This window comes from Podarcis muralis, chromosome 9 (genome assembly GCF_964188315.1).
Source record: "Podarcis muralis chromosome 9, rPodMur119.hap1.1, whole genome shotgun sequence".
Classification (NCBI taxonomy): Eukaryota; Metazoa; Chordata; class Lepidosauria; order Squamata; family Lacertidae; genus Podarcis; species Podarcis muralis.
Window position 1 is genome coordinate 63,204,921 of NC_135663.1, and position 72,089 is coordinate 63,277,009.

Here is a 72,089-nt window from a genome sequence, read left to right on the forward strand (position 1 = left end):
CTAAAATGGCAATTGCCACTATCAGGGAAAAACAAACTTGAAGAAAATAAACTTGTTCTGAAACAGCATAGTTAAAGAGCATACACAGAGTGCTCATTGGAGGCACAGAGAGCCTCTGGCTCCACTCTGTCTGCCTAAGATATACATTAGCAACAAGCGAGCCTGCAAACAAGCAGATAAATTCTTATAGAGAGACTGTCACATGTCACAGTGACTTAACAATTACTGTACTGCTAACTGTAGCAGGCTAAGGCTTGAAATATATGTGCAGGCCGAGCAGGCCGTGAAGGCCTTCCTGTTTCTGCTTTCTGCCTTTTTTGTCTCATTGCAATATTAAAGGAACTCAATATAGTGCTCCCGCCCAAGGCTAAATTAAAATTCAGCCAACAGCACTGCATGTACCCAAAATAAAGCCAACCTATGAGGATACTATAAACGAAAGTGATTACAGGTAAGCTGGGAATTTACTGTACTGCTAACTGTAGCAGGCTTAGGCTTGAATGATATGTGCAGGCCGAGCAGGCCGTGAAGGCCTCCCTGCTCTGCTCTCTGCCTTTTATAGTCTCATTGCAATATTAAAGGAACTCAATATAGTGGCACTGCATGGACGAAAATGGGGAAAACCTTTTTGCAAAAGAAAGCCCCTAATGGGGGCTCTCTCCCTATTGGGAAAGGCAAGCCCAGGAGGATTATGCACAGGCAGCACTCACAGGTACAGGGAGCATCTTCCCAAAGGGCAGGGTAAGGAGTGGGGTGGGAAATCAAACAGAAAAAAGGGGGGGAATTAAATTAATTAAGGGACTAGAGAAGACTGAAAAGAAGGGGAAAATAAAGAACTGTAACCAGACAATGAGAAGATCGCTCCACTGTCCTCCAGACAGTCCAAGTGCTCCAGGTGATCCGATGCCCACAGCAAAAGAGAAAGCAACTTTCTGTGGGCCTTGCTTAAATATCCTCTGATCTCCACCCCCAAATTGGCAACATATAATTTTGCCCCACCAACACCAACACCAATCCTGGCCAGTTCCTTTCCCATGATTCTGCCTGGCAACTAAAGGGTGCTTTGCCTGGCCCCAGCCGCAACACGTGCTCTCCCTTAGTGAGAACACGCTATGTCCAAGCAGCCACCACTTTCCCTAGGAAATCCTGAGCTTCCGTGCTCAACTGGGGCAAATGACAATTTGGGTTTCCACTGAGTTGTTTTCAACTGTAAAGAGCAGGATTTCACGGGGAAAGTGCTGGAGGAAGAAAAAAAAGAAAATGATAAAAATCTTGAAAGCTCTGACCTGGGCCTAGAAATGTTTGAGCAAAGGTAAGTGTGGACGAACCCTTATTCAGAGTTGGAATTAATCTGCTTCCTAAAATCTCTTCAGAACTTTTGTTTTGTAAACGTTAATGTTCAATATTTTTCAGGTGGCTATTCTGTCCTTGATTATTGTCCGAATATCATCCATATACATTTTGCAGGTTCTACGTATCTATGTGTCTATACATAAAAACACAGGTATTGAGGCCAAATGATATTACATTTCAAGCATGGTATCACCAGCGGTACCTCCACCTTCCAACAAACACATGTTGAGAATGATTGTCTGCACGGGAACTTCCTTGTGTGATTGGCTGCTTGTGTTACACAGCGTTCCTGATTGTGTGGCGCTCCCTTATGTGAAGAGCTGCCATGCAGAGGGGTAATTCTGCAGATAACCCAGGGGATGGGCACTTGCCAGCTTGCCTCACATTGCTGACCAGCCTGAAGGTTGGGTGTGTCGGGATCTCCGCTCGGCCAAGCTGATGAAGCTCATTTTCTTCCCCCGAGTCTTCAGAATCGCCTCCCGACGTATAACGACCTGAGCCTTTGATAAGGCTCCAAGGCACGTTCCATCCATCAGAGTTTCCAGCACAGGAAAGAGACAAGAGGTTTGGGCTACATTGTAAAGTTTTATTTCTAAGGTACGCAGTCAGAAAATACATCCTCTCTCTATGAAAGCAGAGAAAAACCGAACAAAGGAACAAAGGAAACAGGAAACCACTAACGTCACATCCCGTCTCCCCTCCTGTGAGGCTTCCAACAGCCTGGAAGGTCTCTGGAATGTAAACAGAGTCCTGTGACTCCAAGCAGCTGCACAGTGATAAGTACAGAAACTGACAGGGTGGTGGTGAGGTGCCATCCAGAAGTCATAAGGTGTTCTTGGTTGGGTCACCCCTCAACTCACCTTTATGGTGAGTTGGCAAGGTTAGGCTCACTCCTGTCATTCTGAGGTACTAGGCCTCTAGCTGGGGTGGTGGCACCCATATAAGAGTCAGAGGCAACTTCCGTCATACCTAGTTCTTAGCATTTAGTCTGAACAGACATTTGGCTTGTTGTGTTCTTTATTGCTGCAGCTCTCTGAGAGATGGCCTTCATAACCTTTGTCTCTCAACTTCATTTTGACTCTGGGGGCAAACCACAGCAGCAGTGACAAACGTCCCAATGTCTACTACACTCCTACCCACCCCTCCAAAACCCTAGACTTCATTTTTAGGGCTTTATTAACGTCAAATACAGCTTTGGAATATTGGGTAGCAGTAAATGTGTAATTGAGTAAATTGCTTGAGAAAGGAATATTCTGGCTTTCATATAAAGTGAAACAAAAACTCTTCACATTGACTGCTTAGCAAATCCCAAGGCTCATTCAAGAGCTGTGAATAAATATCTCCCATATTCGGAGAGTGGGGATTTTACAACAATGGAGCTGCTAATGGCTACATTTCCCAAACATAACAGAGTTCATGTAAGAATAATTAAACACTAGCTAGCTTCCAATAGGGTTAAAGTATAAAATAACATGCTGAAATGAAATGACGCCAGAAGAAATAACATTCTCAGTGGGCTATAATGAGCTTCCCCAGCATCTTTAGTATGATTTAATTCTGAAGTGCTCCTTCTACACATTACTTAAGCGCCAACAGCATTAAAATGCTTTACAATAGTAGATGTGCAGGCTAAACTAAGGACACATGACTGACCACTGAGAAATTCTACTAGTGTTATCAGAATTCCTATTACATCCCTCAGAGGTTGCCGCCTGAGTGGGACCTCCATGTTTTGCGACCGGTGAAATTCAATGGCCAATTTAATCAGCTTTCCCTGAACAAGAACCCAGTTTGGGACCTGCTAATCCGCATGCAGGTCGCTAGCCGTGTGTTCTGTAAACTGACTTGTTTCCTTAGCAGTAGTGAAAGGCCCGACTTTCCTCAGCAGAATTTGAAGTTGAATCTGCAATTATGAGCACAATTTAGGGCAAAGGGAGGGGAATGCTGATTTTCAAGGGCTCTTGAATTTTTTGTGCATGCATTCCTTGCCAGGAGGATGCATATTTTGTGAGAATTTGGCAAACGCAGGGGAGGAACAGAGGATGGCACCACGTTGCCTAGGTTATTCATTCACTTCCCACCCTACTGCCTACCCTGTGCTCAGGAAAAGAAGCAAGCAAGCATGAAACCAAATCTTGAGAGCCTTTCTCCTAGCAAAGGAAGCCTGGCCTTCAAATCTCCCTCCCACCGAAAAATTAAAACCACTAACATAAACTGGACCCTGAACTGCACTGGCAACCAGAGGAGCTGGTACAGTAATGGCTTGTTTCATAATCCAAGCATTTCAGGGCCACATTTTGCATCGGCCGAAGCTGAAGGCAGTCTGATATAGAGAACCCCTAAGATGAAGACTGACTAGCTGTAAGTCACCTTCTGGAGTAAGTGATCTCCTGACCCCAAACATCTCCTTCTTAAATAATAATGATAATGGTAATGATGATGATGATGATGATGACGACAACAACAACAATTTATTATTTATACCCCACCCATCTGGCTGGGTTTCCCCAGCCACTCTGGGTGGTTCCAACAGAATATTAAAATACAGTAATCTATTAAACATTAAAAGCTTCCCTAAAAAGGGCTGTCTTCAGATGTCTTCTAAAAGTCTGGTGGTTGTTTTCCTCTTTGACATCTGGTGGGAGGGCGTTCCAGAGGGCAGGTGCCACTACCGAGAAGGCCCTCTGCCTGGTTCCCTGTAACCTCACTTCTCGCAGTGAGGGAACCGCCAGAAGGACCTCGGCGCTGGATCTTAGTGTCCGGGCAGAATGATGGGGGTGGAGACGCTCCTTCAGGTATACTGGACCGAGGCAATTTAGGGCTAGTTTAGGGCCATTTCTTACAAAAGTTTAGGGTCGTTTCTTACAAAATTTCAGTTTGTCTGCCCTTATTCACCCAAGATAATATCCAGTAACTTCTACAAGCTGCCTAGGATCTGAAGATAGAAATGAAAGGTATAGCTGTGTGTCATCAACATACTGATGACAGTACACCCCCAACCTCAGGATGACTTCCCCAGAAATTTCTTGTAGTTGAACAACAGTTCCTAGAGGACCAATCACCTCTGAGCTTTTGTATATCTCATTATTCTATTATTGAAGTCATTTAGTAATCAGTTGTTATATATTACATGCATTCCCTGAATATTATCCCCAAAGCATTGACTGCTCATTAAGCATTAGGTCATTGAATAAGAGTATGTACATCATTTTAGAATGCCTTATTTTTGCTACATAATGATCTTGACCTTTTATATAATGATGCCGCCATTCTCTGCATAGCATCGCCCCATACCCTTTATTCTGTTTGCCCAACGATCAGCAGTGGCCTGGAGATCAAATTAAGCCATTGTATCAGGAAGATTATGCCTTTAGTGAGGTTAATATACACAGAACGACTTTGAATAACTAGTACTTATAGCAGGCTGCTTATGCCTCAAAAAGTAGACATATACAGTGGTACCTTGGTTCTCGAATGGCTTGGATCCCGAACAAATTGACTCCCGAACTGAGTGTTCTGGTTTGTGAACGTTTTTTTGAAACCAAACTTCTGACGTGGCTTCCATGGCTTCCAATTGAGTGCAGGAAGCTCCTGCAGCCAATCGGAAGCTGAGCCTTGGTTTTTGAACGGTTCCAGGAGTTGAACAGACTCCCAGAACAGATTAGGTTCAACAACCAAGATACCGCTGTGTTTTAAATTTACTCTTTCACTAAAGAGCTACTCCGGACCATGCCAGCATCCCTCTACATCACAAGGTTACAACAGTTCTTACTATTTCGTGAGAGTAAATTACCAAACAACTTTTGACCAATGAAACAGGTACCCATGATTTTATATGCCCTGTTTAAATGCCTAAAAAATGTATCTATAAAATTCACTTTCATAAAATAATGTAACAAGGCTGTGTACAACTTGAAAACATAATAGTACATATAATAACATCCGTAAAAAAAACCAATGACATCATAAAATTATTCCTTCCAGTAGGAGTACATGCACACGAAAGCTCATACCAATAACAAACTTAGCTGGTCTCTAAGGTGCTACTGGAAGGATTTTTTTTTTATTTTGTTTCGACTACGGCAGACCAACACGGCTACCTACCTGTAACTAGATGAATGACATCAGTTACAAAACATAAATAGTGTATCAGTAAAACAGCTTGAAAGGGACGCAGGTAGCGCTGTGGGTTAAACCACAGAGCCTAGGACTTGCCGATCAGAAGGTTGGCAGTTTGAATCCCCACGACGGGGTGAGCTTCCGTTGCTCAGTCTCTGCTCCTGCCAACCTAGCAGGTTGAAAGTACGTCAAAAGTGCAAGTAGATAAATAGGTACCGCTCTGGTGGAAAGGTAAATGGCATTTTCGTGCGCTGCTCTGGTTCGCCAGAAACGGCTTAGTCATGCTGGCCACATGACCCGGAAGCTGTACGCCACCTTCCTCGGCCAATAAAGCGAGATGAACACCGGAACCCCAGAGTCGGTCACAACTGGACCTAATGGTCAGGGGTCCCTTTACCTTTACCTTTAAAACAGGTTGAAACTCATGATTTTATAAGCAGGAGTCAGCCTAAATAATTTTCTGCAGGAGTGGATGAAATTTATATAGCTCTGGGAAAAAGAAGGACAAAACTGAGAATAAAGCAGTGGCAGATACAGTGGCCTATACAGATAGGACCTTCAACAACAACAAAAGTTGCAGTGGCAGTTCTCCCATTCAGGGTTTCAGCCAGCCAGCCAGCCATGCCCTGCACCAAAATACTCAATTCCTTTTCTTCCCGGCTTCATTTTCTGGTTTTCTATTGCTGCCTACCCCCCCCCCCCTTTTCCTCAGTTCTCATTGTGCTGTGGGGGTGCGGGGGTGCCTATTTACATTCCCCCTTTTTCTGTACTTCTGTAAACCTTGGGAGCTTCCCAAGCATACCGATATATCCCTTTTGTTTCTCAGTGGCTCCATTTTTGTTACAATCCTATCGGAACTCACCAGCTGTTAGCTATTAGGAGTGATATTAAAGGCATGGCTGTCATCCAATTTTAGAAAAATCTTAATTGATGAATTGTTTGAGCTTCAGTCAACCCATCAATTATTTGATTAAAACTATATAAATTTGCATATAACACAAAAGTTTTAAGTGGGGGAAACCTAGAGGATACAGTACATGTATATGGAACAGTAGGCAAAATCATAGTGACATTCCGCTTTGAGGATAGTGCTTGCCAGCTACAGATTTTAGAAGTATGTGTATTAAGACTAATTTTAAACCATTTAAAACGGCTGATGAATTAAGGGGAACACACATACACACGTTTTTGGCCAATCTTATTGTTTAAACATTCTGTTTCTAAACCACCCCTCAACAGAGAGGGCAATTTATACATCTATATTGTTAAAATATGAAATACAGATTAAACTAATTGTGATTTTGATCAATTACAAATTAATTCACTAAATTCCATGCCTTTAAGCAAAACAAAGCTCTAGTAAAAGAGAAAAGCGTGTAGATATTACAGGTAATGGAGGAAGGATATTTCATACATAAGCAGAGCAAGAAGAAATTGATTCTAACAACAGCAAGATTAAAAGTATTTTCTAGGTCTGATAATATACCTCGTACAGTAGTACCTCGGGTTAAGTACTTAATTCGTTCCGGAGGTCCGTTCTTAACCTGAAACTGTTCTTAACCTGAAGCACCACTTTAGCTAATGGGGCCTCCTGTTGCTGCCGCGCCGCTAGAGCACGATTTCTGTTCTCATCCTGAAGCAAAGTTCTTAACCTGGAGCACTATTTCTGGGTTAGCGGAGTGTGTAACCTGAAGCGTATGTAACCTGAAGTGTATGTAACCTGAGGTACCACTGTATATGTTTCAGTGGATGGGGGAAAAAATTGAATCAACACTGAAGATCTTTAGAAGGCCCTCCTTATAACCAGATGTGGAGAAAATTTAGCAGTCCAGATGCTGCACAACTACAGCTGCCATTATCCCTGACCATTGGCCATGCTTGTCTGGGCTGATGGAAGTTGCAGTATTGCCAAAGGTTTCCCATCCCTACCTTATGCAATATCACTAGTACCTTGAGCTGCAATGTCCAGTCACATAGTATCCTATATGCTTGTGAACTAGTTATATCAATAATAATAATAATAATAATAATAATAATAATAATAATAATATTGCCCCAAACTCTATTCCCCCCCCCAAAAAAATTTATTAGATTTTCCAAATTTATAACAAACATATCCACAGATATAGACAAAAAACATCAGAAAAGCAAGCAAGCAAACAAACATATATCCTAGCTGTAAAAATTCCACTTTTATTATCATTATTGGGTGACTTCCTCAAATCCCCCTAACTGAGTTTCCATATAAATCATTGTAGCAGTTTTCCAAAACTAGTTTCACATAAAATTTACTTGATCCATTAACCTCTTTCTTTCTTTTCATTTTAACTTTTATCCATAGTATTCTACAACATCACACATTGAAATCCTACGCCAATCTGATACTCGTAAGTAATTCTATTTAATTTATCTTAACATATTTAACTAAATATCCTTTAAACTTTTTCCATTCCTCATGGTGCTCCTCCTCTTTCTGGTCACGGACTCTTCCGGTCAGGTTGGCTAGCTCCGAAAAATCCATCATCTTCATCTGCCATTCCTCCACTGTTGGTACTTCTTGTGATTTCCAATTTTTGGCCAGCAAAATTATGGCTGCAGTTGTGGCATACAAAAACAATCTGACATCTTGCTTGGGCAATTCCAAACCTATTATTCCAAGTAGAAAGGCCTCTGAATATTGCCCAAAACTCTATGAACTGAAAGAAAAACCCCTTACATCTACATTTCTCCTTACAGTGAATATAATGTCTTTGATATTGGTGCAGATAATAAGCAAACTACTTAGCAATCTAAATATCGGTGCTCTGTTATCAGTACATGTGGTTTTCGAGAGTAAGGACTAACAAGCCAATATTCTGAATACCATCACCTGCAAAAGCACCCCATCTGTAGGACTTTGCTCACCTAGATTTCCATGTCCTGAGAGGGAAATTCCTCCCAGAATGATAAAAATCAGCCAAATCTCTATACATTCTCTTAGGACTGCATTGAAGTAATGTATGAATTTTCACCAGTCTCTCCTTAAATTGCCTAACATCTGCTTTGAGCATTTGGTGAGCTTTTATTCATGGGAATACCTCTTATAATACTAAATTAGTTTGGTTTCATATTTGAGACAGACTGTATTGCATTACATGTGATTCATCAAATCAGTCCTGCCAACAAAGAGGAACCTCATTCTCGGAAGTAACCATACCTATATTTCAATCAATAGAGTTGGGTTCAGTTTTAATAGCTTGCTAGATGGCTCATTGTCACTTATTTAATTAAGATTAAGTGGTAGACTACAATGACATTTTAGTGACAAAAAATTCCCTTACACTCATGTGAACTCTGGCAATTCATTTGATCTTTCATTAGGAGCGTGTCACTGCTAATCTTCATTCAACATGCATTAGTACAAAGCAAACCTCTAGAATCAATGAGCATCAGTTCATATAGAAGAAGCCTTTAAAGGCTGTGCAGCTTATAAGACAGAACACACTTGTGCTTCAATTAAAGAAGGCAGTCCCGAGTGCCTCATTATGAAACATCATTAGGTTTTTTGCAAAGCGTTGGGCAACAATATCAATGGTGCGGTTGCAATTTCAAAAGGAAACAATTTGCAACCGTAAAGTTCACACCAACCATCCTTTAGCTTAACGACAGTAGAAGGAGGGAGGATGATGCTACTTCATACAGATAAGCCTGCAACTGGAGATTTTTTGCAATCCCTATTAATGTCTTTAAATAAATAGAAAAATAAATTAGCTATCCCTTTATGGCAAGGATAGACAACATGGTATCCCCTACCTGTTGGCCTCCATCAGACCCAGGCAGCATATCCAATGGTCAGGGATAAAGAGACTTGTAATCCAACTTCTGAAGGATATCAGATTGGATACTGCTGTTTTCCGGGTTTATACTTAAAGGTAAAGGGACCCTGACCATTTGGCCCAGTCGTGGCCGACTCTAGGGTTGCGGTGCTCATCTCACTTTATTGGCCGAGGGAGCCGGCGTACAGCCAGCATGACTAAGCCGCTTCTGGAGAACCAGAGCAGCACACGGAAACACCATTGACCTTCCCGATGGAGCAGTACCTATTTATCTACTTGCACTTTGATGTGCTTTCTAACTGCTAGGTTGGCAGAAGCAGGGACTGAGCAACGGGAACTCACCCCGTTGTGGGGATTCGAACTGCCGACCTTCTGATTGACAAGTCCTAGGCTCTGTGGTTTAACCTACAGTGCCACCCGTGTCCCGTTTATACTTAGGCTATGTGAAATTCGATGGAAATAGCAGATTACAGTTCTAGCTGGATCTGCATTGATTTGGGGTATTAACTTTTTAATTTATTTCTCCCAAGGGGAAAATATGGCTTTCCTAAGATGAAACAGAGTTTGGTCAACCACTCATGAACTTTTGAAGCTCTGATACATATTTTCCTTTTAAACAAAATAGAGGTGCGTGTGCATCTTCGCCTCCCTCGATCAATTTTGTGTCTTAAGGCAAAACTAGATGAGATGACTGAGATCCATTACTATATCACAGGTCTCTTTAAATTTTGGCAAATAGCAGATGTTGCCCTTAGATGATTGTTGTTGTTCGTCCTGTACCCCTTTGTGGGAGGAAGGGTGGATTATTGATTTGAAAAAAAATGAATAAATAAGTCGATAAAGGTATATGGGGAAGTAAATATCTCTATTGTAGGATTTGTCCCTAGAAAAGAAAAATACAGTCTTGAATAACTGGGTTTGGAGAACCCAGGCAAATGCTACAGCAGTTAAAACATTAAGTGTCTGTCTCTGGTCACCTCACCTCAAAAAGGACACTGTAGAGCTAGAAAAGGTTTAGAAAAGGTCAGCCAAAATGATAAAGGAGATGGAGAAACTCCCATATGAGGAAAGGTTACAGCATTTGATGGATTTATTTATTTTTAGTTTAGAGTAAATGTGCTTAAGAGGAAACATGATTGTTGTTGTTTAGTCATTTAGTCATGTCCGACTCTTCGTGACCCCATGGACCAGAGCACGCCAGGCACTTGGGTCTTCCACTGCCTCCCGCAGTTTGGTCAAACTCATGCTGGTAGCTTCGAGAACACTGTCCAACCATCTCATCCTCTGTCATCCCCTTCTCCTTGTGCCCTCCATCTTTCCCAACATCAGGGTATTTTCCAGGGAGTCTTCTCTTCTCATGAGGTGGCCAAAGTATTGGAGCCTCAGCTTCACGATCTGTCCTTCCAGTGAGCACTCAGGGCTAATTTCCTTCAGAATGGATCGGTTTCATCTTCTTGCAGTCCATGGGATTCTCAAGAGTCTCCTCCAGCACCATAATTCAAAAGCATCAATTCTTTGGTGATCAGCCTTCCTTATGGTCCAGCTCTCACTTCCATACATCACTACTGGGAAAACCATAGCTTTAACTATACGGACCTTTTTTGGCAAGGTGATGTCTCTGCTTTTTAAGATGCTAGGAAACATGATAGAAGTTTATAAAGTTATGCAAAGCAAAGACAAAGTAGTTAGAGAAAAATTTTTCTCCCTGTCTCATAACACTAGAACTCATGGATAACCAAGGAAGCTGAATGATGGAAGATTCAGGACAAATGAATGAAAGGACTTTTCTAAACTATGGATTTTGTTCCCCTAAGAGGCAATGATGGACACCAACCTGGATGTCTTTAGAAGAGGACAGGACAAATTCATGGAGAATAATGCTATCAATGGCTACTAACCCTATGTTCTTCCTACACCATTGAAGGCAATATTCTTCTGAATACCAGTTTCTGGAAACCTCGGAAGGAGAGACTGCTGTTGCATTCCAGGCTTGCTTGAGGGTTCTCCATAGACATCTGGTTCACCACTGTAAGAACGGCATGCTGAATTAGATGTTTTTGAGTTTTTAACTTGCATTTTTATGTTGTATACCACCCTGAGATCTATGGATGAGGGTGGTATTATTACTATTATTAGTATCATTAACAACAACAACAACAACATACTGGCCTGATCCAGGAAGACTCTTCCTATGTTCTTAAGAGTATAGACGCGGGTGATGCTGTGGTCTAAACCACTGAGCTTCTTGGGCTTGCCGATCAGAAGGTCAAAATGCTTCCGAACTGCTAGGTCAACACCTGCCAATCTAGCAGTTTGAAAGCACACCAGTGCAAGTAGATAAGTAGGTACCGCAGTGGCAGGAAGGTAAATGGGGTTTCTGTATGCTCTGGTTTCCATCAAGGTGTCCCGTTGTGCCAGAAGTGGTTTAGTCATGCTGCCCACATGACCTGGAAAGCTGTCTCTGGACAAAAACTGTCTCCCTCAGCCTGAAAGTGAGATGAGCACCGCACCCCATAGTCACCTTTGACTGGCCTTAACCATCGAGGGGTTCTTTAAAAACATTTTTTTAAAAAACCTTTCTTAGGAGCAAGAGAACATTTCCTTCTCCATCACAATTGATCCCTAATTGGCTGCAATCTTTTCATGAAGAAAATATAACCTGTGCCCCACAAGCAGCAGCAGATATGGGAAACGGATGAAAAATCTTGCAAGATGGAATTGGAGTGGAGTTTTCCGCGTCCTCTGAAAACACACTTTTGCAGGCAAAAATTCAGTGCAGCCCTAGTTCTTCTCACTAAATAAAACACATGATAAAATACATTGTAGATTTCTGCTTGGGTATCGTATGACCTGCTAATTTTATGTAGTATCGTTTAGTTCTTTCTCATATATTTCCACTGTCTCTTTATCCTCCATCCTTTCATATATTATATGTGCCCTATTTCTTTACTGCTGGGTTTTTGTTTTGTTATTTGTGACTCTATTTGCATCTATCTATATTCGAGGGCTTCTTTGCATCAGTGGAATGGAAGATGCCCAAGGTTTCACTGTTCAAGTCAGGCTGGATTGATGCATAACCAAAGGCAATAAAGTGTATTTGGAATTCTCTTAGAAAGTTGAGGTGTTCCATCCCATATATGTATTGGAATAATTTATCATGAGCAGATAGCAGTTGACATCTCTAATTCTTGTGCCATCTTAAATCTCACCGTACATGTGCTGCAGGTTATCACCATATGCCACACATCATCTTTTTGCTTTTCAAAGATACCTTTTTGGAACATTTAGGATGAGCTCCGATGTAGCCAGCAAAATAAAAAAAAACAAGGACCATAGATGATGTATTCACTCAGAGTTTCCCACTTGATTTTTGCACAATTAGTCATCTTGTCTTTTGTAGTACTGCCAACAGGATTCCACTGAAAGTGAAATTAGAAAAAAGTTTCAGTGTTACTCCTCAGTTGAGCTATCTGAGGAATTTCAAACAAAGTCCAAAGAGATACCAAATAACTAGCAAACTTTGTGGAGGGGGAAGGGGGAATTTATCACATCCTTGGGTTTCCACTGAAATTTGAAAGAAATGTGGATGTCCTGCTATAGCTGAAAACTGTGAGGAGTTTAAGGAAAGCCAAACTAATTTTGAAAGGACTAATAAAACTATTCCACACTTCCCAACCTTTTAATGTTTCTGTCCCCACAAGCTTTATAAACAGTAGGATTCTTGGTTCGCTCATCTTGGAAACTTAAGTTGCTCCATAGAAGATAGTCATCTAGTGATGCTCCAAAGAGAGCGAGGCAACAGTTTGGTGCTAAGTAAAACCCACAGCAATCCTTGTTCTAAGTCACTTTTGCATGTTTTAAACCCTAATTGCATTCCATTTCCACATTAGTTTTTCTAAAACAGTTTATCTGATAACATGTATTTGAATTGCCTTTTGATACATTTAAATTGCATCATAACCTATGGAGAAATGCAAAATACAATGGATAGTTATCAAAGTCTATATAGTCCTATATAATTTCATATAGGAATATATGGGGATCGAACTTACATCCTTGGCATTATCAGTGCCATGCTGTAACCAACTGAGCTATCCAGTGCAGAATGCTGGTGTACAAAGTTCTGCGCACAGCCATGTCCTCGTGGATCATACTCTTCCATTATACTTCCTGCCTGGTGCTGTTTCTTCCCGCATCTTACGGCCATTGAACATCACAGCTTCCTGGGCTGCTTGAGTGGCATGTCTCCTCCTTTAGAGCATTTGTTATCTAAAGGCTTGCTTTCTCAAAGCCAACTATCTAGACCCATTTCAACCTGGCATCAAGCCTGGTTTGAGGACCTAAACAGCCTTGCTCACCCTGTTTGATGATATTTGTTGGGAAAAGGCGCAGGGGGAGCAAGTGTAACCTTTCAGCAAATTTTGATAATATTGATTTGAGAAAGTTGGGGGGGGGGTGCTCCTTTGCTGTAGCTCTGCTCCCACATACAAGAGCAGTTCCAGAGAATATGACCGGGTGACTTTTGCTTGGCTGTGTCAGAATTTTCTTGTGAAATCCTTCAGGGTTCAATGTCATTGCTCCTGTAATTTAACATCTACATTGGGAACAGTCATTGGGGGATGTGGAGCAAAGTATCATCATCAATCAGTGTCTGGAAGTGGTAATGAGTGGCAATGGGTTGGAAGTGGTCCAGCACATTGATACTGAATCCACAAAAGATGCAGTCCGTTGCAGAGTCTTTCATTTGAGAGTTGGGCAGCAGATTGCAGCAGTTAGTTTCCTTCAGAGCTCCAAGTCTGTCTCAGTGTTTTAGAAGAGACCTGGTGAGTTTTTGTTCCCTTCCTTCAGGAATCCCAAAACCTTCCGGTGATGACCAGAGATCCTAGTTTCAAACAGTACAGTGGTACCTCGGGTTAAGAACTTAATTCGTTCTGGAGGTCTCTTCTTAACCTGAAGTACCACTTTAGCTAATGACGCCTCCCGATGTGCTGCCAGAGCACGATTTCTGTTCTCATCCTGAAGCAAAGTTCTTAACCCAAGGTACTATTTCTGGGTTAGCGGAGTCTGTAACCTGAAGTGTCTGTAACCCGAGGTACCACTGTATTGTCCCCCCACCCAATCCAGTCTAATCACATCTTAAATGTTCCTTATCTTTGTCCTTCCTGCTCCCCAGAGCTGTAGAATTGTGTCACTCACAGTTCTTGTGTTGCTTCTCTCACTGCATGCTGAGTCCCTATCAGCTAGATGCTTTGTTTTCTTCCCATGCTGTGGTATAAGTTCCCAAGTGTGTGCTTCAGGTTTCTTCTGAGAACCCTAGGCTACTGCTGCTTCTGCTGTTGATTTGTATGTACAAGGGTGCAGCGGATGATCATAGCACAGTCTCATCACCATGACAGGCAATTTCCAGCCTGGTTGTGTTCACAATCAGCAAGAATAGGACCTGTTAAGTACTCAAAGTACCCATGGACAAATTCTGACAGAGCCCTACGCATGTCTACTCCATAGTAGGCCCCACTGAGTTCAATGGGATTTATTCTCAGCAATCCTTGCTTCTGAGTATGGATTGACACCTATCAATGTGTGTTTCTCTCAGGTTTCTTGTTTTTCCAATCTTAAATTCAGCTCAGCACATTTCTCCATTGGTTTATAATTCGGTGGGGAAACCCCAACAATTTTCATGAAAATTTGTCAGCATTTTGGTTTGCATTTCACCTAACACATTTTTAAAAACGCACCTTTGCCTAATGTACACATTTTTGCAGAGGATTTTATCTAATATAATATATTTTTGTATGTAATAGTTAAAGCCGTATAGTTAAAGCCATGGTTTTCCCAGTAGTGATGTATGGAAGTGAGAGCTGGACCATCAAGAAGGCTGATCGCCGAAGAATTGATGCTTTTGAATTATGGTGCTGGAGGAGACTGTTGAGAGCCCTGTGGACTGCAAGAAGATCAAATGTATCCATTCTTAAGGAAATCAGCCCTGAGTGCTCACTGGAAGGACAGATCCTGAAGCTGAGGCTCCAATACTTTGGCCACCTCATGAGAAGAGAAGACTCCCTAGAAAAGACCCTGATGTTGGGAAAGATGGAGGGCACAAGGAGAAGGGGACGACAGAGGACGAGATGGTTGGACGGTGTTCTCGAAGCTACAAACATGAGTCTGACCAAACTGCGGGAGGCAGTGGAAGACAGGAGTGCCGGGCGTGCTCTGGTCCATGGGGTCACAAAGAGTCAGACATGACTAAACGACTAAACAACAACAACAATTTTCATTAACATACACATTTTTATACACACCCTCCCTTAATATATGTATTTTGCTCTATGGTTTCTGGCTGAAATACTGAGTGGCAAAATTCAAAGAAGTGCACATTTCAAAGGATATATGCATGTGGTGGGTCGCCGCTGAATCAACAACGAAGAAAGATCTAGACGTGTTGGTTTCTGCTTTCCTTAACTGTGCAGCGAAAGGGCTTGTCACGAGACAGGTGTTTACATTCCACAGTCTGTACTGTTGGAGTTTCTCATGGGAAAGGGAGACTGGATGTGACGTACACTGGTTTCCTGTTTTTCACTGTTCTTTGCAGTTTCACTGTGTGATTCTCTCCAAGCTGTCGAGGAGAGAGGATGCATTCTCTGCTCCTGCAGAGGCAAGATGTCTTTCTGTAATATACCAGCTTTGAACTGTAAATAAAGCAATATAGAGTATGTAGTACGTACTCCTCATCCTTCCGCTGGGCACGGGACTCTGCTTTTCAACAACACGTGGTTATGGGCCCAGAAGTCGAGTCGGTGTGCCGGCAAAGGATCGGAATGCAGAGGGACAGATCGGATCGGAATCTGCTCTGCGCGTAAACATGATTGATGAGGTATGTGCTACTGCTCCGGGCAGCCTGCCAGCTTCCAGTTAATGGCTTTATGGCTGGACTTTGAACTTTTAAAGCCGTTTTTGCCGGGAATAGGCAAAAGGCTCCCAGGCACAAGTTACTATGCTGGGGAAATCGAAAGTAACTTTTAAAAGCGCTTTTGGAATAAAGCAGCTGCAGCAGTGACGCAGCAAGATTTAAAGCAGCATATATGACGCTGAAGGCTAATGCCAGAGTCATGATGGCCCTTCAGGATGCTTGTGGGATTCCTAAGCTCAACAAGAAAAATTATGCGGACTGGGTTCTGTATGCAGAGGCAATTCTGCGGAAAGAGGGTTTGTTTACAGTGATTACAGACACCCCCCCAGCTCCAGTTACAGATGAATGGGCAGCTAAGGATTCCAAAGCAAGGGGAACACTTACATTGATAGTATCCCCAGAAGAGCTCTGTCTATTGCGTGATAAGACCTCAGCCAGAGAAATTTGGGACTCTTTGAGAGAGGCTCACTTAAGGACAGAAGCTGGATCTACTATGTTTTACTTTAACAAGCTGCATAATATGGCTCTTGCTGAAGGTGGAGATGTGCGTTTACATCTGATGGAGATGCAAAATCTGAGACATGAGCTGCAACAGAGAGGACTCAACTTTCCAGAGGCTGTGTATTCTTTCATGATACTACAATCTTTGGGTTCAGGTTGGGAGTCTGTTGCAACCCAGATTGCTGTGCAGCCAACAGCTCAGCTGACAGTGGACTTTGTTACTGCCGTGGTTTTAAATGAAGCAGATCGCCGGGGTGCTAGCTGCATGGGCAAGGGGGAGTCTTCACAGACGTCGTCCCATAGTGCAGTGGAACCACCAGATGGCGCCAAAGCTTTGAAGGCAGTGAAATGCTACTCGTGTGGACGTCTAGGCCATATGAAGAGGGAATGCAGATATCCCAGGGCCAAGACAGAGCAGCGCAGCGAAAGCTCATCGCGTGGCAAAGGCCGAGGCAAAGGCAAAGGTCCGGTGTCTAGGACAACGCAGCACAAAGCTATGGTTTCACGCTTCACTCCAAAGGTTGCAGAGGTCCAGAAGACGTCTAGATCTTTCTTCGTTGTTGATTCAGCGGCGACCCACCACATGTGCAACGATAAGAGACTGTTTGTGTCTTTTACACCGCAGGAAGGTGCGATTCACCAGGCGGATGACCACACGATTCCCAGTAAAGGCTACGGAACTGTTGTTCTTCACAGTTTGGACTTATCGATACAGAATGTCCTTTACGTGCCAGACGCCAAACATAATCTTCTCAGCGTTGGACAGCTGAATGAGCGGAACATTGACGTTTCCTTTAAGAACAAGAAGTGCATCATCACAAAGAAAAATGACTATGTATTGCATGCTGAATATGTTGATCGTTTGTTTGTTTTGTATTATGATGATGTTGTGCAGGATGACACTTGTTGCATTGCAGGTTCTAACAAAAGTTTGCATGCAGGATGTATTCATGATTTTCATCGAAAATTTGGACATTTGCATTTTGAGGCAGTATCTAAAATGCCTGCCTTGGTTGAAGGTATGACTATTAAACCCTGCAGGTACCACATGAAGTGCAAAGCATGCGCAGCAAACAAGGTGAAAATGGCTGCGAAAGGTAAGGTGTCTAGTAGGCAAGCTACGGAACCATACCAGATTGTTCATGCTGATTTGGTTGGACCACTAGCGCCCTCTTTGGGTGGAAATAGGTACTTCATGGTTCTCATTGACGCATTTTCTAGATATATTTTTGTATACAATCTCAAGCAGAAATCAGAGGCTTTTCCTAGGTTCAAGGAATTCTGTGCTTGGTTGGAAAATGTGCATGGTAAGAAGATAAAGACTCTTTTCAGTGATCGCGGGGGAGAATTCACTTCTCAGCAGTTTGAAGCTTTTCTGACTGAGAAAGGAATTCAACACGATTTGTCTAGTCCTCGCTCGCCATGGCAGAATGGACTTGCGGAACGGGCAAATCAGACATTGCTTCAAGGGTTAAAAACCTTGCTGCATGATGCCAATCTTCCAGAGAGTTATTGGGCCGAATCTCTCTCGTGTTTTGTTTACAGTTACAATCGCAGGTTATCTTCAGCGATTGGTTGTACCCCCTATGAGAAGATGTTTGGCAAGAAGCCATACATCAAACACATGAAAATTTTTGGTTCTGACATGTGGATTCACTCACCACAAAACTCCAAGTTAGACAAGCGTGGTTTGCATGGTATCTTTCTAGGTTATCAGAAAGGTTCTTACAGAATAATGATGACTGACTCTAAGACAATTAAGCTCACGAGAAGTGTTGAGTACAATGCAAAGTGGGGGGAGAATGTGGGAATTTTCCAATGTTATCCTGATGACAGTGATGAGACTGAGGATAGTCAAAAGCAACCACAACAACCCACACCCACTGATGAAGGTTCTGAGTCTGAATCTGAAACTGAATCGGGTGATTCAGAGGATTTCAAGAGTGCGAAAGCCTCTATGCGACCCTCTGAAAGCTCTGATCGAGAAGAATTGGAGGAACCATTGTTCACAATAGGTCGTTTTTCTCCTAAGAAGGAAGAGGAGAGTGTTGAAGACTTAAGGCTAATTCGTAGGTCACAAAGAGCCACAAAAGGCAAACCTCCAAAGAGATTTGCTGATGAATTTGCTACGATAGCAGTAACAGCTGTTAAAAGCTCCAAGAAGGTATTTGAACCTTCAAGTTTCCAAGAAATCCAGGGTTTGGATTCAAAGGAAGCTGAGCCATGGTTAAATGCCATGAAGGCTGAGCTTGATTCCTTAGAAAGGAACAAAACATGGGAGCTAGTTCCAGTAGTTCCAGGAATGAAACTGCTTGGAAGCAAATGGGTCTTCAAAGCGAAGACAGATCAAAATGGCAAGATAGTCAGACACAAAGCCAGATTGGTAGCCAGAGGTTTTGCACAGGTACCAGGTGAAGACTATCACGAGACCTACTCACCCACAGTGAGGTATGAAAGCATTAGGCTTATGCTCAAGCTAGCTGCAGAGGAAAATCTACACATTAGTCACCATGATATTAATACAGCTTTTCTGTACGGATCTCTAGATGAATCACTTTATATGCTTCCACCTGATGGCGTACAGGTAAAACAGGGATTTGTTTGTGCTCTGAAGAAATCCCTTTATGGTCTCAAACAAAGTGCACGGTGTTGGCACACAAAACTCACTGAAGTATTGTTTTCTCTAGGTTTTCAGCAAGGGAAAGCTGATCCATGTGTATTTGTCAAAGAGGAGGGGCAAAAGAAACTGTACTGTTTCTTTTATGTTGATGATTTATTATTCTTTTGGAAAGATGTCGCAATGTACAATAACGCCCTAGCTCAACTGAAAGAGCACTTTGACATGAAAGATCTTGGTGAGGTAAACAACTACCTATCTCTGGAAATAGAGAGAGATCAAGATGGTAACATTCTAGTACACCAGTCACGGAAAATTACTGATGTGTTAAGCAAGCTAAACCTGATGGATGCTAACCCTGTAGACACACCGATGACAACAGGTTATCAGGTAGATGACACTGAAGAAGCATTTTCTGACACTACACTGTACAGAAGTGTGCTAGGCAAGCTAAACTTCATTGCCAGATGTTCAAGACCAGACATTGCTGTTAGCTGTAATTTGCTAAGCAGACAAGTCAACAATCCTAGTGTCAAGGATTGGAAAGCTCTGAAACGCATAGCGCGGTATTTGAAAGGCACTATGCATTACAGACTGAGATTTAACAATCAGAAGTCTGGTGGTCTTGAGATATTTGCAGATGCAAGTTTTGGAAGTGACACTGCAGACAGGAAAAGTACGTCTGGAGTTTGCTACATGTACAATCAGGGTCTGTTTGATTGGTCATGCAAGAAGCAAACAACAGTTAGTTTAAGTACTTGTGAAGCTGAACTGAATGCACTGTCTTATTCACTTAAGGATTGTGAATGGTTGATACAATTGTGCAAAGATATGAAAATTCCTGTCAAATGTCCAATCCAGGTTTACCAGGACAACAAAGCATGTTTGGCTTTGCTGAAATCTGAAGGTTGTAAGCAAAGCACGAAGCACTTGCAATTAAAGTTGCAGCATGCTAGGGAATGTGTTCAGAAGGGACTCGTAACGGTGTCCTATATGCCAGGTAATGAAATTCCTGCTGATGTATTGTCCAAGATTGTATCAAGGGATCAACACTGTACCTATGTGCAGAAATTGGGTTTGTACTGATATTGTACGAACACGCTGCCCAGTGATGTTCACAGAAAGGGGGAGGATGTTGGTTTCTGCTTTCCTTCACTGTGCAGCGAAAGGGCTTGTCACGAGACAGGTGTTTACATTCCACAGTCTGTACTGTTGGAGTTTCTCACGGGAAAGGGAGACTGGATGTGACGTACACTGGTTTCCTGTTTTTCACTGTTCTTTGCAGTTTCACTGTGTGATTCTCTCCAAGCTGTCGAGGAGAGAGGATGCATTCTCTGCTCCTGCAGAGGCAAGATGTCTTTCTGTAATATACCAGCTTTGAACTGTAAATAAAGCAATATAGAGTATGTAGTACGTACTCCTCATCCTTCCGCTGGGCACGGGACTCTGCTTTTCAACAACAAATATATGTATTTTGCTCTATGGTTTCTGGCTGAAATACTGAGTGGCAAAATTCAAAGAAGTGCACATTTCAAAGGATATATGCATTTTGGTTTATGTATTGTGCAGACCGAATATTTTATAGGGAATGGCATATTAGGTAAATTACATTTGAATGCAATCAGAATCAAATTTCTTCCCCATCTGTGTAAGCATTCATAAGATTGTGCTGCATACCTTGTACCATTTTATGGAGTCTTTCCAGAGGTATGCTTTTCCTAATCTTGACTAAAATCCTGACAAACTTTCTTGCCAGTTCCTCTAGCCTGCGACAAGCGGAAAGAGTAAGAGGCTATCCTCCCACCCGTGTTTGATTTCTTTTATTAGTTTCAAAGAAAGGCTTTTAAAATCTAGTCCTATGTTTTTGCATTTATTTTTGACCTAACTAAAAACGTCTCTCCCCACCCCTACCACCCAGAGGGCATCTAGTAAAGTGCCTTTGCTATGGAAAAGACCTTGCTCGCAGCCTTCTTTTTCATTTTGGAAAATAATGTAGTGCGGTCTTTTGTTTATTTCCAGGACTCCAGGGAAGCATACTGGGAACATGCTCCCTTTTATCTGTTATTTCCCCTTATTATTCTTAAAAGGCCTACTGTTGTTAGCAGCTATTACAGATGTTATTTCAGTTATACTGAGGACAGCTAATGAAAAAAAAAATTGAATGCCACTGCTTTTGACATTTCTAGCATACCAGATGGAACAAAGACTGCCTTCAGCCAACACATTCAACCCTCTAAATGTTAATCCGTAAAGTTTATGGAGTGAACCTGTTTTAATCACTTGGGATACAATTCAGCCAAAGTTAAAGATTTTTAAGTCTCATGTACTTAACACTTTCCCACTGAAATCAATGGGATTTAAATTGCTCACCTTTGGCCGGGATGTGCTCTTTCATTATTTTCATTATTGTCTGGTTTGCACATCACAGGAAGCCAAGCTGTGGCTTACCAGGACTGTGTAAACATACTGGCTCGAGAGGATGACCTCACACCCATTTTGCATCTCCTTAGTCCTTTTCAATCAGTGGATCATAGCAGCTAAGCCAAAGTTTGGCTCAGTATGCTGTCTAAGCACAGAGTCATAGTTAAGCCTTTTCTTCAAACATGATGGGTAAGCAAAGTATGTTCTTGGCTACAGCATATCCTCCAATATTTATCCACAGAAAATAGAGACGTCCTATTGCATAATAGGGATGCGGGTGGCACTGTGGTCTAAACCACTGAGCCTAGTGCTTGCCAATTGGATGCCTGGCAGTTCGAATCCCTGTGACGGGGTGAGATCCTGTTGCTCGGTCCCAGCTCCTGCCAACCTAGCAGTTCGAAAGTGAAAGTAGATAAATAGGTATCACTTTGGTGGGAATGTTAACGGCATTTCCGTGCACTGCTGTGCTCTCACCAGAAGTGGCTTAGTCATGCTGGCCACATGACCTGGAAAAACTGTCTGCAGACAAACACCGGCTCCCTCAGCCAGTAAAGTGAGATGAGCGCCGCAACCCTAGAGTCGTTCGCGACTGAACTTAACTGTCAGGGGTCCTTTACCTATTCCATAATAATAAGAATAATTTTGTTATTTATATCTTACCCATCTGACTGGGTTGCCCCAGCCATTCTATGTTGCTTCCAACATATATAAAAACATAATAAAACATTAAACATTTTAAAAAGTATTCCCTACAAAGGGCTGCCTTTAGATGTCTTCCAAAGGTTGTGTAGTTACTTATCTCCTTGGCTAGGGGGTTGCATAACTCCATACCCTCTGATGAAAATAGGGGCATCCTAAGGAAATGTGGGATATTCTGGGATCAAATGACAAAGCGGGATAGCTTCTGTAAATCTGGGACTGTCCCTGGAAAATATGGACACTTCAGGGGTCTGCTGCAGATCATGGTTAATGTGGATAGAGCTTTACGATTATCCCACATTCGGATGACACACTAGGTCAGTATAAGCCATGCTATCCTGAGATAAAAACCTGAGAGAAAAGAGTGTGCAATCTCATTCCCAGGTGCCATCATGTTTGTGTGAATGCATTCAGCCAGAGTTGGCTTAGTATTACTGTATTTTTCGCCCTATAGGACGCACTTTTTACCCTCCAAAAATGAAGGGGAAATGTGTGTGCGTCCTATGGGGTGAATGCAGGCTTTCCCAGGCTTCCTGCAGCTCTGCGCCACCTTCCGGATCCCGGCGCGAAGCTGCGCGGGGCTCCGGAGGGTGGCGCAGAGCTGCCTGCGCTCCAGGGCTTCCTGCAGTTCTGCGCCACCCTCTGGATCCCGGCGCAAAGTCGCGCGGGGCTGCGGAGGGTGGCGCAGAGCTGCCTGCGCTCCAGGGCTTCCTGCAGCTCTGCGATACCCCCCGGAACCCGCCGCGAAGTCGTGCAGGGCGCCGGAGGGTGGCGCAGAGCTGCCTGCGCTCCAGGGCTTCCTGCAGCTCTGCACCACCCTCCGGATCCCGGCGCGAAGCCGCACGGGGCTCCGGAGGGTGGCGCAGAGCTGCCTGCACTCCAGGGCTTCCTGCAGCTCTGCGCCACCCTCCAGATCCCGGCGCGAAGCCGCACGGGGCTCCGGAGGGTAGCGCAGAGCTGCCTGCATTCCGAAGCCTGGTGCGCGCTGAAGAGCGCACCCGGGCTTCGCGTACCTCTCCACAAGCCTGGGGAGACTGGCCCAGCTCCCTAGGCTTGCGGATAGCAGGCTGTTCTGGGGGCTGGGGTTGGGGGAAGCTCGGGCTTCCCCCGCGCCTGCCCCGTGCCTGGGGAGGAAATTCCCCCCCTTTATCCCCCCCCCAAAAAAAACACAAATTAGGTGCGTCCTATGGGGCGGTGCGTCCTATGGGGTAGTGCGTCCTATGGGGCGGTGCGTCCTATGGGGTGAAAAATACGGTACATAAGGACAGGGCCTATGTATTGAAAGAAATGGGATTTTAGAAAAGTATATACTTAAGTTCTTAAAGCAAGAAAGTCTTAAAGTCAGGCCTTTACCCTTTTTGACCTCCTGAGCAAAGCACACCATCCATCTATGGTAGCAGTTTTGATCAAAGCACACCACAATGAAGGTCTCTGACCCTTCCATGCTCGTCTGCAAGAGCCTTTCATGCTTGCATGCAAAAACAAAGGATTCCAGCATGAAGCAGGAGCTGCATCAGATCAAACTACTACTTTTTTTGATGGATTAAATTATATATCAAGTGCTTTTGGATTTCAGAAGTTTTCAACCTTGGGAAAATTGATTGCACTGAACCAAGGTATTGCACAAATAGAAGGACTTCTGCTCATTCAGTGGAACTTCCTCTCTGTCCCCTCTCCTGCACCCCTCAAATGTGCTCTGGGTTTCCCCCCGGGCCCCCAGAGAAGATGTGGAGCCCTTTATGTTATTGTTTGGCTGTAGGTCCTGAATCTAGTGACTGGGAAGATCTATAACACTGGATGCAAGCATTCAAGCAACCCTAAAGTACATCTATTCTGTACATCTATTCTGAGAGCCAGTGTGGTGTAGTGGTTAAGAGTGGTAGATTCGTAATCTGGGGAACCGGGTTCGCGTCTCCGCTCCTCCACATGTTGCTGCTGGGTGACCTTGGGCTAATCACACTTCTCTGAAGTCTCTTAGCCCCACTCACCTCACAGAGTGTTTGTTGTGGGGGAGGAAGGGAAAGGAGAATGTTAGCCGCTTTGAGACTCCTTCGGGTAGTGATAAAGCGGGATATCAAATCCAAACTACTCCTCTTCTTCTTCTTCTTCTTCTTCTTCTTCTTCTTCTTCTTCTTCTTCTTCTACGTGTAAATAGTTCTGAAGCCATTTTAACTGTCATGGCTTTGAATACTGTAGTTTTGCTTAGGTAGTTCTTTGTTAAATTTTATGATGTGGTTGCTATTTTCTTACTTTTATCTGTAATATTTCAAAATACATGGATATTTTTACATTTTAATTAAGTGATCTATAAATCTAAATTAATAAAATAAATACTCCTGGTTTCTTCATGGAGCTACAGTTTAAAAGGAATTATGGTTGAGAACTGTGAGGAGTTTGAAAACTTGTTTAAGCTTACATTGCAGTCATACTTCAAGTTGGCTTTTTCTGTCTCTCTTTTGCTTCTTATCCTTCTCCCTTCCAACCAAATCTCATATGCAATCTATCAAACTGCCAATTGAAAATTCCCTGGCATTTTCAAGGTGACAAATGTTAGCCAACCCTAATCCGGAACTGCTAAGTAAATCCGTCTCCTAACCTTTTCGTTCCTTCAGAATAATTCATTAACTACCACTTTTCACCTTTGGCTGGGTGTCAGTTTAATTCCACAGTCATGAACTCCTCAGTCAGCAGCACAACAGTCAATGGCCATTATGTAACATGGAAAGGCAATGGCAATTTCAGCAGGCAACCCAATTCTTTAATGAGAAGCATTAACTTATTCACAGTCCCTCTGGGCTGGCTTTCTGCTTAGCACCTGTGTGAGTTACGTCGCTTACACAGCAAATATCACTTGTTGCTGTTTCAAATTCTTTATGCAATTCTTTTGGGAAATCCCTCTGTGGTCTCAACCATGCTTAGGAACAGCTTAGAAGATTCAGAGTTCTACCAAGAAGTCATACATTTGTTTTCTGATATAGCCAGGGCTTTTTTTCAGCAGAAACTCTCTGGAACTCAGTTCTGGCACCTCTCAGGTGAGTGCCATTGCTGTTATAAGAAGAGGAAGAGGAGGAGGAGTTTGGATTTGATATCCCGCTTTATCACTACCCTAAGGAGTCTCAAAGCGGCTAACAATATCCTTTTCCCTTCCTCCCCCACAACAAACACTCTGTGAGGTGAGTGAGGCTGAGAGACAGAGAAGTGTGACTAGCCCAAGGTCACCCAGCAGCTGCATATGGAGTAGCAGGGAATCAAACTCGGTTCACCGAATTACGAGTCCACTGCTCTTAACCACTACGCCACACTGGGGAGGCATTCATGGTGAGTTCCAGTGCCTCTTTTACTAGAAAAATGGCACCGGATATAGCTGTGTAACCACTTCTCACAGGCATACAGATGACTAGCTACTTAGGGGAGGAGGAAAATAAGTGAAGCAATTAGGTTTGCCACATGTCACTTCATCCAGCTGACATAAAAAGCCTGATAGGATAACTCTGTAAAAGCAGAATGCAACACCATTCTTGTACAAGAATGAAATCCTTACTTTGCTTCCCATTGTCTAGTTAGTTCACTTCCACTGGACAACAACCCTCAAAGGGTCACAGTTCCACAACAACACCAAAAGATGACTGGAGATTTAAACAGCTGCAAGCAGACCCAATTTACCTACTATGGAACTAACCAGTAATCCAACCCTTCTGGAAGAATATATTGGCCATAATCAACCAGGTTCTGGACAAATCCCTGCTAATAGGAGACACCAGCACAATAATTGGCTACATACATGCTGGCTGGGGATTATAAAAGAGACAGGTTCTACCAAACACAGGGTGGCGCTATGGTCTAACCCACAGAGCCTAGGACTTGCTGATCAGAAGGTCGGTGGTTCAAAATCCCACAATGGGGTGAGCTCCCGTGGTTCAGTCCCAGCTCCTGCCCACCTAGCAGTTCGAAAGCATGTCAAAGTGCAAGTAGATAAATAGGTACCGCTCTGGTGGGAAGGTAAACTGTGTTTCTGTGCACTGCTCTGGTTCGCCAGAAGTGGCTTGTCATGCCACATGACCCAGAAGCTGTCTGAGCACAAACGCCAGCTCCCTTGGCCTATAGAGCGAGATGAGCGCGGCAACCCCAGAGTTGTCCGCGACTGTACCTAATGGTCAGGGGTACCTTTACCTTTACCTGTGCTGGGTGGGGATTATAAAAGGGGCAGGTTCTACCAAACACAGGGATAGCAAAATGAACAATCCTTCATCACTGAAAAACCTGGACCACACCAAGCACAGAAAGCTGCAACTAGCAGCCCATGAAAAAAATTCTGCTCTACAGAAACGACATAAAAAGAAAAGTTTTCAAGAGATCTGGAGTGCATTTTTGGAACTCTTAACCAAGTAATATCCACAACTAGAAGCCATAGGAGGTAAAAGACAGAGATGGAAACTTCCCCAGTTTAATGGATGTTAATCTGTGTCTCCAGCAGGGCTTCTACCCTCATTTATCCTAACTGTTATCTGAGCATGTAAACTTGAACACTGCATAGCATGCTAAGCAACTGAATATCAGAGACGAACATACTGCAGCTAAAGCGGGTGGGGAAGAGCATGAGGCCAGAGGGAACCAGGGGTGGGTGGAATATTATGCACAACAGAATAGTATATTCTATTCTACTGTATACTCTTTACTGTTATATGTGGGGGGGGGTCAATAAAATATAGATTTGAAAAGGCCATTGCTGAACCACACTCAGCAGAAATTTAGTGTGTTCCCTATTGTTGTTCCCTATAATTTCACAATGTAAGAGAAGATGCAGTGATCGGCATTCTGACTTTCAGGGAAACCTGTCCACAATTAATGATCTTCTCACTGAAGGTTCCCTGATAAACTTCCAAGAACCTAGGTGTCCCCCAAAACAGTTAGAAAACCACCTTTGATACCTATGACATGATCTGAAATATCTTATGCCCTTTGATAGATAACATTACTAGAGAATTGCATCTGCTTATTTCATTCCCCCCCCCCCCAGGGAGAATGTTAAGGCTACTTTAAGGTCAAGGTAAAGGGACCCCTGACCATTAGGTCCAGCCGTGACCGACTCTGGTGTTGCGGCGCTCATCTCGCTTTATTGGCCAAGGGAGCCGGTGTACAGCTTCCGGGTAATGTGGCCAGCATGACTAAGCCGCTTCTGGTGAACCAGAGCAGCACACAGAAATACCGTTTACCTTCCCACCGGAGCAGTACCTGTTTATCTACCTGCACTTTGACGTGCTTTCGAACTGCTAGGTGGGCAGGAGCAGGGACCGAACAGCTGGAGCTCACCCTGTCACAGGGATTCGAACCACTGACCTTATGATTGGCAAGTCCTAGGCTCTGTGGTTTAACCCACAGCGCCACCCGCGTCCCTATAAGGCTACTTTAGTAAGCATTAATATTAATCGTGTTTTCTTTTAAAGATGCAATTAGTTCAAATGAAAGTCAAAGGAACCTGTACCAAAGATAACAAGACTCACCACTCACATTGTGCTGTAATTATTGTTTGCATAATGTTTATTTATATACTTTCTGAATGCTTATTCTAATACAACCATCCATTATTATTAATGATATAATGCAGTCTGGCATTCAAGGTGAAAGGAAGGTACAGCAACCGTAATTTGGTATGAATACTATTACTCTATTAAAAAGGAATTTGCAAAGCAAAGGACGCCCACCATGTTTTATCTGCACCTACATTTTCTATGTGGTAACCCCACCCCTGGAAATGTAACTCCTTCCCAGCTCAAGAACAGGAGCTTAGATATGTCATGCACTAGAGCAGGGGTTGGCAAACTATGGTCTGGGGGCTGGATGTGGCCTGAAAGGGTCACAAATCTGGCCGGCATGGCCATTTGAAAACCCCTGCTAAGTGTCTGAGGCCAAAAGGCCGCGTCGGCACTTACCTCAACACAGCGCAGGGTGGCGAGCATCTCCAACACGGCTTTTCAGCAGCGCGGGGACTGATTGGTCAGTCCCCGCACTGCACTGAGGTAAACTCTGAAGCAACCTTTCATTCGTAAAGCTGCTGCTGGCACACAATCGCCCATGGCTCCCACAGCAGAGCAGAGAGCGACGCGGGAGGGAGCAGTGAGGAGGCCGGTGGCTTTGGTGGTGGCTTTGGCAAGATCGTCGGGCTGGCACTGAGGATGCAGCTGAAGCTGGGTTTCCTCTTGTGCGTGGTGCTGCTGCTCGGCTCCTACCTGGGGCTGCTGCTGCTCTAGTCATCGTTCTCGGCCCACGCCAATGAGCCCAGCCTGGAGGACAGGATCTGGGTGAGTCACCGCTTCCCAGCAGAGGCAGCGGCGGGGTCTCTGCGCCCAGACGGACAGTGGCCCTATCCCCAGTGGTGGCCCTTCTGCCTTCGCTGCCTGCAGCCCACCTGCTTCGGAGGCGCCGGGCCAAAGACCTCTTTCTCTCTGCCTGGGAACCTTCCTCTTTAGCCCTGTCCAGTGAGCCGGGAGGCGGCTGCAATCCTGTTAGTGTTGTTAAATCTTTACAATGTTCTTTCAAATACATAATAAATTTACTCCAGTCTTTTTCAAACTGTTGGTCTCGCTGGTCTCGGATTTTCCCGGACAGTTTTGCCAGTTCTACATCTTCAATCATCTTATTTTGCCATTCTTCTACTATCGAAATTTCTTGCTGCTTCCATCCTGGGCTAACAAAATCCTTGCTGCTGTTGTAGCATATGAAAATAGAGTATAGTCTTTCCTGGGAATCTCTTCTCCTAGAATACCTAGCAGGAAAGCTTCTGGTTTCTTATAAAAAGTGTTTTTAAACACTTTCTTAAGTTTAAAATTGTTTGTAACTCCCTTTGAGCAAATGGTAAAACAACATACCTTCCGTAAATTAATTTCTTTTCATTTTCTTTCACACCTTGATCTAGCAAAGAGTTCCATATTCGAAAGTATTCTTCAGTGTGCAAATGTGGGACTGGACATAGCTCTGCATAATGAGCCACTGTGGCTACACTGGTTTGGATCCAACTGAACTCGGTCAATATTCCGTTGTCCCAAATGTGCATTTCTATCCTTGACCACTTTAATATTGGACCTAAGACACTGTCTCTTTCTCTCCATTAGCATTGATTAATCATCAAACGTACAACACATTTTATAAATTGTTTTATCCTGTAATTGAGCAGTGGGATCCAATTATGCCATGTTTTCATCAAGAACATTCAAGCATCAGTTTTCATTCAACAGCGAAAAGAGGCAGTGGTGGGTGGGTGGGGAGAATACTATTAAATCATTAGGATGCATATCTGATTTTTATAACTATTGAACACACAAAAATGAAATCATATGTAGTTATTATGAGTTGAAACATATTCCTAATAGTTTTCCTTCCTCCTGATTTGAGCCATTTAAAATCTTTAATAAGAAATGCGTCCAATGTAATTTTCACAAGTGACGTGTCTGGAAGGATATTACAGGATTTCATTAATCTCTGTTAAACCAACTAATGTGGAAATACTTTTTTTAAAAAAAATCCTAAGTTGCTATTTACGGCATTTTTTCTTCTGCAATCTGGCATGCCAGTTTGAAGTGCAGACGGTTGAAGGCTGATTTGTGAAAGGATCTGCTAACAGTTCTTAATAGCTATATAACAACTCAAGAGCATTCGAAGGGCAACAGTCAAATGTCTCTGCAACTTTCTGCATCACAGTTTGCATGCTTACCTACAATTGCATAGCAATTCTCTGCCAAGTATATGATAAGAAAGAAAGAAAGAAAGAAAGCAGACACACTTTTCACAACATAAATCGAAGCATGTTGATAAGCAAAGATGTAGGCTAGCATCCAAATAATTGCTAGTTCCATGTTTCCCAAGGGGTTCTAGACTTGTGGTTTCTCAGACAGCAGCAGGCATCCCATACTAAGCCCCTTTTCAAATTGTAGCTTGTGATATCTAAATGATCATTTCATCCTATATATACCTACTTGATAGCTCTGTGGTACAGGAGAGGGCTTCCTGCAGATACCATCTCATCAGGAGGTCCGTCATGTACAATATAGGAATCAGGCTTTAGTGTGCTGGCACCTATTCTCCTATTACACACCATTCATGGCATGTACCATCTCCATTGTCTTGTTGGTATTGATTGGACCTTCCTATTTAAATCATCTTTTCAGTAGGAGATCTTTCTCATAGTCTGCATCTGAATTGGATGTATTAATTATTATTGCTATTAGAAATTGTCTCTCCACATTAAATTGTTTTATAGATCAATAGTTATTGTTTGAATGGATGGAATTGTTTTAAGTTCCTCCTACCTTTTATTTCATTTACTGTTGATACTGTTTACCGGGAAATCATTTTGAAATACTTAATGGAAAGCATGTCATAAATGGAATCAAATAAATAAATAAATAAATAAAGTAATGATTAGTAGATTATTGTATACGGGAAAAAAGTAGAAATTCCCACTGTGGGAGCTCTCAGGTAGGTCTAGTTGTGCCCAATTTATTATGCTCATATCTTGTACACATTTTCAATGCTTTTAATCTATAAATTTGTAGAATCATAATCTTCACCACATTACAATTTCATTGATTTGCCTTACATTTATCAAATGAAAGGATCTGTAACTTCTGCAGACAATAGCCTTGGGTTTGATAGAATATTTTGCTGTACAGCCTGACACTCATCGTTCAGGTTCTGTTGGTGCAATGAAGCAGGAAACACTTCTTAGCTGTAGAGGCCCAAAGATTTGGGGATTTCCACAGGATTGTATTCAAAACACAAAGAGAAAAGGTCCTCCACAAGTTTTGAAAACAATTTCCTGTCTTTGTTTCTTACCAGAATAGAACAAGGTATCAGCCTAAATGCAGCAACTAGATTCACACAATTAGCCATTTGAGTGGAACCATAGCTTTTGCCTAATATATATTTCTAATTTTCTCTCACTTTTTAGACATCCAATTAGATGGAAGTCCTCATTCATTCTGAATGTTTGGACGTTCACTAAGGCCTGCTTTAGCAGAGAACTGCTGGTCAAGCTGCAAGTAGTGACATTCTCACTACAAGAATGTCTATGTACACAGAAGATAGAGCTCTAGCTTAGTTTTCTCCCTTGAAATCCCATGTTTTGATATGTAAGGATTTTTTATTATTATTAAAGATTACCATTCTGTTCATCTCCAGACAGCCCAGACACAAGAAATCCATACAAAGTCTTGATCTTAGTAAGAAAGAAATGCATTCAATTATACCACATATTATTTCTTTCTCTGTGTGTGTGCATACGTGTGTCAATATATCTACTGCCTGTTTTGTTTTGTTTTTTAAAAAAACAGGATTGACCTTATTCCCTCACATTCAACTAGACTCTCATTTCCAAAGTTGCTGCATTCATTCCTGAATTGTTTTTTGATGTTGTTGCAGAAAAGGTGACCTGTTTCCAACACCAAAGCCTAATTAGGAAGAATAATGTCACTAGGGATAGCCAAAATGTTTTAAAATCTTAAACTCTTCATCTAGTCCCAAAAATACACAGGTTGGGGCAAACTATCTTATAATTGCTGATTAAGTTAGTTACTTTAATTAGAGACACTTCATCAACTGACAAAAGAAAAACCTCAGTAGGTACACCTCTTCAAAAATCTGGGACAATTTACATGTAATTTCAGGAAGCAGCAGGGATACCCAGCTGGAGAAAAATAATAATAAAATGGCTTCCTGTAATTGAAAAAAATGTCTCAGAGCTTTCTTTTTTGTGATTAAAATGAAATTTGTTACATGAAATCTTGTTTAGCAATTACATCTGTTTTTGTTTGGCAAAGACATATTGCTTGTTGTCCTGGAATAAATCTAGTCCAGACACACATCATTCCTGATGGTGATAATCAAACATATATTCTCAAGAACTATGTGATCTAATTTATGATGAACTCCTGGTCAGCTATCACTAACTTTGGGGGTGGGGAGTGGTCTTGTTAGATGAACATTGGCCAGCAGCACGGAAAACGCTAGGAAGCTTCTACTTCCATTGGACTACACTGGGGTAGTCAATATGGTGCCCTGAAGATGTTGTTGGATTCCAGGTCCATGGTCATGTTGGCTGGGGCTGATGGGAATGGAGTCCAACAAAATCTGGAGAACACCACATTGGCTACCCCCGGCAGGCTGCCAGTAAAGGAAAGACAAGAAGCTCTTACCAAGGTCTTTCATTCAATATTCATAGAGAGATAGAAATTCCATCTCTTGGATAATGGCGTTGCTCCAAGTAATCTCCTCCCCCATTCCCTTCTCAGCCACCAATAACTCTACTTTCCTTATGGTGTCTGCCTAGGGACATTTGCCTCTCCGACTTTCACTGCTCACCGGGTTCTGGGAGAAGGGGGGTCTGGAATGCTCTCTATTGATAACATGTCAGCCAGCTGTTCCTGCTCTGCGTCTCCCATTATCTCCCAGCTTTGCCCCTCTTCTCTCTCTGAGCTGTGACTCTCTGCAAACCACAGTTGTAAGTCTATACTGTCCTCTTCTTCTCGGGAAGGTTCAGGAGAAGGGGGATGTGGTCTCCACCGTTCTTCCTCAGTCCAGTCCCTGACATATATCCTCTTGATTTTCATGAATGCTCCACAATGTAAGATGGCCACAGATGAGTTGCCTATGCTTGCCACATGATTAAGGCCATATACACCAACCACTATATGCTGCATGATTCATTATATTCTAGTTTCAAAGCATGTGTTTGGGATAATTAACGTTTTAATCAATTTTGGAGGGAAGGAAACTGCACGGAACTAGAACTGGAAGCAAGTGTTCTTCACAGCTTGTGTTTAGTTGGGCGCTGAATGTGTAATGTCATCGATGCCTGAATTAAAAAAAAAAAAATCATGTGGCATGGCTTAATACCTAAATATGAGGTATGGAGTCATGAGCCTTGTCTGAAAATAATACTTGGGCCCTTGTACATGGAAGCTCTTCCCCTGCTTCCACGGCTTACTGGAGTAGGAGGAAAGTGAATTCAGGCAGTGGTGCCAGTAGCAGTGGGCCATTAGCAGCTCTCTGGGCATTCTGCCCACTTGGTGACACCAGGACTGTCCCCAGTATTCTGACACTGTAGCACGCACGTGAGCCCTTTTCTCTATATGTTGAGTCAGGGCACATTTATTTCAATGCAATCTCCCCTTTAAAAAGCAGATCTGGGTAGCCCACTGTTTCCACGACTGGAATAAGCATGCATCGTTGTTTTAAGGTTGCCACTAATTATACACATCTAGATTTACGTTGCAAATCTAACGACTCAGTCCATCAAATAATAATAATAATAATAATAAAATTTTATTTATATCCCGCCCTCCCCAGCCAAAGCCGGGCTCAGGGCGGCTAACAACAATAAAATAATACAACATTCTAAAATCATTTCATTATAAAATTAATTCAAATCAAATTAATGGCAACCATTGGGCTAGAGTTCTGTGAAGATTGCCAAAGGTCAGGTTGTACCCTGGCCAAAGGCCTGGTGGAACAGCTCTGTCTTGCAGGCCCTGCGGAAAGATGTCAAGTCCCACAGGGCCCTAGTCTCTTGTGACACAGAGTTCCATTCTTGAACACAACACTGAATACTACACATTTTTACCGTAATGGAATAATAGGGAACTAAAGGAGAGCATGTGTTGCAGAAAAGATATGGCCAAATCCAATAATCTGAAATGCATTAAGGAAAGTTCTTTGATGTGGATACATTTGGAATGAATGTAAATTGTCCTGGACATGGTGTCATCTAAGAGCTAGAGAAGGCAACACATGTGAACGAGTGCCACAACTGTTTTATAAAGCTAATATGAAGTGTATTATTGCGTATCAGTCATACTTTGGTACCATCTTAAACTACATCTACCAGGATTCACCCAAGAGTTTTGCAGGACAGTTGCACACATCCTAGAGGACTTCAGTGGGAGGCACAGTTCTGTAGCACTCAACTAAATTAAATTTAAAGAGGACATCTACCTAATGAGAAAGATAACTTAAGACAAGTTGGCTGTAACACTCTAATTAAAATGAATTAGGGGGTGGGGTGGAGGTCTTGACTCTCCAAAGTTAACAGGAGTTTTATTAAATTCAGCAGAGTCAGGATTTCACCTAAGGCTTCACAGTGAACTGATCCAACATTGTTGTGTGAAACACAGCATGCATTCAGCGTGTCTTTTACAAGTGCCTGGAAAATTATTTTCTCATGCTGTTTGTTCAGCACATTGAGAAGCAGCGAGACCGAGATTAGAAGAACTTGAACAATGTGTTTAATAAGTAACAACCCCAAACAGGAGGAACTGCCAAATGGAAGGGAAATTTGACAAGGTTTGCAATGTATCTTCATTTATTAATGCACATGGTGCTCTGAAGACAGCTCTCTGCACCAAAGAGATTACAATGTCAGTTTAGACCCAGTGGACGGGGGAAACAACAGAAAGAAAAGGGGAAATTATTTACAGATTAAAAACCCTTAGTTTAATAAAGAGCATAGCAAGACAGCATATAAGAAAGAAAGAAAACTCCACATGAGCATGAATCAAAACTAAAAGAAATGAGGATTGAGGAAATGCCACATGAAACTAAATTAAGAGGACATGCCCACATGCTTTCTAAAAGGATGAGGTTGCATCCTGCTCATGGGCAAGGATTTTTGTCCCTTAGGCTCTTCAAACAATAAAGTTAGTGGTTTTTGCATGGGGCTGGGAGTATATGAACATGTTTAGTGGAACTCAGTTCAAAGTACCAGGTTTTGTTCAGAAATGTGGAATTCAAAAGGTTGGAGAAATTGTGGGGTGAGTACCTGTATGAAGCTTGTTCTGCATGTAATAAGATTTCTTGAACAAAACTGCTTGTTAATACAGACAAAGACTTTCTCAATATTCTTTCCCATGGCCCACCATATGAGGGACATTTCAGGACATAACTAATTACATTCTTAATCTGATTCAAATTACAGATACAAATCCATTGTGAGGCAGGAACATGTTTGCATCTGCCATCTGATACCGCAGAAGGCATAATATGAAAAAGTAGCTTAAGGAAAGCACCATACAAGGGAATGAATTCTAAACCTTCAAGGTATCTCCGTTGACACTTCCCCTTCCAAAATGATACTATTGAGAAAATTTGAATTGGAGAAACAGCCTTCTATCTTCCACAGATTGGTCTTCATATAAGCCAGAGGTGGCCAATGTGATATTCTCCAGGTGTTGTTTGGCCACAACTCCCATCAGTTCCAGTCACCAATGACATGCACAATGGTCAGGGATGAGGTCAACAATGACTGGAGGGCACCAGATTGGCTAACTCTGATATAAACTGTTCTTTAGTTCTTTTTGACCTGATGGGCAAATTACTTCAGCATAAGGGATGTGAACACTTAGAAAGTACCATACAGAAGTTAGTAGGTGTGCGGCAGAAATGTGATTCAGTTTGCACTTAGAGGAGATCGTACCTAATGACATTTTCCGAAAGAATATGCAAATCATAACACATCCATCCTTCAAAATTCACAGTTCTGTGAATTTTGCAATGCAATTCTCCAGCCACAAAATAATGTATTAAAAAGGTAAAGGGACCCCTGACCATTAGGTCCAGTCACGGACAACTCTGGGGTTGCGACGCTCATCTCGATTTACTGGCCGAGGGAGCTGGCGTACAACTTCCGGGTCATGTGGCCAGCATGACTAAGCCACTTCTGGTGAACCAGAGCAGCGCATGGAAACGCCAATTACCTTCCCGCCAGAGCGGTACCTATTGATCTACTTGCACTGTGTGCTTTCGAACTGCTAGGTTGGCATTACAAGGACATTAAAAAAAACCTGACATGGAAATGTGTAGAAATTAATTTAAGATTAAAGAATGAGAAAGAGAGAAACTGAAATTTACAGATTCACCCATCTTTAGACGTTAGTGACAACTATTTGCATCTTCACAGAGCTCTGACCTGGATTATTTACCACTACAAGGCAGTCAAATTAAACAAAGACAGCAACAACTCATTGAAAATTAGTGTTGGAACAGACCAGTTAGAACATCTGCTCTCTCCCCACATCCAATAGATCATGATTTCCTGCATGATATTTCCCAGTACTTTGTCCAAGCCAGTTTTCAAAATGTCTAAAGCAATGACGATCTTTTGGGAGACTATATCAGCAACAGACTTTTACTGTTCTAGTGAGAATAGTGTTCTGGCAATGTCACACTCACTTTTCCATTTGTCACTGCAAAAGCTCATCCAAGGGATTATGAGAGGAACCTTCTGCAAGGTTAAAGATTTCAATTAACAATTTGAGAACATTACCAAAGTATGAATTATAGCTAAACGTTTGATGAAAATTAACACTTGCTCTTTCATATGCCGTGATGCATGACAATGTAGACAATGAAAGATAGCTCCTCATCCATCATTGCCTATGCCATGCTCACAATGGATCACTTGGGATTAGATTGTTTATCTTAATGACATAAAGGCTTTATACACCTAAACACTCACTTTCAGTATACAGCCTCGGGAGGGGGAAGTGGACAGTGGTAAAATACCTCTTTCTACTTTATCTCACATAGAACCAGCTAAAGCTTATCTACAAAGTTCTCAGCACGCTCCTCCACATGCAGCTGCTGGGTCACCTTGGGCTAGTCACACTTCTCTGAAGTCTCTCAGCCCCACTCACCTCACAGAGTGTTTGTTGTGGGGGAGGAAGGGAAAGGATAATGTTAGCCGCTTTGAGACTCCTTCGGGTAGTGATAAAGCGGGATATCAAATCCAAACTCTTCTTCTTCTTCAGCAACCCTGGAGCAAGGAAGACTGGCTCTCCCTACAGATTTCTTAGACTGCATGCACATCATTTCTTGGGAGAATGATAATAGAACAATGAATAAATGATAGATAGATAGATAGATAGATAGATAGATAGATAGATAGATGATAGATATAGATAGATAGATAGATAGATAGATAGATAGATAGATAGATAGATAGATAGATAGCTATAGATAGATAGATAGATGATAGATAGATAGATGATAGATAGATAGATAGATAGATGATAGATAGATAGATAATGATGATAGATAGATAGATGATAGATAGATAGATAGATAGATAGATAGATAGATAGATAGATGATAGATAGATAGATAGATAGATAGATAGATGATAGATAGATGATAGATAGATAGATAGATGATAGATAGATAGATAGATAGATAGATAGATAGATAGATAGATAGATGATAGATAGATAGATAGATAGATAGATGATAGATAGATGATAGACAGATGATAGATAGATGATAGATAGATGATAGATAGATAGATATAGATAGATGGATGCTCATAGATGTGATGGGAATATCTAGTTCCGACACTGAGATCCAGCTGCAAGGGCCTTCTTGTGGTTCCCTCATGGCGAGAAGTGAAGTTGCAGGGGACCAGGCAGAAGGCCTTCTTAGTAGTGGCACCCACCCTGTGAATGCCCTCCCATCAGATGTCAGTGAGATAAATAATTATCTGACTTTCAGAAGACATCTGAAAGCAGCCCTGTATAGGGAAGTTTTTAATGTTTGATGCTTTATTATGCTTTTATATTTGTTGGAAGCTGCCCAGAGTGGATAGGGCAACCAAGTTAGGTAGGCGGGGTACAATTATTATTATTATTATTATTATTATTATTATTATTATTATTATTATTATTTCTATTTTTCTAGAAAAAGAGGTGCAGAAACTCATCATGAACACCTCCCTTGTTCTCTTAGAATGGCACTGGTGCCCATCTGAGAGGTTCCAGCTGAAAAAAAAGCCTGATTATTACTATTATTGTTCGCTTGAAACTGATTGTCTTCCCAGAATTATTCTTTGCAAATCAATACTCTTCATTGGGTTTGCTTGGTCACTGTAAAGAGTGAGGTACCTTTTCTTACCACCACCATGCAGACACGGGAAAACTTTTTCATGTTCCACCTCCACCATATATGAGCAATTCCCATAATTCCAATATTTCTGTTGTTTCTTCCCAGCATTTCTTGTCTATTTCGCTTTTTAAAAAATTTGTTTTCTTAAAAGTTGAGAGAATATAGTCATGGTGAGCAATGACTAAACTGGTTATCCTAGTTTGCTTCCTGTCTTAAAGTTATCTTATTGCCGTGACAGTGCTGAAGGATTGAGGATTGGAGCGGTCGCTCTGTGGTATTATGGCAGTGGAAAAAGCTGTAGTGTGGGTTTAAAAATAATAACAATACGCATCTTACCATGTGTAGCAACCATTCTTTAACAGGAGGTGCAGATAAGATTTTACTGGTAACTAGATTACATGTGTTCAATGCTTTATTAGTTTTAAAACTGTATAACAGAAATATTCAATAGATGTTAAAGACAAAATAAAAATAAGCAGTCATCCATTCTTTAATTGATACTTGTTTTGTACATAATTTTGTAATTAAATTTAATGTGACCTCCGATCTTCCTATGATGTTCCCGAATTGGATTCTTTGAATACACACTTAACTTTATTTTCTCCATGTTGTTTAACTTACTTTACATTTTATAAAGTAAACTTTACATTTTATAAAGTTACACACAGAAACTCAATTGAAGCCTGCCAATGGATTGATATTTTGACAGTGTTCTTTTACATAAATTACATGTGTTGATCTTTATACAAGGTATTAGGAGCTCGGGATGTCTCCTCAATGTCTTCCAGGGCAGGTTTGAGATAAGATTGTAACAGGGTCAAGCAAATTCATAATGGAGATCTCCTGTCTCATTAAGTTATGCCAAACTTTTTACACATGCCATGATCTGCAGTAATAAACCACAGAAAAGGTTCTGATTGCCACACTCCTATTCACAACACCACTACAAGAAGTATCATGGACAGGGCCTTTTCGGTGGTGATGCCAAGTCAATGAAATGCCCAAGGCAGAGAGGTTTACTAATCATTTTACCTTATTGTTGTTATTGCAACCTAGCTCTCTATGTGAATAAGAACTATCTAGATCCTCTTGATCCCATTAGCCAGAAGGTCAAGGCAGGAGTCTTGTTGCTTATGGTCCTTTACTTTAGCCAGGCATAGGCAAGCTTGGCCCTCCAGATGTTTTGGGACTACAATTCCCATCATCCCTGACCACTGGTCCTGTTAGCTAGGGATGATGGGAGTTGTAGTTCCAAAACATCTGGAGGGCCAAGCTTGCCTATGCCTGACTTTAGCCAAACTCATGCTTGGTTCATTCCTGAAGTCCAACAGCAAAAGCCTCCTAACACTGTGAAGCAGAAAACAACTGTATCCCCCCCGCCACAGTTGATTTTCCCCCACATTTTATTTTTCACATAAAACGAAAAGTAACAAGATTGACCATTAAGCTCCATTAGCTGCAAATTCAAGGGATGCTTTTCAGATCATATAATTATAAGTTCTTTATCTTCGGTTTTCTTCCCTGTTGGCTATGAATAGATTTCCAAACCAACAAAATAAAGGGGGAAAGGGACTTGGACAATTATGGGAATTAAAAGAAATTGCTCTGGGGTTCATGGCATACTGCAGCGAATCAAGGAAAAGAAGAAGAAGAAGAAGAAGAAGAAGAAGAAGAAGAAGAAGAAGAAGAAGAAGAAGAAGAAATAGTGTTAGTCATTGCTTCAGAATGGATTGAAACAGATGAAGAAAATATGACTGTTTGTCACACCTGTGCTGAGCTGAGCTGCTGAACTAAAATCATCCTGTGTAAATATAATTACGTAGTAAATTTAATAAATACTGCTGGGGTTCTCAAATCAGCACTTGTTGATTTGCAAATTATATGATGCAAACGCTGCATACATACCAAGCGGCAGATTTCAACACATGCAGAGCTGGGACAATTAATGGCTAAGTTAATGCTCGTAACTCCCTTCCCCCTCAAATGTGGCACACCATTTCATGCCTTAATTGGGTGTTTGCTGTTTACGATTTTCCTGTGGTTGAGCTTTGGCCAAAGGAGAATATTCCGATTCTTCAGTCATCCTTGAGAGACAAACACTTAGAACGCTCTCATGAGTTACAAGCAAGGGATTTGACTAGGGGAATTAGTATATATTTTGTTACACTTCAGTTGTAGTGCTCAAAATAAGTGCTTAATTATCAAATAAAACAATTATTGCTACTTGAGCTGTAATAATTGCCAATAATTGCTTTATAGAATTAAACAGTTGCCATAAACAGAAGGCAGCAATGAAAATCAAATTAAACAATGTTTCTAAACTTTTAACCATTTCTCCTGAAATTATTTGCAGCCCACCACATTGCTTTCGTGCTGCGATTTTCCAGCTAGGGATAGACTGAGCTTTTAATTGCAGTCCATTGCGGCCTTGCTAGCAGGGCCAGATTTAAAGCACGCTGAGGCTCAAAGATGTGTTAAGTTTAAGAACACACATTGCGGTACCAAAAGCAGTAAAAATAATAATAATGTGCATTGCTCTAACAGACAGGATGATGAAAACAGAAATAATAAACTTTTGTAATTGCATATCTACAGTTACATAAGCGAAGATGCAACTAAAAGCTTGGCATGTAACTGTAATATATGCATTGCAATAAGGCTTTAAAGGAAAATACTTTAGGATTGCATACTTAACATTTATTTATTTATTCATTTCATAAAATATCTATACCTATAAAAACAACACTTCAGAGTGGTTTGTCAAAACAATAAAACTACTGTTAAAAATGTTAAAAACAACTGAATATGAAAATGTTTGATGACTGTTCTGGTGTCTATTTTTCTAGTTTCCTTCATTTTTAATCAGTGGTATAAATCATTAAATTTAGTCTTTTTTGTTATTACATAGAGGCCCCTTATATTGGGAGCTCTTAAACTTTAGCTTACTTAGCTTGTGTGAAGACCTGGCTCAACCTGACTAGAACTGACTAGAACTCAGTCATTTTTCTATTCCATTCTGTTTTATGAAAGAGTCCATACCCCTCCCCCACACAAAATACGTCTATGTTTAAAATTTAGTAAACACTTTTTTATGTCAGATAACTTGTAACATGTAAAAAAATCTACTTTTCAATGGATTCATCTGTAAATTTTTGAACATTTTTTGCAATGCTTATGCACTGAAACGACATAGCAAAATCCACAGACGTGCACAATCTGAGTTTAGTTTTGATCCATGAAAAGGTTTAGGAGTGTTGGCTTGGGCTGGTCCACTGTAAAAAGTGGACCAAATGAATTCCCTTCTCCTACCTCCAAAATCTTCAGAATGTCATCCATTATTGCCTTTACAATAATCAATGTGGGGTAGGTCAATTGGAGAGATAAGTTATTGTCAAAAATCTATCCCCCCCCCCCCCAAGGTTTCTGCAGTACTTGGGAGGTGTGAAATTCCTCAGCTAATCCAGGTTCACAGGATGCACAACATTAATAAGATATCACAGAATGGATGCTGAGGAACTGATTAAAGTGGAAGTATTTATGCTTTAAGAGTGTACAATACCTTAATTGAGAGTTTCAGCTTGAATCACCAGATTTGTGACCTTTGCAATGAAAGGTTTATAGCCTTATTCAAGGAGCTTTGCCTTTCCTAAACTGTTGCTTCAAATTCCAGTTTAGGGATTCTTCTTTTGGCAAATTTTACACTTAATCCAGCACTAAAAACTTGACATATTAGACAAAATAGATCTCAAAAGCCTGAGGTCTTTCCCCCAGGCACCTCCATGGTATCTCTCAGCTGAGGCAGACTTTGCCCTAGATTTCCAAATGCTTCTAGTTAAACCCAAGTGGTGGTTTCTTCCCATGTTCCTTTGCTGGAGTTCCTCTACTGTGATTGGTCCACTTCTGTCCCCACCCTTGATTGTCACCTAGCAGTTGGGCATTGCACATCAAATATATACAATTACAAAAGGCAGAGGAAATGCAGTTGGCTGCTTGGTTAGGGCTTTATCGTCAAACTCAAAACATCACACACACACACAACTTTATTACACACTCACAATTATATACCTAGTATATATTTTTAAATGTAATCTCAGCTTCTCTGCTCTCTGGCTGAGCCTGAAGCTCAGAAGCCTCTTAACGTCCTAAATGGGCCTGGACTGGAACTGAGAAAGAGGGGTCTGCAACTTGTAATGGCATATCTACAAGGTGCCTTGAGAGGGTTCATGGGAAGCCATGCCCCATTCTACCTCCCCCTTCCAGCCACTAGCACCTATGGCAATGAGGGAGAACCTCTGACCTTCAGACCAAATCAAGCCTGGCAAGGGTCTTAATTTTACCCATGTGGTCATTTCTCCCAAATAAAGACACGGCTGCAAATTGGTGGCTGCTGCAAACCTTGCTTCCTTTGTGTGTATGATTTGAAACAAACCACATGGGCAATGGGACATGTTGTGTCATATTGATGTAAGGTGATTGGCAGGTGTCATGCTTCACTCGTGTTTCAAAGTGGCCTGCTGGGGACTGCGGAGGTCTTGAGCCACTCTGCTGGCTGGATCCAGTACTCCAGCCCTCTCTGACGTCAACCAGTCATCTAATTGGCCAACTGTTTCCTTATGACAATTGATAATTAGCTAATCTTGCTACAACCATTTACTTCTCAAAGAAACTGCTTTGGCCACTTTAGCTGTCCCTTTTGTTTTTGCATACATTGCAATATGCATACATTACCAAATATAAACAATATAAACCTATGCATTGTCCCAATGGAAATGTGCATGTATGCTCTGGAACAGCCTGTGATTGACCTGTGGTTTAGGGTGTATTATGTATTATGCATGTATTTTTTGCATGTATAATTCCTGGCCTTTGTTTGTTTGTTTAAAGAAATGAACATGGATGAGTGGCTCAAATGGAAGCAGATGCTCAATACAAGACTTGACCCAATGTAAGACAAAATTCAATCTCATTGTTTACTTAAACATCTCCATTGCAGTTCATTTAAACCAGATTCCTAGTCCACCCCTCTTTGGCCACTGATCTTTCAAATTCTCTGCATTTGACTCCAAATCATTCTCAGGCAAACTCTCATGCCATTCCTAGGTATCATACACCCCTAGCTCTGAGTAGTCAATTATTAAGTCATGAATTAAGTGGCACGTATGAATCAGCCCTACCTTTGTCAGAACAGCACAGAGTTTGCATGGCAGTCGCTTGACAAGATAAGCCAAGGCAGAATTTTGTATTCTGCATTCGTATAATATTCACTCCTTTCAAAGTGTTTTCTTTCTTTTGCAGTTCTTTGCAAGGAGCATTCAAGTGCTCATTGGAAAATTAGTTCTGGGAGTTTTTAAAGCACAATACATAATGACTTCCCATAAGACATGTCCAGCAGTGAAAGAGGTCACTTTTTAATATTATCCCAGTACAGTTTTTAAAATATGCCTTTAGTGCTATGCTGACTTGTTTATTAGCTTGCGCTGTTAATTAGACAAAAGTAGAAGTCTCCAAGCAACCAAAGCATGGTCACTTCTAAGTTTGCTCATTAGTGGGTGTAAAACATTTCTTCCTTCAGTCCACGAGGCTTTATCAGGGCTAATGTACCATTCTTTCTTTTCAGTCTATTGCACTAATTATCTTATTCAGCTTGCAGTTTTTGCAGGTAATTCTGCTAGTCCGTTACCACTGTAGTTACGTTTACTGTGATGCTCTGCTATTATGAAACACAATCCCACCTGCAAAGTACTTGGATCTAAGGGCAGGATCGCGCTAACATGGGTCACACAGACAATCAGCAGGCAATTGGCAGACAAGCAGGCAGCAGTCAGGCTGAAAACAGATGGGAAACCTTGTCATCTCTCTCAGGGACATATTATCCAGGCTGAGGGAATAGAAATAGATCTGGGATTCTTTATTTGAGAATAGCATGGCAGTAGAAGACAGCAGTGCCAGGCGTGCTCTGGTCCATGTGGTCACGAAGAGTCGGACATGACTAAACAACCAAGTCCTTGCATGTGCCTTGAATTCCCTGGAAATTTGCATGTCCCAGATTGAACTTCCTGCATTTTCTTCCTGATGGACCCCTGCATTGAACATGGCTACTACTACTTCCATCACCAAACCACATCAACTTCAGTGAGAAAGACTAAAGTACTTGTTTACCTTTCTCCACTGCAAGCAATATGATTTACACAAGCTGTCCCGCTTTCTGATTTGATCCTAGAATGTCCTACTTTTCCTTAGAAATGTTGGAGGTTATGGTAGGACGTCTCTATTTTCATCAGAGAAATGTTGGAGGTTATGGAGTTATGTGACCCCCTGAGCCATAGCTGTCAACTTTTCCCTTTTCTTGCGAGGAATCCTATTCAGAATAAGGGAATTTCCCTTTAAAAAAGGAAAACGCTGACAGCTATGCCCTGAGCCAAGGAGATAAGTAACATTATCTCCTGAAGGCAGCCCTGGATAGGGAAGATTTATAAATGTTGGGTGTTTTATTATGTTTTTATGTATGTTGGAAGTTGACCAGAGTGGCTGGAGCAACCCAGTCAGATGGGCAGGGTATAAATAATAGAGTTGTTGTTGTTGTTGTTGTTGTTGTTGTTAGTAGTAGTAGTAGTCACAGTAATCGTAGTAGTAGTCAGTGCTTTTATTCTTAATGTTTTGGGGTACTCTGATTTTGACTCAAGAAAATCACCATTTTATCATTCAGATTGGGAAAAATAAATACAGTAAATGGACAAAAGTACAAAGATTCACAAAATGTTTAGGGATATGCGTACCCCTGTATCCACCCAGGAATAAAGCACTGGTAGTAGTAGTAGTAGTAGTAGTAGTAAATAGGTTCCAGTTCCAGTTATACACAGTTATACACACAGTTTTGTACACATTTTACTTTGGTTGGAGAAGCGCATCACAAAAAGTATGAATTCCAAAGGATAACTGAGTTTCAGTTCTTGTATTGTTCTGCGGGGTATGAATGGCATAGTGTTTCATTATAATGGATATAAAAGTAAGTTTCTACCCCCTCTCTGTTCCTGATTCAGACCTGGTCTACCTATGAAGCAAAGTGAAGCAATCGCCTCAGGTGGCAGGACCCACAGGGGCAGATCCAGTCTCCAAGCATTGCCTGCTGCTGCTACCACAATGACAGCTGTGGCGTGTTCCTTGAATTTTCAACCTCGTCAGAAGCACCCCCCTGCCACCTTTATATCGACTTCTTGGCAAATAGCAGGTGCTGCTCATCTCCTTACACCCTTGTTCTCCATGTAGATCTTCACTCACCACTTCTTTCCTGGCCAGGGGTTGGGGAGTTATTTTGTGATTCTCCCCATGTTGCAAAATGTATTGGGCCAGCCCTGAGTACAGTGGTACCTCGGGTTACAGACGCTTCAGGTTACGCGTTTTCGGGTTATGCACTGCGCCAAACCCGGAAGTATCGGAACGGATTGCTCCATTTTGGCACCCGCGCAGAAGTGTTAAATCGCGCTTGACGCATGCGCAGAAGTGCCAAATCGCAACCCATGCGTGTGCAGACGGGTTGCGAACGTTGCGGATCACGTTCGCAACCCGAGGTTCCACTGTATATTATTGCAGCCCCAGTCTCTTACATTACAATCTTATATACATGTCCACTCAGAAGCAATCCCCACTGAATTCAGTGAAACTTACTTATGGGTGTCTCTCTTTTGCTATTTGGAGACATTTCGAGGGTGGTTTTTCATAATTCTTCTGGTGTGTGTTGCCATCCTCCCTCTCCCTACAAGCAATTTGTGTTATCCTTTCCAGTTACAAAAAAATAGGAGCAGTAGAGAGTCAATCTAGACAATACTGGGGTTGTGAAGAGGCTACTCAGTCTTCCTCCCCCCCCCCCATTAAAAAAAAATCACTGACAAACTTCAATTAGTAAGTTATCTTAGCACTTTGTAAACATACTATATCAAAAGATTAGAGAAATGTAGGTGCAACAGGAGTGCAATGCATCACTGTCCTGATGAAGCTCAGGAAACATCACCCGGCAGATGTTATTGTTCCACAAACTGCTGTTGACAAATGTGCTACTAATAGCAATGGCAAATTATTTGTCATTTCCAGAGGTTCTTGGATACCATTTGGAGACCTATGCCATATTTCATATTGATTAAAGGCTGTCACGGACAACATTTATAAAGTTCACATGTATCAAAATTGTTCCTGTCCAGTTCTGATGTTCTTCAGCTTATCGCACCCCCGTTCTTCCCAAAGGCAATTTCCTAGCACATTTCAGTTTGTTAGGCAATCCATACCACAAAGGAATGCAAACTAAGTGAATTAATCTTGCGGATGCTGTTATTTAGATTTGGATGCAGAGGCCACTCTGGTTTTTATTTTATCTTTCTTTCTTCAGAATTTACATTATGGTTTTAGAGACATTGTTGCTGTTCAGCTCTCATTAGCAGAGAACAATGGTACACACTCAGCAAATCTTCATACCCATGCTTCTGTTCAAAGTGCATAATGGGGATGAAGTAGCAAATCACAGGGGGAAATCATAGGCAAGAAAACGCTTCTCTGAAGTTTTTGGGGTGCTGCTTAGCTTAGCTAACCTTTTGAGGTGGCCAAAGTTTTTTCAGGTTTTCCTTGTGAAAAGGGAATTCAGTAAACCTGTTTCCCTGCCTATAGGAGGCTTACCGGGAAACTTGTACAGTGGTACCTCGGGTTACATACGTTTCAGGTTACATACGCTTCAGGTTACAGACTCCACTAACCCAGAAATAGTAGCTCGGGTTAAGAACTTTGCTTCAGGATGAGAACAGAAATCGTGCTCTGGCGGTGCAGCGGCAGCGGGAGGCCCCATTAGCTAAAGTGTTGCTTCAGGTTAAGAACAGTTTCAGGTTAAGAACGGACCTCCAGAACAAATTAAGTACTTAACCCGAGGTACCACTGTATAAGAATCTAAATCTGGGATAAGAACTTGTTGAAATAAACAAATGGAAATGGAATACAAGAAGGGGAGGGGTGGGGAAGTCTTGGAAAGATGTTATTGAAGGTAAGGTTTAAATGTAAATGTTTTCTTTTTTCTTTTTCTTTTGGATTTTTTGAAAATTTCAATAAATATGTTATTAAAAAAAAAGAACCTAAATTTATCTGAATTTTTCAGGAAGGGGTAGCTGGGATTTGCCAGGAAATGTTGACTTGTGGGAAGATTCAGAGGAACTCTTGTACCAGTGGGCCCCGTTTCCCAGAATGCCTTCTCACAGGGGGAGAGAAAGAGTTAAAAGGTTGACCAATAGAAAAGCCAGAGGTGGAGCCTACCTGTTTATAAAAGGGCTTAGCCCAAGGTTTAGACAGTTAGTTGTTTGTTTGTTGGTTGGGAAGAAGCAGTTGGGAAAGCAGTTGGCAGACAGATGGAAATAGAAAGACAGTGAAGTTGGTTCTTGTGTGAGGGCAGATAGAAGGGTTAGAGAAAGGATAAAATAAGACTAAGAGGGTAAAGAGTAACAGCGTTTCGAATGCATTTAAAGTTTATTTGCAATAAACTACACTCTTCATTGTTAACTTGAGAACCTGACTGAGACTAAGTGATTTACCGGAGAGAACCTGGTTGGTGGCAGCGGATTAGTGGTGTACAGGTCAATAGTCTGTGAGATGACCGGGGGCTCTGTACAAACGTCACAGTTACCTATTGGTCAGAGGAAGGAAACAGAGATCAACCATGGTCAAGTTGGAGCAAAGTAGCTATTAAGCCTGATCTTTATTAACTGTTGCAGCAGGGTGCTCACAATGACACGCAGGAGGCAGGAGGGACCCAGAACAATGGTGTGCAAGCCCTTATATAGACATTTGGAATTGACCACCCTCTTAGCCCAAGACCGTCCCCCTAAACATCAGACATACATCACAGAAGGAGGCGGGCTAGAACAGAAATCCTGTCTGGCAGGATACTGATAATGGTCACTTGATTGCCTCACCCCGGCCAGCCTGGCCATTCCTTTTGAGATGCTAAATACTGAATCCAGGTCACAGGCTCACCCTATTTATACACAAAGATGCCCTAAAGACAGGTAAGCAAAAGACAATGGAGAGTCTTTCCCATTTCCTTCCTCCTTGCAGAGAAACATTTGAGGTCAATTTGGGAGTCAAAATGGCTTCAGGATTGCTCTCCTGTACTATTTCCAGACACGTGGTTTATATACAGTGTTACCTTGGGTTACAGACGCTTCGGGTTACAGACTCTGCTAACCCAGAAATAGTACCTCGGTTTAAGAACTTTGCTTCAGGATGAGAACAGAAATCACGTGGCAGCGGTGGCACAGCAGCAGCAGGAGGCCCCATTAGCTAAAGTGGTACCTCAGGTTTAAAAACAGTTTCATCTTAAGAACGGACCTGCAGAACGAATTAAGTTCTTAACCCGAGGTGCCACTGTACTTATGTATGTGTTTGCCGTGTACATTTATGAACATTATATATATATATGAACTTTAGAATTCCTATAACGCTTGTATCCTTTTTTGGAAAAGCGCCACACTGATCACAGTTGTACAAGACTCTCTGCAGTGTACCATCAACCTCACTTTTTATAATGTCTTGGGAGAGCTGCCACATTGTATCACTCCCAAGGCATTCTGGGAAATGGGGCCCACTGGTACAAGAGTTCCTCTGAATCTTCCCACAAGTCAACCTTTCCTGGCGAATCCCAGCTACCCCTTCCTGAAAAATTCAGATGAATTTATTTCCTTCCTGCTCAATCCTGGGCATTTGTCACTGTTCTGATAATGTTTTAAGGAGACTTAACGGGTGTGTATTTGTGGAGAATTTGGGTCAACCTTAAATTTAACCAAAGCTACACCATAAAAACAAGCAAGCTCTCCACAAGCTTGCCTAAAAATGGATATTTTAACAAGCTGCCTATATAACACGATTCGTTAACAGGCCTCTAGGGGCAAATATCAGGCTGATATTTGCTACTACTATAGAGGCCCTATTTTGATCACCTATCAAACTGACCTCTGATGGAACAGGTACAAGGCTGCCTGCAAAAAGCTTTGAGTGGTGAGGTTCACGTGAGAGAAGGTGCTCCTTAAGATTTACTTTGACCTAGATTGTTTCAGACCTTGTCACTGAACTAGAGGCGCAGTTAAAAGGAGGAAAAATGTATGTGAGAAATGTAATATAATGAATTAAATATAAAATTTCATTTCAGAATTGTGTGCACTTTGAGATAAATATTATATGTATTATGTCCAGAGATGAGTCTGAGGGAGTAGTAGACACGACCCTAAAATTCCCCACCATCCCATTTACTCTCCCAGCTTTCCGTCCCAGTGTATTAAGGTCCCATGCAGAAGGAATTAAATCCTTGCTGCTCTAATATTGGCCTTTCTGTCCCCAAACTATTTCTAGTTCTTTTCCTTGAAACCACATGAGTGGACTACATTGTACGCTTTTTCCATTGCTGCTCCAAGCAGAGCACTGTTTGTAGTTCCTCATAGCTGCACAAGCCATTCAAAGCCACTCCACAGTCCACAAATGTAATGTTTCATATCTGTGCTGAGAAACTTCATTACAGCATGAGAAATGGTAACCTCATACAGTATATTGTTTCACTACCCACATAATACTGGCCTATTAATGGATGTGAAACCTCAAGAGAGCCCCTTTCCTTTGCAATAACTAATAGGCTTTCTGGGTCATTAAATGCATTGTTCTAATCCATTTCCCTTACAAGCAAAAACCTCCAAGAATTATTAGAGTTGGCATTCAGCTCTCTTCAAGCACAGATGCAGGCTACCATGCTAAAGGAGGAAGAGCAGCGATTCTCATTAAGGTGTGTTGACTATATTTTAACCAATTAGGGCTAAATAAGGACGGGAGGTGGGTGGACTTCCTTGCATTCTCCTGGAACTACCGGTAACCCAGAAATCCACTGGTTTGTTTTTGAGGTCCAATTCCTCACCCCACCAAAGGTTTGGAGTATTGAAGACCCCAAAGTATCCTCTCTACCCCTTCCTTTGCCCACTTGCAAGTGAGACTAAGGAATGACAGCAGCTGTAGCTGTGGAGAACAGGAAGACATCCGTCCCCCTTCATTCTTTCTCTCTTCATCATCCTGACACATCAAGACTGAAGGAGCAATAGCCTTCAGGATATGAAATCTTTCCAAGCACAACTACAGTTGCAGTAGACATTGCAGAGAATCACATGGCCTCCGCCATGCATGGAAAGAATATGTGAGAGGGCCACCAACGCATGTAAGGTTAGCCCCATTGCAACTGATAGCATGCCTTTTAGCCATGGTCCTGCCACCCATAAATTTGGCTGTCATGCCCCTACTTACAGCACATTTGGAGTGCATTAGAAGGGATGCCATGTTCTCCACTGAAGAACTTGGTCATGGTGCCCTGCACCAGCTGCATCTTCTGGACCACTCCCACGTGAAGCTCTACAGAGTGCATTGCAGTTGTCCATTTGTGAATCACAGTTGCATTGCACACTATTTTAGGTCCAATTAGGATAAAGGAAAGCATTAAAAAAATCACATAAATAAGGATCAGAAAAGTGCACATTCATATAATTAAATATGTTTTAGGAAATACAGTGGTGCCCCGCAAGACGAATGCCTCGCAAGACGAAAAACCCGCTAGACGAAAGGGTTGTCCGTTTCAGAGGCGCTTCGCAAGACAAATTTCCCTATGGGCTTGCTTCGCAAGACGAAAACGTCTTGCGAGTCTCGCCATTCCCCCCCCGCTTTCCCCCCCTTTTTCAAAGCCGCTAAGCCGTTAATAGCCTTTTAACAGCTTAGCCGCTAAGCCTTTAATAGCCGCTAAGCCGCTAAATCGCTAATAGCGCTAATCCGCTTAGCCGCTAATGGGGTTGCTTCGCAAGACGAAAAAACCGCTAGACGAAGAGAATCGCGGAACGGATTCTTTTCGTCCTGCGAGGCACCACTGTATTTCAAAACCTAGCCACCTCACAAAATCGCTATTTTCAGTGTGAAACTCCCCCCCCCCCCCACAAAACTGTTCAATAGCTGTGGTGCAGCTTCGATTTAAGCATCTGTAAGGTCTACTATGCACCATCACGCTTTGCCCTGAGATAGTCTGGAATTTCTCAAAAGGCCTTCTCTTGTTTTTTCCCCCTTTGGAAGCTGAACTTGCCTATCAGATGAATTATAATGAAAGTCTGAAGGTCTTCGTCCCCCATCACAGCTGAACGTAATTGCCTTAAAACTTCATTGTCATGCAAGTTGTTTGTGGTGCTGGGGGCCTAATTTATAAATAATCACCATTGTACCCATTTTACCCAGAACTATTAGCTCTTCTATTTCCCTTCCTTCTCTTCGTTTAATTACAGGTAAGGGCTGCCGGTGTGTGCGATGCTAGCAATAGCTATTCTTATCACAACATGCAGACACATCGCTTTTTGTAAGCAAGAATGAGGAAAATAAATAGCCCATATAATTTATGTAGCATGCTTGATAATTTCAGAATTCATTTAGCAGTATTCAGTGAATTTAGTGAAACCAAACATGCTTTTGCTCATGGGATAGGAAATTAAGGATGTGTAGTCTCCCTGGTCCAGGGAAATGCCACTAGTCTTATTGGAACTCTCTGGAGGTTCCTCAGACTACTTCAGATGTTTTCCCTCAGAAGCCTCCAAATACATTTATTTTAAAGAATATTTTGGCTTTATGGGGCAAACTCCTTAACTTTGGGATTCAGGAACCCACCACATACATACAATTTTACAAAGTTGAGAAAGGTCGCTGGCTCAATGGGAGAGCATCTGATCTGCATGCAGGTGGTCCCAGGTGGGGCTGGAACGGATTCCTTCCTAAAACACCAGAGAACTGCTGCCAGAAAATGTAGACAATATTGAGATAGATGGACCAATATACTCAGTATAAGGCTGCTTCCTACATTCCTAGACTTATCAGAAATTATTCTGCTTTGTACGTGTTTTATGAATGCAATTATATTGTTGATTCTATAGGGTTCACAATCACAATACTTTTTTCTTTCTTAATGAGGGCCATATTGATTTCCCCCAAATAAAATTTAAAAATAAATAAAGATTTTTTAAAAATAAATGTTGCAACTCTGGGAAAGGTTTATGCATACAGAGAGTTCATTAGCGTTGAATTACACCTCAGTTTTACTTTTTGAATTATTATTAATATTACTGCTATTATTATTATTATTTTCAAAGTATTGGAAAAAAATCTGTTTATTCATTCATGCTGTCCTTAGACTGTTAGTTCAATATCATGCTTCCAAATACAGTGGTACCTCGGGTTACATACGCTTCAGGTTGCATATGCTTCAGGTTACACACTCCGTTAACACAGAAATAGTGCTTCAGGTTAAGAACTTTGCTTCAGGATAAGAACAGAAATCGGGCTTCAGCAGCACGGCAGCAGCAGGAGGCCCCATTAGCTAAAGTGGTGCTTCAGGTTAAGAACAGTTTCAGGTTAAGAACGGACCTCCAGAATGAATTAAGTACTTAACCAGAGGTACCACTGTATCCTAGATTTTCATCATTGGCCAGAAACTGAAAACAAGCAGGTAACACACACACATTATTTCTTCTGCCCTATTTTATATTGCTTCATATATTTTTTCACAGAAATGTTGAAGATGTTTCAGGGTATGTTTTTAATACTAGCTTCTCTTTCCTCCCATAAGTAACAATAAACAGGATTGTGTTGCCATTACTGATGAAATATGCACCTGCTTCAGCTTCACTGTGCATTTGTTGTGCTTTTCAGACTGTATTTTGATGCATAGGCCCTCTTTCATTCCAGAATCTTTTTTTCCCCTTTCTTTTTTGTTCCTGGAAGAATATTAACTGATTGCTGTTTTTTCCCCTCATGTGCCTAAGACGTTTTCTCCTGTTTCTTCTATTCCTTGAGAGCTGGGCTCTCAACTCTTTTGATCGGCGTTTATATATTTTCTTGCTCTCTCTTGCTCCAGAATTTACATTTTGGATAACTTCCTTCTCTGAGACCTAGAAATGATTGAGTCAAGACAACCTTGAGGTAGGGATTAGTTTAAAAAGAAAATATATGAAAAGCATTTGGTGAATGAATCATTAACTTCTGACACGTCCCCCCTGTTATTGTTTAAGTTGTGGGGGATTGTAATACTTCAAGATGTGGAACAATCACATCTGACACACACACAATCAGATGGTTTTTGTCAATAATAAGGTCAGGTACATCTCTGTATTTGTGCTCAATAAATTTCTCACAGTTGTCATAGCATGCATATCTGATTTTCTACTGAGAATACAGGGTGGTGGGTAAAATGGCCTTTTGATCTAATCCAACAGGTTTCTTCTTATATTGTGTTCCTCTGTTTCCTAATTTTAAAAGAGATGTGGGTGGCGCTTTGGGTTAAACCACAGAGCCTAGGACTTGCTGATCAGAAGGTCGGCAGTTCGAATCTCCATGACGGGGTGAGCTCCTGTTACTCGGTCCCTGCCAACCTAGCAGTTTGAAAGCACATCAAAGTGCAAGTAGATATGGCAGATGAAGGTGATTGACTACATGGGTTTGGCAGAAATGACGAGCAGAATCCGAAACCAGGGAAGAGAAACAGCGGAAGAAGATTGGAAAAAATTTAAGGACTATTTAAGGAAATATTGTAAAATTAATGAATGATAAAATGATGTTGGATAAGAAAATAAGGGGTTACTTGCGATAACAGATAAGTTAAAGAGAATAAGTAAGATTAAATTTGAGATAAAATAAGGAAAGGATTTACTGAATAATTGATGAGAAATTGGGATACAGAAAGGGGAAGTATGAGGAAGTCGGGGAAGTAAGGATAAGAAAATAAGATTTTGAAATTGTACTTGTTTTTTTATTGTTTGTTGTTTTTTGTATTGTTTTGTTTTGTTTTTGGTGTTATAAAAATTATGGAAACTTTAATAAAAAAATTAATTAAAAAAACAAAAACAAAGTGCAAGTAGATAAATAGGTACCGCTCCGGCGGGAAGGTAAACGGTGTTTCCGTGCGCTGCTCTGGTTCACCAGAAGCTGCTTGGTCATGCTGGCCACATGACCCGGAAGCTATACGCCGGCTCCCTTGGCCAATAAAGCGAGATGAGCACCGCAACCCCAGGTCATGACTGGACCTAATGGTCAGGGGTCCCTTTACCTTTACCTAAGTTTACCCATTTGTTGTCAAAAGCTGCAGGATTCGGTGCTTCAGCATTACCTCTCTGGAGGTTAACCCTCATCTAGTCCAATCCTATGGAATGCAAGAATTTCAACTAGTGCATCCATGGCAGATAACCATCAAACCTCTCCTTAAAACCTCCAAGGAATGAGAGTCCACCACCTTTCAAGGAAGTCAATTCTGTTCTTACTTTCAGAAAGTTCTTCCTGATGTTTAGTCAGAATCTCCTTTCTCCTGAATTGAAGCCATTGGGTTGGGTCCTACTACCTGGAGCAACATAAAACAAGCTTGCTCCATCTTCCATGTGACAACCCTTTAGCTGGTCATTATAGCTTCTCTCAGTCTCCTCTTATCCAAACCAATCATAGCCAACTCCCTCAACTGTCCTTCATAAGTCTTGGTCTCCAAACCCTTGATCATCTTGGTCACCCTCCTCTTTTTATATAATACTCCAGCATTTCATGAGTCCATATTTCTATAACACTGAAGCCCTTCCCGCACTAGTTTCAAAATAAATATATAAATATAGATTCACACATATGTCACCTCAGGTTTCCTAGATGAAGTGAGGCCAGCAGGAGATCTGAATGGCTCAAGTCCATCCATGCAATGTACTGATTTTACAAAATATGTAAAGAAAAGGCGCATGGGTATTTCTGAAACCAGTTGATGCAGCAGAATAACCAGTGACACAAAGAAACTTATTGGATCTGACTTTGTCATTGAATAAACATACCTTGTAACATGAGGCAATACCACATTTCAAAAGGAAGCAAAGTGAATCTAGTGAGTTGTGAACATTAGGACACACATGTTTGTCCTAATATGTTCTGGGGAATCTTATATTTGATGTTGGTTGAGTTTTGATTTAAGTTTTTATTAGCGGTACTAATTTATATGAAGAAACCGGTTCAAAACGAACCGTACTGTAAGTACACTGAGGCTGTAGACCTAAAGCAGACCCTCCAAGTGCCCCTATTTTCCAGGGACAGTCCCAGATTTACAGGAGCCATCCCAGTTTCTGATTTGATCCTGGAATGTCCTGCTTTTCCTTAGGACGTCCCTAATTTCATCAGAGAAATGCTGGAGGGGATGGAATAGGATATCCCTAGGGCTTTTTTTGCAGCCAGAACTCATTGAAACTCGATTCCAGCACCTCTCAGATGGACGCCATTGCCATTATAAGAGAACAAGGGAGGCATCAACTGGTTTCAGAAATGGTTTTATGTCCAACCACCCAAAGGACATAAAACCATGTTAGGCCAGAAGCTAGTGTAATGATTTTCCCTTCTATTGTTGATCATGGGAGGGAAAATAGTTTTAAAAAGCAAAACTGGGAAAGGGGAAAGTGTCTCCCCTCTAGTAGCTTTCTCCTTGTCAGTAGGGCTTCATTTCCTCTGCCACGGGATCTCTACCACCTAAGGTCTGCTTGGTAAGGCTGCAATTCTTTACCCACCTACCTGGGAATAATGGGCCTTAGCTCTGAGCCAACAAGTACTGGATGGGACCCAGAAGTTAGCCTCCTTGTTTTCGGTGGAACTACTCCCAAGTAAGTATGTATAGGATTGCAGCTCCAGTTCACCATAAATTGGTTGCAAGACAATAAGAAGCAAAGCCACAGAAAGAGGGAGGGAATCTAATTTCTGGGAACAGCAAAAGTTTAGCACTAAGCCTAATTATACATCTGAAGGCGTTAAATCAGAGAGAGCTACAGACAGATGTCTCTGAATCAGTCATTAAAATTGGCCACTCATTACAGCTTAGTGTTGTTTTTTCAGCAAGTGTACATTTGCATTTAGAATACTGAATGATGGTACCAATTTAAAGCCTCCCATTTGATGGATAATGAAAAGGGCCTTTCAGGAATCTGAATGTAAGCTATTGATGAATGTGCGTGAAGTCATTATATGCCTGGTCGCAGCTCACTTCTGATTCCAACTAAATTTTATTTTCTCCTTTGCAGTGAGCCTGCCCAACCAACTCTACAATAGAATAATTATAGAGACCGGGCTATGTTTATCCATATTCCTCTGTTACAAGCACTGTGTCTTTTTTACCAGCTGAGTCCTGAGGTGGACATTTCCACTTAAAGCGGCTTGGTTGTTGTTGTTTTTAAAAAATATTCTAATTGAAAATTACAGAAGGGTTATAGTTCAGTGGTTTAGCATTTTCCTGTCTCCTGTTAATTGAGGAGGTACATACATAACTATACTACTGAAATCAAGAGAGCTTACAAGTGCTGAGGTTCATACCCATTGTAGAGAACCGTTTGTATAAAGGATCCCACTTCACTGAATGCACTATAAGGAACAAGCTATGCATGCCAAGTCTTATCTTTGGCCATGTATACATGCATGGGCTGCTGTTTGAACAAGGTGTTGTCACAAGAACTACTAGAAGACCAATGTGAGCAACAGAAAAGCATAGGCCATTGAAGGGGAGGAGAATTAAAGAGAGAGAGGGAGTTCTGACACACCCACATAGATTCCATCCACCCCACTGCAATGTGCCTTAATAACAACACATAGCTGTCATAGCTTACAGATTTGAAAATAAGGGACCATCAGCCAAAATAAGTGATTTTCCAAACACAGTTATGTTCAACTTCTGAGCCCCTCCAACCAAAGGCAGAAAGCCCAGCCAGCAGCCAAACGAAGCCTCAAGCGGTGGTTCCCACAGCGCAGCAACCCGGCAAAGGGGATGCAGCAAGGAAAACCACTGTTACCTCTCCGCTGGGAAGGGCTGAGCAAAGGCGAGTCCCCAGGCAATGCAGCCGATTTGATCGACTCAAGGCATGCAAGCTCCACCCCCCCAGTCGTTCTTAGACTCCTTATTGGGTGAGCAACGCAGCCAAGGAACACAGTTGGAGCCTCCTTCCTCCCTGGCCGGCAGGCAGGGAGGGAGAGGAGCTGCTTCCTTTGAAACCCGGGAAATTTAAGGGACATCATCAATAAGGGACAGCAGCGGGACACAGCACTGGGATAAGGGACTTTCCTGCCAAATAAGGGGCAGTTGACAGCTATGACAACAGTTTGAAGTAGAATTATTTTCCCATTTCAGATTATCCCAGGACAGGGGAAATCCAAACTTGATGCTGAGAAGGAACAAGATGAAGGTTGATTGAGTGGGGTTGACATGGGGACAATAGCTCAAAATTTCAAGGACAAGGAGCTTCCATCACACATGAAAAGCTGGTGTGGTCAAGACCTTAAATTTAGGATTGGAACTTTTGATCCATGGGTCTTTTATATATACCACTGTATCTTTGTATGTGTGGGAGAGAATGGGAAAAGCATGTTCAACGTTATGTGAGTAGTAGAGGTGAAGTGACTTCCTCCATTGACTGCCAGGAACTCAATGGCAAGTCATGGTGGCACCAAGGTTGGAGCAGTGTGGATACACTAGATGAAGCATTGGCGGAATGGCTCCACCAGTGCACACACACATTCAAACCTTGCCAGCACCACCCAGCACCAGCACCCCTGGTGCCATCCCTAGGGAGCCCTGGTTGCCCGGCCACCCATGAAATTTCTACTGCGGGTGCCCGTCCATCACGTCGCACGTGCGCTGTTCACCCTCTGCCTACCCCCGTCTGAAGCCTTACCTCAGCTGACACTCTGACGCCATGGGAGTGGCGGGCGGAGGCTGAGTAGCACACATGTCATGATGCACATGTATGCTACTGGGCCCCCACAGTCTGGGCCTGTGGCGTTTGCCTCCTAGATGGGTCATAAGGAAAGGGTTAAATGAGTGTGATGTGATTGGCCACAGAGAAACTGATAGGAGGAGTTAGAGTGAGAGTGGAGCTGTGTGGAAGTCAGTTGAGAGTTGGGAGTTGAAAAAGGAAGAGGGAGGTTAAGTTTGTGGGTTGGTCGAGTTGTGTTGTGAGTGAGAGGAATTGTTAGGTGGAGTCAGATAGATCAGTGTTTCCCAACCTTGGGCCTCCAGCTGTTTTTGGGCTACAACTCCCATCATCCCTAGCTAGCAAGACCAGTGGTTAGGGATGATGGGAATTGTAGTTCAAAAACAGCTGGAGGCCCAAGGTTGGGAAACACTGAGATAGATAGTTGGAATAATCAGTTTGAAGTTGTTAGGAACGCATAGGACAGTTAAGGAACTAAGATTTAGAAACTGCCAAGGAAAACTAACTGAAACCATAAGCTTGTACATGCCTATAAAATAAACTTCATTATTTCATAGAATCATAGAATAGAATCATAGAATCATAGAGTTGGAATAGACCACAAGGGCCATCAAGTCCAACCCCCTGCCAAGCAGGAAACACCATCAGAGCACTCCTGACATATGGTTGTCAAGCCTCCGCTTAAAGACCTCCAAAGAAGGAGACTCCGCCACACTCCTTGGCAGCAAATTCCACTGTCGATTTGTTAATGTTAACAACTGTCTGGACTCCGTGTATACCTGTGCGAAATGGGTTGGTGGCAGCGAAGAAAGCAATCACAGTGGTGGCACAGGGTCAATAGACCGTTAAACGTCCGGGGACCCTGTGTGATCGCCACAGGGCCCAAGTCGGCGCCTGTGCCCATTACCATCAAGGTAAATTTCAGCAATGGCAGTGCCAGGAAGCAAAGTGTGCAGCATTGCTCTTGTGGTGCTAGTGCCTCATATATGGTTGGTGGGTGGAGCCTGGTGGAATGGGGTGGACCCTTTGGGAAAACAATGCCATGTGAATAAGGGACAGAGGCTGTCTCTGCTTGGCAAATGTTCTTGACCAGGCTTCCTCAACCTCGGCCCTCCAGATGTTTTTGGCTTACAACTCCCATGATCCCTAGCTAGCAGGACCAGTGGTCAGGGATGATGGGAATTGTAGTCTCAAAACATCTGGAGGGCCGAAGTTGAGGAAGTCTGTTCTTGACAGATGTCCTTAAGCAGTTTAGTTTAGACATCACTTTGGCCCCTTAGTTGTTTCAATTCACCCAGAAGTTTTAATCCTTCCCTGGTAGAGTATGAGGCTAAGACTTCATGGAACTTTTATTCCTAATCATAGGGAAACATATTACTCTGTTTCTTAATCCTGCTGGATAAAGATCTGAATCTTCAATAGTAATCTCAGGAGAATCTTCTGTCTTGGCAGGTCTTTGGTTTGCTAAAAGCATAACCTTTTATTGCTCACTCAAGTTTGCTCCACTTTGTCAATTGATTTATATTATCGTCTGCTTCTTTGTTACTGCTTTTCTCATTTGATATTTTTAGTGTTCTGTTATTCATTTATTGCTTTACCTTTGATTTTTAGTTTTGAGGTTTAATATTTGTTTGTAAGCTGATTTGAGCAGCTTTTAGCTGGAAAAAGGAGTAAAAACACACGCAACCAACAGAAGTAAATAACCCATCCATCTTAAATATTTCAAATATGAAATTAGAATGTTTACAAGGTTTGGCAGCTAACAACTCAATCCCTGTCCAGAAGTGTGTGCAAGTTTAGACAAGAAACTGAGAAGGACCATGGAAATAAACATAATTACTATTATATAATAACAATAAATTACAGTTCATATATGTTTCCAAGCAAGCATAAAGTAAAAATGGGTTCTAAAACATTTTTTAAATAAAATAAAAAAACTAAACTAATGTCTTAACCAAAACAAATAAAAACCCAAGGCAAAGACCCTTTCCTCCTCAAACTGTTCAACTAAAATGCATGCAGAAGCTGTAAAGTGTCAAGAAACTTCTGATTCTGCCTGCCCAAAATAGCTTTAGGCTTTGGCCTAGCTAATTTTGCAATATATCAAATACTAATAAACTAAAGGAGCTACAACTTGCTGTGCTATGCGAGTCCATTAAATTACAATACTACATAACCGTGGCATTGTAATACAATATAGAGTGGCAAAATACCATTATAAAGTACAATATTAAGTTGCAAACTTCATTATGAAACCATGTTGACAAAATAAAAATAAAATCAATAGGTCTATTTTGAAGAAACTCTGGGAAAGCTATACCAAGAAACCGGGGAGGGGGGGCGCACACCGCCCAATGACAACCCAACCCCAAATAAAATCCAAACAATTTTGCTGCAGCCTTTTTAAAATCTGTGAAACAGAGCATGCTTTTTGTGGATTTAAACTTCATTAAGAACATACTAAAAGCTCTGCCTAAGCTAATCAAATGTCTACAGGCAGAGTAGTAATGGGTGAGCCTCCCCCGTGTCAATTCCAAATGTACCTACATCAAACACATAGCTGTCAAGTGTCCCTTATTTGAAGGGACAGTCCCTCATTCCAACGCCATGTCCCGCTGCTGTCCCTTATTGATAGATGTCCCTTAAATGTCCCTTAAATGATGTCCCTTAAATTTCAAAGGAAGCAGCTCCTCTCCCTCCCTCCCTGCCGGCCAGGGAGGAGGGAGGCTCCAACTGTGTTGCTTGGCTGTGTTGCTCATCCAATAAGAAGTCTAAGAACGACTGGGGGGTGGAGCTTGCATGCCTTGTGTGTGGCTAGTTAATGCAAGCTGAGGGGTTTTTTGAATGCTGGACACCATTTTGTTGTGTGTGCTGCTGCAAATTTTGCAGTGCAAAGCCAGACTGGGGAACCATCTTAAGTTGAGGCTGCATAAGCCTTGTGGTGCATGTGATTCAGATTCTATTCAGTTGAACCTCTGGTTACAAAGTTGGTTGGACAGTGTTCTCGAAGCTACCAGCATGAGTTTGACCAGACTGCAGGAGGACAGGAAGACTGTGGTGCCTGGAACAGGTGAGGCTGCAGGTCCTTATTTTGGCTGCTGGTCCCTTATTTTCAAATCTGTAAGTTGACAGCTATGATCAAACATGTTCATTTGAGTTCTGTTGATTGGGCCAGATTCACCCCCCTGTGGTGTTAAGATGCTATTGCACTGCCAGCGTTATTATCAGGAGCACAACAATGGCTTCCTGACACAACATTGTTCCCCAGCGGCCCACTGAGGAAGAGTAGGGAGCAGGCGGTAACTCTCATGGTTTTTATTACCAATGCTTCACAGCAACTGATTGAGGCAGAAGTATTAAGGAGTGATGAGTAATCCTGAACCCACTGCCAATTCCATCTCAATTCACCAGGGACAGTTGAGAAACAGAAGATGTTGGTGGATCAATGACACTGAATTTTTAGGGTCTCCACACTGTCACTTTTCATGGGATGAATTCAATTGAATACAGTGGTACCTTGGTTCTCAAACGACTTGGTACTCAAAAAACTTTGAACCCAAACACTGCAAACCCGGAAGTAAGTGTTCCGGTTTGTGAACATTTTTCGGAAGCCGAACGTGCTCCCTTTTGAGTGTTACGCTTCCGATTTGAGTGCCACACTTCCGTTTTGAGTGTTACGCTGAGGTCAGTCTGTTTTTGCTATTCATTTTGCATTTTTGTTCTTGAGGCTCTTTTTCTTTTGTTTTTTTGTGACTGTGTGGAACCCAGTTCAGCTACTGATTGATTGATTGATTGTGTGACTGCAGTACATTGTTTATTGCTTTTATTTTATGGATCAATGGTCTCATTAGATAGTAAAATTCATGTTAAATTGCTGTTTTAGGCATTGTTTTTAAGAGTCTGGAATGGATCGATCCATTTTGTCTTACTTTCTATGGGAAAGCATGCCTTGGTTTTGGAACCCTTTGGTTTTGGAATGGACTTCCGGAACGGATTAAGTTTGAGAACCAAGGTACCACTGTACTGGGAATTTAGGTTCATCCAATTCAAGTGTCTTCAAGTGCTCTGTCACCCTAGCACAACAAACCTACTTTTTCCAAATAAATAAATAAAAAGTAGCTTTTATAATTTGAAAAGTGACAGATGAAAATTGTGGGATGAATGAATGATTAATGGGAAGATGTGTGAACACTTTGCAAGCAAATCAGGATGAGTGCTCATTATCAATGTCAGCTATCCATCACCACATACCTCGAGGTAGTTTTGTCATCTCTATGGATCACAATGGACAGGAAAGGTCAGTTGCCTGAGGATGCACATCTTGGTTGCAATTTTTAGGGACAAGCTGATAGGCGAGAGGTTAACTGGAAAGGCAGTGTCTTATCTCAAATAATCCTAGTTTATCTGCCTGGGGAGAAGCATGAGGGGAAGTAACTTACAATTTTGTTCCACATCGCTGTGGGGAGGGATTAGCTTTGTCAGTAGTATATGGTTATAATTAAAATTAATATCTAGCTTCAAGGACACCGGTTTTGAAGAAGGCCCCTTTATTGACTGCTACCTCTGAGATAGATGAGAGGAAGTAATTTTGATGTATTAACTGTGGAGTAGGCCTGACTTTTCCTGAGATTATGGAGTGGCCAATAAAGGCTGGGGAGTGCCTGAACATGTCCGGAAAAGGGTTGCTGTGCCATCTCATGCTGAATGCAATTTGCTTGTTTGGGAGGAGGTAATGAGTTCAAGGTTGGACCACATAACGCATTAAGACAGAGGAGTTGATGGAAGCACAAACTCCTCGGACTGGAGTCTGCAACACATATTAAAATTTCCAGTAGGACTTCCAATTGTTATGCTGTAAGTCAAAGAAAACACTCACGTCGTTGACATCATCTACGCTGCTGGAGAAAATATGGAATTTCAAAATGAAGCTGCGTGCGCTTGGCAGGTAATAGCACGAAGCAGAAATTCCTGGCTGGTCATAAATTGCTAAAGCACAGGACTGCAAAATTTGTAGCGAGGCAACGCAAGATGGGCTGGAGGGCTCTTTGCAGCTTGGAGGGTCACAAGTTGCCTTTTGCTTACCATGTTACAGAACAAAACTGGTCTCATTTAAAGATGACTCAAGATCTCCACTTGCCAAATTGATTTTATTATTATTATTATTATTATTATTATTATTATTATTATTATTATTATTATTATTATTATCCCACCTATCTGGCTGAGTTTCCCCAGCCACTCTGGGCAGCTCGCAGCAGAATAGTAAAAACACGATAAAACATCAAACATTGATGAAAAATTAACATGTTACAATTTTTCATTATCTATGAACAAAGGTATTGGGACACGGGTGACACTGCGGTCTAAACCACTGAGCCTCTTGGGCTTGCCGATCAGAAGGTTGGCGGTTCAAATCCCCATGACGCGGTGAGCTCCCATTGCTCAGTCCCAGCTCCTGCCAACAAGGTAAATGTTAGGTTTCAGGGACTATTGCTAATTCGGGAGATGGGTAGATAGCTAGATTAATAGCTAGCTGGATTGGTAGGTGATAGATTATAGATAGTTAGAGAGATGAAAAACAAGAGAATGACAAGATGCAAATTAGATTTACACAACAAATAATTGATAAAATATTACAGGCTGCCATGTGAAACATAACCAGACACAGAAAAGACCTTTTCTGGTATAACAGTAAACAACTGGTATAAGACTGTCTGGGAAATAGCCCTTTTAGTGTGACTAACAAATAAGTTAAGGTTGTCACGTGGACAAATCAATGAGGATGGCTTTGAGCCAGTGTGGTTTGATTTTATTACATATTCCAGAGAGTGTATGATCTTCCCCACCAGCCTTTAGTGCAATTTGGTTGGTCTGAAAAATGCTTCAACATTTACCCTTGCCTTCACATTCATATTCATTAGCGCCTCATTTTGTATTACCCATAACATGAAAAGAAAATGAACACTTCTGCAGAATAATCATATGGGCATTTGATACTTAGCTGCAGTATCTGAGATATTTTATTAGAATCCAATCAAAAATTTTGAGAGTATTTGGCTGTACAATATTGTCAGTTAACAGTTAATTTCACCTTCGTTACTTTGGTTTTATTAAGAATATGTATGCTTACCAATGATATGAAATCATATGTCTGAACGCTATTATAAACACAGTACAAAAGTTTTGCCGTGCAGGAAAGATATATAACTTTTATGATACTTATATAAAGTAGGGTTTTTTTCTGGGGGGGACACAGGGGGATGCATACCCCTAAAGATTTTGTGAATCTTTGTACTTTTGTCCATTTACTGTATTCTCCCCCCCCCCAATTTGAATGATAAAATGGTGATTTTCTTGAGTCAAAATGAGAGTACCCCTAAACATTTTTTTAGGACAAAAGCACTGCTTATATGCACTATTTGTTATACCTTTATTTCTTTATTTCTTTTGTAAAACCCAATAAAAATGTTATAATCAGTGTGTTTTGTTTTGTTTTGAAGAAGAAAAGGTGCCGGAACTCACCTGACGTTGTTATAGTAAGTGCCACATTTTAAACAATGGGGGCGGGGGAGTGCCCAGACAGATACTGGGGAGCTAGGTGTGGTCAGCGGCGGAACAAGCCGATTGGGCGTCTGGGGCGGCGTGCATGCCCTGCGTTCAGAGGTAGGGCCAGCCACCCATGGGGCGGGGCCAGCCGGGGCAGGACGCTCCATGGGGCCTCTATGAAGTCTGCCTGCCTCCTCCCGCTCAGCCACCCTACAGCTGAGGGAGAGGCGGTGGGCACACCGTTTGGGGCAGTTCAGAGCCTGTGGGCGCCCAAGCCACCGTGTCACTCTCAGGAGATACATGTTGCTCGGGCGTGCTGCAAGCCCCATGGTGAGTGCCACCTGGCATTTTGTCGCCCCCTCAGTGGTGACACCCGGGACAGCCCACCACCACCACACACCCCTTCCTCCGCCCCTGGATGTGGTGACAAGGTGCCAAAGAAAACCCTGTTCTGTTCTACGCTGCCCTGCAGCCCTCGGAAAGATGCTTTTCCAGTGACAAAGTAAGCTCCATTTGCTAATCCGATTATGTGAAATCAGGGTGCCATCTGCCTCAAGCCAACCCTGCAATCCACATGGGCTAGAGGCTCAGGCCTTCTGCTGACACTCTCACCATCGTAATCTTTTAACAGCCATTTTGCTAGTACGGCACTGAATTATAACAAGATAAGATATCTCAGATACCAATGGGAAGGGGAACGCACACATCGAGTAGGTCTCAGTTTGCATTGCTGCAGGATGCTGTGGTTCAAATTCTCCATTGACTGTAGCCATTACAGCAGAGCTCAGCATTAGACATCATAGCAGGCATGACAGTTTGATGGATTGCACTAATATATCAACCAATGTAGCTTTTCGAAGATGCGCTGCACAAAGCTTTTCTCAAAGTGTCATATCTGTGATGAAGGTGTTTTGATTGTGGCAATGCCCTGCCATTAGAGCTACTGTGCTACTCAGTCCTCTGCATTTTAACTCAAAAGTAAGTTAGATATGCCAGTATTACAGAAAATGAGCAATACCTCCCTGCCTATCAGCATTTGGCTTAATCTGGTTGATCTAAATTTAAATTTAAGCACAAATGGTGCTTAAATTGGTGACTTGCAGCTGTCCATGGAGGCGCAGGTCAATTCTGTGTCCAGGGCAACTGTCTACCAGCTCCATCTGGTACACAGGCTGAGACCCTGCCTGCCTGCAGACTGTCTCACTAGAGAGGTGCATGCTCTGGTTATCTCTTGCTTGTACTACTGCAATGCGCTCTGTGTGGGGCTACCTTTGAAGGTGACCCGAAAACTACAGATAATCCAGAATGCGGCAGCTAGACTGGTGACTGGGAGCACCCACCGAGACCACATAACACCGGTCTTGAAAGACCTACATTGGCTCCCAGTACATTTCCAAGCACAATTCAAAGTGTTGGTGCTGAACTTTAAAGCCCTAAATGACCTCGGCCCAGTATAACTGAAGGAGCGTTTCCACCCCTATTGTTCAACCTGGACACTGAGGTCCAGCTCCAAGGGCCTTCTGTCAGTTCCCTCATTGTGAGAAGCAAAGTTACAGGGAACCAGGCAGGTGGCCTTCTCTATAGTGAAGCCCACCCTGTGGAATGCCCTCCCACCAGATGTTGAAGAAATAAACAACTATCTGACTTTTAGAAGACATCTGAAGGCAGCTCTGTTTAGGGAAGCTTTTAATATCTGATGAATTATTGTATTATAATATTTTGTTGTAAGCTGCCAAGAGTGGCTGGTAAAAAGCCAGCCAGATGAGCGGGGTATAAATAAATTATTATTATTATTATCATTATTATTATTCACTTTGCACCACACTCTCACGTTCATCAACATGCCAATACTTTATATTGCTTCACTGGTAACCTAACAGGGAAAAGGACTATTTATTGCTCATGCTTAATCTAAGCAGAACCACAAGAGCTCCTTATTGGGCTTTTAGCTATGCCATATTGAATGTTCATTCTGTTCTATCGTGTTTTCCTTTTGTTTTTGTTTTTCCTTTTAAGCCAATTCACAAACCAAGAACCTATACATTGACAATTACTAATGTGCCCTAAAAGGTAAAGGTAAAGGTACCCCTGCCCGTACGGGCCAGTCGTGACCGACTCTGGGGTTGCGCACCCATCTCGCTTAAGAGGCCGGGGGCCAGCGCTGTCCGGAGACACTTCCGGGTCACATGGCCAGCGTGGCGAAGCTGCTCTGGTGAGCCAGCACCAGCGCAGCACATGGAAACGCCGTTTACCTTCCCGCTATAAAGCGGTACCTATTTATCTACTTGCACTTAAGAGTGCTTTCGAACTGCTAGGTTGGCAAGCGCTGGGACTGAGCAACGGGAGCGCACCCCGTCGTGGGGATTCGAACCGCCGACCATGCGATCGGCAAGCCCCACCCGCGTCCCTTACATTGCAGATATTACTCTATTTTTGTGATATGCAAATGACTTGAGAAGATTTGGTTTATTTATTTTGTGTTGTTTTGTATTCATATGATCTTTGTTTATAAAACCCAATTTAAAGTTATTTTTAAACAGATTAAGTTTATTGAACATAGCAGAAGTACTCCCGGTAAGTGTACATCCTTTGAAAAGTAGCAGTAAACTTTTGTTACCATCTTCTTGCTTTGCTACTGCTCCCCCTGAAGGGAGATGAGATACCCCAGTCCATCCCTGGGGGACACTGGACTTACCCCCCATGGATTTGTAACAGCCCCAGACCTCTGGTGGAGTGGGGAGGCTAAATGGGGGTGGGGATTGTTGGTTTGATGGCAATAGTTCTTGGACTGGGGGTTGGTTGAGGCTTTGTTTATTTGCCAATTAGTAAATCAGAGTACAGTGGTACCTCGAGTTACAAACGTCTCAGGTTACAAACACTTCAGGTTACAAACTCTGCTAACCTGGAAGAGTTACCTTGAGTTGAGAACTTTGCCCCAGGATGAGAACGGAAATCGTGTGCCGGCAGTGCGGCGGTAGCAAGAGGCACGCCTCTAGTTAAGAACAGTTTCAGGTTAAGAACGGACCTCCAGAACGAATTAAGTTCGTAACTAGAGGTACGACTGTATTGCTTTTTAGCATTTTAGTATTGTTAATGTTGTTCGCTACTAATTTATGGGCTGGTATGAGATTTCTTCTTTAGTTTTTCCATGGATGTTATGTGTTATTGTGTATTGCATATTTTTCCTCGCTGTAAGTTGCTTGGAGACCTTTGAGTAACAAGTAAAATAATAATAATAATAATAATAATAATAATAATAATAATAATAATAATAATAATAATTTGTGCTGGAGGGGGGTTGAGAAACTAAATTCCCAGCCAGCACTGCATGGTGTGAGGGAGGAGAGCACCCCCATTTTTTTGTCATGAAGTGCTAGGGCTGGCTAGGGGTGTGTCACAAGGGAGCTGACAGGCAGCACACTTGGCTAACAGCCGAGTGAAACCAGGCACACAGTCAGCTTCTTCATCAGTTCATTTATTAGTATCAAACAGAAATATATGAAGGCCATGGAAGATACTCCCTCAAGGCTTGAACTGTTGCCCAGAGTCGTCCCCCCCCCCAGCAGCTCGCTTCCTACATATCAGACCCCTCCTGCTGCCTATGTCCAAGGGACATAGTATCAACTTCTTATTGTACTGTCGCTAATGTATCTGTCTCCTGTCTGTGTTCAGGGCTGGTGCATCTGCTAGCTCAGTGTTCCCCAACCTTGGGCCTCCAGCTGTTTTTGGACTACAATTCCCATCATCCTTGACCACTGGTCTTGCTAGCGAGGGATGATGGGAGTTGTAGTCCAAAAACAGCTGGAGGCCCAAGGTTGGGGAACACTGTGCTAGCTCACTCCTGCTCCTCACCCTCTATTATTTCCCAGCTCTTTTCTTCTTCTGGGGTGTGCAGTGCCAGATTTATGTATAAACAAGCTATAGCTTAGGGCCCCACTCTCTTGGGGGCACCAAAAAAAATTAAAGGGGAAAAAACTAGATTTACATTTCCAAAATATAAGATAAAAAACAAATAAAATAAAACCGACATACAGCAACAGTGTTTTGTGTTGTGTAGGCTCCTATGATGTAAGTCAGACTTCCTCAACCTCAGCCCTCCAGATGTTTTAAGACTACAATTCCCATTATCCCTTACCACCGGTCCTGGTGGCTAGGGATCATGGGAGCTGTAGGCCAAAAAAACATCTGGAGGGCCAAGTTTGAGGAAGCCTGGTGTAAGTAATGGGCCCCGCCTGCTAGCCTGCTCCCTAAAATATCACTATTAATATACTTCTTCTTAATTGTATTTCATTATTAATACACTTCTTAATTGTATTTCAGTTCAACAATTACTTTGATAAAATACATATTTTGTTATGTGCAAATGGCTTAAGATACCTTTTAGGTCCATAAATTACCATATAGCATATACCGTATTTTTCGTTCTATAAGATGCACTTTTCCCCTCCTAAAAAGTAAGGGGAAATGTGTGCGCGTCTTATGGAGCGAATGCAGGCTGCACAGCTATCCCAGAAGCCAGAACAGCGAGAGGGAACACTGTGCAGCGATCCCTCTTGCTGTTCTGGCTTCTGGGATTCAGAATATTCTTTTTCTTGTTTCCCTCCTCCAAAAACTAGGTGCGTTTTATGGTCTGGTGCGTCTTACAGAGCGAAAAATCCGGTATTCAACACAAAAAACAGCGGCAATTGGTTGTTGACAAAGGACAGCTGGACATAAAAAAGGCCCCATTACCTTCAGTAGCTTAGGGCCTCATCAAACTTAAATCTGGCCCTGGGGGTGTGTCCTGTTTCCCACCACCACAAACTTGGGTCCATGCTATCTTCATTTGCCCCCTCCCTGGAAGCCTATTGGGGTGGTAGTCTCCCCCACACCTCCTCATCTGACCAGTCCCTGACATTGTGCTACACTCAGCACAATGCAATCACATGATTGTTGCATAAATGGCAACTTTGATGTGCCCATGTTGGCGTGAGCATACACACCCCAGAACTCCCAATGTCTCTTCCTGATGTGGAAAGTTAAGAGTGGGGTGGCCAGAATTTCTGCCTGTCAGATCACCTTATTGGTAGGCATTGCTTTTGTCTCCTGTGGAAGAAGCCATGCTTATGAAGCCTTGTATCTTATCTTTCCTAAAAAGAAAGAATAGAATAGAATCATAGAATTGGAATAGACCACAAGGGCCATCGAGTCCAACCCCCTGCCAAGCAGGAAACACCATCAGAGCACTCCTGACATATGGTTGTCAAGCCTCTGCTTAAACACCTCCAAAGAAGGAGACTCCACCACACTCCTTGGCAGCAAATTCCACTGTCGAACAGCTCTTACTGTCAGGAAGTTCTTCCTAATGTTTAGGTGGAATCTTCTTTCTTGTAGTTTGGATCCATTGCTCCGTGTCCGCTTCTCTGGAGCAGCAGAAAACAACCTTTCTCCCTCCTCTATATGACATCCTTTTATATATTTGAACATGGCTATCATATCACCCCTTAACCTCCTCTTCTCCAGGCTAAACATGCCCAGCTCCCTTAGCCGTTCCTCATAAGGCATCGTTTCCAGGCCTTTGACCATTTTGGTTGCCCTCCTCTGGAAGCAGAAAGAGATGTTTGGAAAGGGGGGGTGGGCTGGCTAAGTCATCACTCCTGCACTGCTACATAGAAAGCAACATCTTACCCTTGTTTCCAAATAACCTCTCAAAAAATAATCTTCCTAAACATCAAATTAGCAACCTAATTTGATTTTGCAATTGCTGTTAATATTAGAGCATGTCTTAATTTGCTGTTAAAGATCCATACAGAGATTTAGCAGCCTTCCCCCCCCCACCCAAGAGTAACAGTTCAATGGCATTTGATAGGGAACTGTATGCTATGAATAATCTTCAGGCTTGATTGCTTGTACTCTGATGAATGACAAACATAATTTTTCCTGGGCTCCTAGAATATATTTAAATGGTTTCATTTTGTATTTCTGAATTGACAATTTGATAGTGTTCAGTGCAGTGTGCTTCAAATGTTACACATTTCATATGTATGCTCGTAGATTATAATCAACCCAGGTTTGTCTGGGCTGCTGGGAATTATTTGTTTTTTGTTTGGTATAATGTAACAGTTTAATGACATTTGTTTCGGCATGCTTCAAATATTAAACAATTAGATGTATACCAACGGTTGAAGGGTTTCGCCTAATTTTTGTAGGGCTGGTGGGATTTATTCTAGTGGAGGGTTTTGCTTTGTTTGCTTGTTTGTTAGCATATAATTATTAAAAGGACTGTTGACACACAGCTACTAAAATAAATAGAGACAGGTGGAATTTGCGTCAGCACCTGAAATTCATAAAATGCAAAATGTTTGGGAAGAGGATAAACCCACTTTGAATAATGCAGTATATGGATGTTATAGGATCTCTCTGGAAGGCTGACTGTCACCTGCACAGGCCTCCTATAATACTGCCTGTGGTTTTGTAAATGTAATGAAATAAAACGAGCATCCTTTAAATTGATTTATTATGGCTGTCCCCACAAATCTTTGCATGTCTGTGGCACGAGGGTAGAAAGGAGAGCCCAGTTTCTGCCATGCAAACCAGAGCCAGTCGGAATGTTCTGGATGTCGCTGTGCATCATGGGAAGTGTAACTCCCATATTCAAATACACCTCCAGGTCCTAAACAAAGTTTAATCCAGACAACATTAAAGCAATAAATTATTTCTCATGAGTATTGTTGAAAAGGGCAGCTTCTGTTTCTGCTTGCATCTTGCTTATGGTGAGAGCCAGTGTGGTGTAGTGGTTACGAGTGGTAGACTCGTAATCTGGTGAACTGGGTTCACTTCCCCGCTCTTCCACATGCAGCTGCTGGGTCACCTTGGGCCAGTCACACTTCTTTGAAGTCTCTCAGCCCCACTCTCCTCACAGAGTGTTTTTTGTGGGGGAGAAAGGGAAAGGAGAATGTTGGCTGCTTTGAGACTCCTTCAGGTAGTGATAAAGCGGGATATCAAATCCAAACTCTTCTTCTTATGGTGTAAACTGTTTCAGATCTTCAGCAGGTTCCCTAGTTGGGTCTTCTCCATGCAGGATAATATGAAAAACCACTTTTTTTTTTGGTTTGGTTTTTTTGTTCTTAGCCTATAGCAAGACCTGTAGAAGGAATCTTCCATGGCTTGGGTTACAATGCCTCTGTCTGCTTGAAGGAGTGATTACAGCTCATTTTTTTAAAAATAACATTCCACCCCAGTCCTGGTTCTTGGAACCACTGAGTCATGAGGAAAGATAAAGAATAGTTTTAGGTAGGCTTAGTGCAGTAGCCATGATCATAGAATTGCAGAGTTGGAAGGGACCCTGAGGGCAATGCAGGAATGTAGTGCAACCCCCCTGCAATACAGGAATAAACAATGTATAAAAAACTAAA